The sequence below is a fragment of the Colias croceus genome, chromosome 8 (assembly GCF_905220415.1).
Source record: "Colias croceus chromosome 8, ilColCroc2.1".
Taxonomy (NCBI): Eukaryota; Metazoa; Arthropoda; class Insecta; order Lepidoptera; family Pieridae; genus Colias; species Colias croceus.
In genome coordinates, this window is record NC_059544.1 from 3415953 (window position 1) to 3472699 (window position 56747).

The window sequence follows — 56747 nt, forward strand, 5'->3', positions numbered from 1 at the left end:
TGAACGTTAAATAAATGAGAGTATGTTATGCTGATTGCAGATGAAATGAGCTTAAATTTAAATATTTAAGTATACAATATTAAAATTACATACCAATTTTGTCTTATATAGTATTTTACAGTTTATTAAATAAAATAAAATATAACGGAAGATAATTTGGCCTTAAAATGGCATTTATCATACAAAACTATGTTTTTAAAAGACTGTGTTAAAATAAATGTATATAGGTATACATTTCATTGATATATGATATCTTATCAGTTGAATTATAAATTAGCGTTGTTTTATTGAATAATTTGTAAAAATTGTGTCTTTATCATGAAAAAAAGATCCGCTACGAATTGAGAACTTTCCATTGTTTTTGAAAAAAAAGCAGCTAAGACAGTAACAGAGTAACTTAAAATTTATACCCGAAAATAAATAAGATTATATAATATACCAATATATAAAACTATTATGAATGAAATTGAAAAAAGGCCCTAAATTTTTTCAAAAAGAAAGTTGAAAATAAATTATACATGTACGATATTATGGTTAAAAGTGGACATTTTTTCAAAAATGTCTGATCTTAAGTTGTAGGTACAATGTTGCAGCTCTAATCAACTATCTTCACAGGAACATTTACTTCGATTAGTTATAATTAATATAATAAGTGACACTTTATGCACAATTATCTCTACGTAAGTTGTGAACAATTAATTATCCCTTGCCAATCATTGTTTACCATATTTATTATCCCACCGTGTTTAATATTTACAAAATAATTAAAATGAAAGACAATAACGATATGTACAATGTACATATGGGATAAATATTAATCTTAATAGTTATACAGTTATGGCCAGTTTGTTTTAGAAATAATAAACAAAATAAGGGTTACTGCAGGCACAGGATACAAAGTCCCTTACATTTTAGTCTTATTTTTATTGTAATTTAAACATACAAATATGAGTGCTGAAATTATCGTTATATTATCTAATAAAATTTTGGACAATTCGTAATAAGCAACATTCTCAGTTTCTACCTTCTATAGCAAGATCAATTTAAATAAAACACCATCGAAAAATTTCTGGACATATTGTCTTACGCCTAACTTACAACTAAATACACGTTCAGAGTTGAAATATTTTAAAACTTCAGCATTATCGTGTCATCTTGTACCACGCCCTTCCCGTAAACGTCTGTTGGAAATGGCGTGGACCCGTTTCAGGTGCACAGTCCCGAATTGTCCACTAGAGACCTGGCCAGCACGTCGGCCGCCGCGATGTCACTCACTTTACCTTCGAAATGTCCTCGCACGTGGAACATGAATTCGGCTTTGCCTGCGAACTCTTGCCGGCACATGAGACACAAGTGGTGAGCGTGTGTGTGTTGTCGTTCAGGCGCGTAGTGTGTGTGGCCGTGCGTGAAGTACGCGCCGCTTCCACTGCCCTCGTTGACAACCGTTGCCGTGGACACGGAGGCAGTGGCTATACCGTGGCCGTTCAATATTTGCTGGTTCTGATTGTGGTGGTGCAGCAATTGAAGCTTCTCTTGATTTGTTAAGTGAACTTTGTCTTGTTGCTGGAAAATTTAATGATGTTTTAGTATGGTATCTTATATCTATAATAGGTATCATTACAAAAATACTCTATCTCCATTTTAAATGTAAATGTAATAAACTTAATAATATCATATTTGATCATTATATGGTTTTGGTAAAACAAAAAAACTTTGACAAAACTTCCTTCTTACTTAAATCTCTGTGAATATGCGCCATCATTACCTGATGTTGGGTCTGCATCTTATCTTGCAAGAGCTTATTATCAGGTAGATGTGACTTAGCATGAGCAGTCCATTCCTCTCTCGAGGCGAACAAGCGACCACAAAGCTCACAAGACCACGACACCACCATGCCGGCTGTAGCCGCTGCTACAGCTGCAGTCGTTGCACTCGTATGAACCAAGTTTGTGTTCTGAAATGTTGCTCTTTTTATGTAAAATCTTCATAACTTCAACGGAACTGGGCCGATCATTAGGTATTTTATTTATATTTATAAATATCAAGTAAAAAGGCACTTAGAAATTGATTGTATGATTTATACACTCAAAGTAAGACAACATAGAAACAGGTCTACAAATAATCATGCAGAAAACCAGCGTCAAATCGGGTTTGTTAATGTTGAAAAGTAGAGCCTACGAAGAAATCAGAAAGAGTAAAAACTAATACACAGCTATACTTTTTTTTAAAGAAAATGACGATATACCTATTTGCTAAAGACAGATTGCGCGATAAAAAAAGATGAAACAACGAAGAGCAATTATTAGGAAGAAATGACATGCGCCTCAAAAAATATTAGTAATATCTACTAAACGTAAATTTCTTCCATGCTCTGTATTCTCTTTGGGATTTACCGTAAAGTTGTGTCCAGGTACCTGGCAGACCTGAATCGGCTGCTGATGTGAATGCTGTTGTTGTTGTTGCTGCTGCTGTTGCTGTTGTTGTTGCTGTTGTTGTTGCTGCTGTTGTTGTTGTTGCTGTTGTTGTTGCTGCTGCTGTTGTTGTTGTTGTTGTTGCTGTTGCTGAGCCACTGCAGCAGCAGCAATTTCTGCTTGACTCGGTTTAGTATCTTCTTGTTTTGTCAATTGTGGTTTAACATCATCTAACTTAAGTGCTGTGGAAACAGATGTATATTTTCATAATCTATATAATATTCGACAAATATTGCCTTCTTAAGGTTTTTTTTAACAACTTACGTGGTATTGTAATGCTTCTTTTACCTAGAGGTGCTATATTGGACGGTGTGATGTGTTTTAGTTTGTTCATATGAAGTACTAATTTATCTCTTCGTGCAAATGCTTTATTACATACTTCACATACGTATGGTTTTTCACCTGAAAATGACAACATATTATCATTAATAGCACCTAAATACCATTTAAAAAAAATATGTTTGGGAGGAAGATATATTTTTACCGTACCTGTATGTATTCTCATGTGAATTGTTAATTTATCCTTACGAGCTAATCCTTTGCCGCAAACTGTACATTCAAAAGCTTTGCTTCCTGAAACATCAATCAAAATTTACATGCTGCCTCGATACCTATAGGTAGTTAAAATATAATGATGAATACCAATTATTGTTCAATACAATTTATATTATTACCTTCATTAGTCGAACTAGTCGGTTTAATTGCTGGGTGTTTTCTGACCACTGCGGTACCTTGTAACGCTTTTAAACGAGTTCCGGGATGCATAGATCCTCCTTCTGTATATGGTTCCGTAAATGGTATTAAATTAGGTCTTGGTATAGTATTTGTTACCTCTGGCGACCTGTAGACGATGTCGTAACTAAAAGTCTCTATTAATTGTAATATACTGGTATGTGGTGTGGACTCAATAATTTTTTAAGCAATGCTTTTGTGATTTAATTATATATTCTTAAACGTCTGTTGTAAATTAATAGCTAAGTAATGGAAAGCGTCATGAAAGTTATGAGTGTGAAATGAAATTAAAGCCGGTGCATTTATTTATAGAAAATGTCTTTACCAGTTGCCGAGGCTTTGTAAAACACGAACTCCTCCTTCAAATCCCATTCCGACATCATCTGGTACGGTAAACGTTGAATCTGGTCCTCCAGTACTGGAGCTCACTTGTGGGACTTTAATTGGTGAATTAATTGTAGTGTAATGGTGTTGAGTGGAGCTTACTGTTGGTGGTGAGGGATGGCCAGGATGTGTGCTCGCATTTTGCGCTTGCTGTGAAAAAAAAAGTAAGATCAATAATGTACAGCACATAACGATAACGTAGGAGAATATTCAGTTTAACTTATTCAATGATTCATATTTCTAGTCACCTGCATTTCTTGGTGATGCCTGGCATTATTCGAATTATTAGCTTGTTGTTGCTGCTGTTGGTGTTGTTGGTGTTGCTGCTGCTGTTGTTGCTGCTGCTGTTGTTGTTGCTGCTGTTGCTGCTGCTGCTGTTGTTGCTGCTGTTGTTGTTGCTGCTGTTGTTGCTGCTGTTGTTGCTGCTGTTGTTGTTGTTGCTGCTGCTGCTGCTGTTGTTGTTCACGACGAGCAGCAGCAGCAGCTTGAGCCATATGTTGTTGAACAGCAACATGAGCTTCGAGATAGGCGGTTTTTTGTGCTTCAGTCATTTTATCCATGTTGACCGTTCCATCCTAAGACCAAAAGAGAAAGATTTACAAACTAATAAAATAAAAAAATTATTCGAAAATTATTTACAACAAGAACTAACATTAATAAAAACGTTGGTTAATCAGAATAATATATTATATGGAATATGGTGGTTACCTAATGATAATAAAATATGGAATAAATATTAAATAATAAAAATATTAGGTAACACCACTTCTTGTTTTGAATATCAAAGGAAAATTCATTCATTCAATCATTAACATAACGTCAGATTTTTTATCGTCTCCACGTACTTCCCACCTCAATGAATGTCTTAGAGGGTAGGAGACACCCTCAGTGCATTCACCCCGGAAAGTGAGACCAACCCCCTGCCTACTTTCATTCCATAACACGAACACCCTATGTATAATTGCCCAAATTCGGCAAGGGATGGGTTCAACGAACTCCTAGAACACGGGGAAACGGACGTGACGTTTTCCCCTAAAACTATCGTTTTGTTTTGGTTATGGAAATATTATCTGTAAGGAACTTTGAGGAATCAGATTTTCCTAGTCGAGTTTCATAAAATAGATATCTAGTAAACTCCTGCAGAAGGCCTACAGTCATGTCCACTCTTACTATATTTGTACAAGAACGTAGAGGCTAGAATTATTGTAAATCTGAATTTGCATGATTGTAGGCCGTAGGCTATAAAATAATAGTACTCTTCGTGTATTTTGTAGTTAAAAGTTATACTTGTTATGTATTACTTTATATGCAGTAACACGTTTCAAAATCTATAAAAGATAAAAGGTAGCGTATATTTATTTTATGAAAGTGTGTACTTGTATTTTTTTAACATTGCATTATTCCGCGACCATATGATACGTTTCATATTAACTTTCATTATTTATACAATGTTTTATAATAAAGAACAGAGCGGATTACTTATCTTCCGGATTTCAAATACCTACATCAAAACTCTACGTTGGTCAATTAAGAACTCCCCTTCGCATGCAAAGTCGCTGCCTACGCATATTCATAAGCATCTCATTACGGAGGACACTCCACCGATCAAAATTCGCAAATCCTTTGTTTGAAGGTACACCCTCCTATAGATATTGAGGGGACGAAATCAGGGGCCTTATCACTCTCGCACTGATTAAAAGCAAACTACCCTACGGCTTTGCATATGACGCCGGAGCGTGCCACACGATTGGAAACGCTCTGGCTATTAGATATACAGTTAGTTATTGCCTGTAGCTATGATTATGATACACATGTATCGATGAACATTGAAACAAATGTATGGTAAAGTTGTAATATTTTAGGTATCTATAAAAATAAAAAGTGTAAAATAATTTATAATAATTATAGTACACGAATCTAATATGATCGGAACTTCCTGATATATATTTTTCTATTTGTATAACTCGATTCACAGTAAAATAAGCAACTACATAAATACGTACCCATATAAATATTTCGTTACACACGGATGCCATGCTAGCCTAAGCCTAAATCAACGGTCACCTAAACACACGACACATACACAAAATAAAAACACTACATGCACGGTTAGGAAAAATGAACACTATTTTATATATGAGGTAAGTAAAAGTACAAGGGAAAGTAAAAGGGAAAGGTTCAAGACGGCCACCCCCGGTGGTTTCAAAGTGATAAGTGCAGGCAGCCTTTGCAACGCTCAATTGCACATTTTACTGAAGGGATCTCTTCCTAGAGGGATGCGGTTTGCTTGAGAAAAGTCTATACTAATATTCGTCGTATTTAGTCTATCCTTCTAATATTATAAATGCGAAAACTTGTGAGGATGTGTGCGTGTTTGTTATTCTTTCACGCAAATACTACTGAACCGATTACAATGAAATTTAGCACACATATTGCACGGAAATCCCACCGGAACGGGAACTACGCGAGTTTTTGTTTGAATTAATATAAAGAGAAAGGATTTGATTATGTTAGTTTGTTAGATACTCAAAAACTACTGTTACTGAATAAAGTATGAAAGCATTTTGATACTTCGCATTAGAAGTCGTAGAGCCACTGAGATTTGTCGTTGTATAATTGGTTCATATATTATCTGTTGTTGTAAGTGATAAAAAGTATATGTATAAAAATACAAATCTTCATATGTCATGCCTGTAGGATAAACTTAACTTCAAACTTTACATAATTACGATTTAGCTCTTTTACAGCTGCTACGTGCTTGTAATCTTTTTTTTTTATTTATTTGTTATATTTTAGTCTTTGTTCAAAAACAACGAAGAGTTACTTATATTGCATAATATACCTGTAGTAATATGTAATTGTATATTACGGTCGTTGTACCCAATGAAGTAGAAAGATAATATAATAGGATATTGTATTTTGTGAGCTTTTATGTTACAGAAACATGATCTAATAATCTTATTTGCATCTGGTTATAATTCCATTATGTATTGTAGAATAAAATAAAACTAAACGAAACACAATTAAATGAATCTCCAACTAGCAAGCGATAAACAATTTTGTTAAAAAGTTTCACATTATTTATAGCGCAAGCTTTAAGTTCAAGGAAACTTTGTTTCATGTTAAACAACGATTATGTAATTTATTAATTCCCTTGACCCGTTGTGATGTATTTTTATTGAACAATAATATATTTTTAGGTCATAATTACTATTTATTGTGCAGTTGAAACCATTAATTTAAAGTGCTTTAAATAGCGAAACTTCAAATAGCTATTGTGATATTTCATGTCTTTATAAAGTTTCATGATAGGCCGTGCTAAGAGTAATTTTGATCAGTCGCCACATTTAGGAATGTGGAAGCGGAGTGCAAGTGATGTTCAGGGGTGCTGCGGGCCCCGTCGGGTGGTGGGAGGCCGTAGTAGGAATATCCTTCACCCGCTAGGTCAGGGTTAACTGTACCCCCGAGCCGACAGCCTTCGACCTTGGAGCCGATGCGTGTTGCAGTGCACCGGTTGCATACCACCCACAATCTCATACTGACGCTCGCCTTTTTCATCGTTAATAGCGCATTAACCATGTTAGCGAACGTTTAAGTAGAGAAGATAAGCGTTAGTGTACTAAGAGAATGAATGATGAATATTTATTTAAATATACAATCTAGCCTCAGATTTTAAAGGAACGACTCTACATATTAAACATTCATTCCAAATACAGCGCAACAGAGTTATGTACTCTCGCCTGGTAATAAGATACAAAGTCAATAACAAAGACAAAACATTTCTGGACATGCGTACCAATACACGAATTTGTATCGCTGTTTCAGAAAACCTTATGGACTACTCTATTAGAGTGAATAGTCCATTACTCTTTAAGACTCGGGAGTATATTCAATAAAGATCCGTGATGCGTTTTTATTGAGTTCGGAATCGTTTGTCTTCGGTCGGTTTGCATCTTTAGTAGTAGTTTAGTTGTAAAGCGATAGGAATAAGGTTGAAATTTGTTTGTTCGTCGGCCGGGAGGTAGTTGGGTCGATAAGCGCCGGGCGCTGCGGATCGATAGAGGGGCGACCTCCGTGCATTGCTGCGTGCCGACACTCAACAAAACAGGCTATACGAATTCTTTGACGTTCCGACAATGACTGTGACTTCGCTACAACCTAATTGATCGATGTTTTCTCATTTTCATACTTCTAACAAGACGATACAAAGAGTCTTCTTGATATTTCTCTTGAATGCGGTTGAATATTTTCTTTGCTCTTTTTTCGTAATAGCAAATAGCACTTTTTGACATAAAAGAGTACTTTCCGAAGTCAGACTGAATATTTTAACTCGCAGAAATATGAATTGGATGAGAGATATCTCGAGCTCGCAATTATTGGAAAATTAATCTACTGCTGGATATTAAATTCTGAGTAGTCTCGAGTGCGTTACAAACGATTTTCATTAAGGATAACTCTGATGAAATTGAATTGGAAATGTATAAAGAAATAGTCTTTTGATACTTTTTGTCAAAAACTTTTGTTGGCACAATTACCTACTCGTGCGTTATTTTTATCATACTAGAATTTGGAAATCGATGTATATGACACCTAGGGTAACAGGGTATTGATCATTCGATAAGAGTTATCGCTATTATTATATCATAAAGGAAATATGGATAAAAAAATTTATTCAGACAAACCGAAATCTAGGATCATGTATAGATAAAATATAGGATTTATTTTGTAAATTGACTTTTTAACAACAGCTTGGTTCGTAGCGTTTGCGTTTTTTATAGCGCCACTACCTTTAATCTATGTGTATTAATAAAACAACATATTTAATGAACACACATAGTTTTTTACATCTTAATCTAGTCCAAGAATTCAATGTGTAATGTCAAAAATTATTGTATTGATAAATCTAATAAAAAAATTTACCATCTACAAATATAATTTGGTATTTATAAACTAAGAAAAATACACTTACTACTTTCACCTAGAATCTTTATAGTCATTATGTTACGTTTTACGGAATTTTATGAACAGTTTACCAAATTACCTCAGTTCAAGGTCGAAGCTTCGTTTCGTAAATATTAAATTCTTTAGCGAATTGACCTAAAATAGCAATCGTATCATGTTGCATTATTAAACTCGTAGCTGATCTAAATTATTCTGAAAGGGATTAAAAAGTGCATTGAATAAGAATAACTAGCTAATGTTTATTTCAATGTCCATATTTTGATGAAAATAGAATCTGAATTCATATACTATAATATACTTAGTTCTTGGTGAATATCTATTTTAGTAAATACTTTGCTCTACTTATTTCTCGGCATTCACAAACTATGGAGTCTTTGTCAGGACTGAAGGCATTTAAAGTAGACATTTACGGGTAAAGCAGCAAAACAGGAAGTAGATCAGCTCTGGGATTTCGATCTACTCTTAAATATTATAATGTAGTTAATAAAGGTATTTTACTAAATAGTAAGGTTTCAAAAATTGTACCCAGAAGCAATTACCTGCGTATAAAAATTTATATGAAAGAAAAATTGTATTTTTGTATCCCCAAGGCGACGTTCTGTATGTTTATGAAAATACATCTACATAAAAAACAAATAAATGATTTATTTATTTAATTGAAAAATTTCTTTCGACAGCTACTACCAAATTATAGAATAGCCTTCGCGCGGCGATATCTCCTAATGGCTACAACTTGAGTTTCTTCAAGAAGAGAGTGTACCTCCATCTCAAAAAGTCGGCAACGCATCTGCAGAAACACCTGTAGTTGAATATGGGCGGTGGACTCGCTTACGATCAGGCGCTCCACAAGCCCGTTTGCCCACACTAATATAAAAAAAGCTATAAACTAATATTCCTTAATGACATACATTTCTTACCTGAAAGTTAATAGTCGAGGTGACGATCCTCATGGACTCCGCGTAGTTCCGTAGCACCGAGTCGGTGTTCAGACAGCTCTGCCTCCACTCGTAGAGCTGTTCCAGCCGCGTCACGCACCGCTCGCAGATCTTCTTCGGCAAGAAGTCATCTTTCGATATCTGCTGGATGTGCATGACGGTTATATACTGAAGTTTATATGAGTTATAGGGTAGAGTTTTAAGCTAATGTTTACGTAGTTATCAGATAGAGCAGAGTGCGAAATTCGTAGCACTCGACTTTGCAATTTATATAAAAAATAGTGTTATATATATAACACGCATACTAAAACTTTTTAAACCTCATAATCTTTTTTATTTGATAGATGCAATAACTTTTGTTTTTTCTTTATTTATTTTTTTGCATAAGAGGCATTATAATAAATAGTAGGTAAATTAAAGTAGAGATTGCGAAATGAGTCTAGTTATATTTTATAATAATTATTGGAAGAACTATAAGTATATTGCATTCATTTGTTTTATATTCTGAAAGAATTACAAACAGACTAGTGTCAGTATTGAATCAGCGGAATAAGTAATTCTACAGCAAAACGGTACAAAAAGCCATATTACGTAACAGATGTATAGTGGTAATAAGTTGAAGAACATTGCATCAAGTGCTTTCATCATTCATGTTAGAAACTTGAAAATTTCCCCCGGGAACTAACATCCGTATCCACGACTTACTATGGATAAATTTTTAATTGCAACTCTCAACTCAATGGAATAATTAATGTAATTTTATTGCAAGCGCAACGTTTAAATTTTTATTTAATTTTCCTATACCAACGATCTGCAAACGAGAATTTCTAAGTATATTCTTCAATTTAAATGTAAATTCACTATTATAGATAAGTTTTTAATACGTGGCTTAAGAGAAAACAAGGGGATTTACAATTATGTAAGCGTTATTACTTTTGATAAATCGTTTTTATTTATTACCTACGTTTTGTTTTCGATACGTTTAAAATAGGTTTTTTTGTTATGTTAGGTTATGGAAATTGTTTTTTTTTTGTTTTTGCAATGCTTAGGTACCTACTTAATGCGTTTACCATTATTGAACAGGTTATTTCATTTGTAGCAATAGTTATTACCTATACATTAAAACAAACAAAACATAAACAATAAAATTCGCAAATGCATAGCTCACGACGTTATTCATAAATAAAAAGTAGTGCAAAATATTTCAAATACCACATGAAAATTATAAAGGATACATAAATGATAATATAAATATGAAACAATTTAATATGGTTTCTAAGGATTATGTTACTCGCGCGTAATTTATGTTGTCCTAAACAAAAATAAATAACACAATGGAGTAAACGTAATGATATTGTTTGTTTAAGAAACAAAAAGGTTTCCTATAATATACGAAAAAAAAAGTAATAATCATTCATCAAATGAATTTAATTAGGTATTTAAAGTAGATTACAATTTATAATTCAAAGCTAAATATGTACCAATAATTTTCTTGTTAACATAAAAAATATACTGATTATATTTGTTTGTAAGTAAAGTTTCAGTACACGCAATCATGACGATTATGCTATTGTTTTTATTGTGTTTTTTTCTAACATCAACAGGTATCATGATCTCTAGCTGGTCTGTGCCGTAGCGCGTAGCGCGCACGCGTCTACGACTCCGCACTCGACGCGTCTCTACGTCTTACGGTACTGTGCACTTTCTTGCCGAATCTTAACATTCCTTTGTCAATATACTGGGTATTTTTTATTTATGTATGAGCTAGGTGTCCAAGCTCCGCGTAGTGCGGTCACTCACCATAGTCGGTAGGCAGGTGCGAAGTTTAAACAGTATCTGCCTCTGCTCGGCCTCCTTGTCGAATATGTGGAGACGAGGGCCGCTCTTCAGGGAGCAGAGGCGACAGAGGTCGGTGAACGCGGTGAAGTTGAGGTCCTCGGGCTCGGTCATCGCGAAGCACCTGATGAGGAGGTCGAGGAGGCAGGAGTTGTCCATGTATACGGCGGTGGTCGACGGGTGGCGGGAGATCAGCGCCGCATGTCGCGGGTGCTCGGGGAGGCGTCACGCCGCCGCTGCGTTTGGGGGGCACTGGGGCCTGCGCCTAGCCCCTTGCCCCCTGCGCCCCCTCGCCCCCCTGCCGGCCCGCCGCCCCCCGGCCCCGGGCCCCTCGCGCTCGCGTCTAACCCCCGCCCATCGCTCCCCTAACGTCTCGCCCGCGGGTGGCTCGGACGCGCCGGAAAATGCGTGTCAGTTTTTCCCTGTCTGCAATCGCCGATTGTTCGTATTGATTATGACATCTTAATTCACTAAGCGATGTGAAGTTGCCGGGCTGGGCGGAGCTTTCGTATGAAAACTAAAGGGTTGCGCATGTTGTTTGAACTTAAATCTTGTAGCAATGATTACGTTGTTATACCTTTTTCGCTCTATGAAATCGAACTTATTTTAATATACCTATTACAACAATTATAATAATTAGAAGTCGATAATACCTACACACATACCTACCTCGAGTACATCTATTTTATTTAATATAACGCAATTATTATAAAATTCAATTCAATAAACAAGTATTTAGTACAAATCATACAATATAATAATTTATAATATATAGTTATCCAAACAGTTAATATATCTACGAATGTGAGAGACACATCGACCAAACGCAGACTAATGCAATGTCATTTCCCGCTGCGCATAGATGTGAGTTTGATGTGAGTTGTAACATGACAATTCAATAACGTAAACAAACAAAACAAAAATACTATACCTACATAGTTATTCTGCAAACTTATAAATAAACATATAAAGCATGTCGGTATCATCTGAATCCGATTCAGACACCCACGCGTACTCCGAGCGGACCCTCGCTATAATCAAACCTGAGGCTCATGAAAATGCGGAAGATATCGAGAACCACATACGTGATAATGGTTTCGCCATTTTAGCTGTAAGTTAGAATAATTGTGGAGGCAGAATGGCTTTTTCGTTGGTATAATGTAGTAATTTTAGGTCATGTCTAGAATAAATATTATCATATGTTTATGAATCAATGATATGAATATGAAAATAGGTTGCAACGTTTTTAAAATTATCCAAACTCCGAGCTGATAAAAAATCTAACGAAAGCAACATCGCGATTCGTTCACGTTGTATCAAGGAAAGCTCTGATTAAAGAAATACTACCTTAATATAATCCATGTTTCATTTATCTACGTTACATATTTATATGCATAATATTTTATCATTGCAAGATCATGGCTATCATAATTGTTTATAGATACGCCAATGGCGTATGCAATAAAAATGTATTTCGGTAATCAGATTCTGCAATCATTGATTAAGTTTCCCAGTCGTCATAAATCGCATATAATATTATAATTTCATTTAATACACAATCTCATCTACTCTTCATATTGTGTTCACACGTCATGTACTCGAAATAAGATATTTTTATTTATCACACATGAAACATTCATCTTCATTACAATGTAGGACACGGAATAATAGGCCTTATCCATCAAAGCTTTTATCGCGTCATTATGAGTCATAGCACAAATAAAATATCGTCATATGAAATTATTACATTGTGCTACGAAGCTTGGAAAATTTCAGCAATATTGTTAAGAAAAGTGCTTATGGAGTAGTTCAAATAGAACAAAATAGTGCAGCTTTTTACAATAACTTTTTTTTCTGAATTGAATAGTTTCATACTAAAATCAATTACATAGTAGGTATGAGTAGGTATGATTACTTCAATTATTAACAACAACCTATTAATGATCGCAGTGTAAGCATGGTAAAGACACAGACTAATAATAATATACTACGTGTAATGATAAGTCTTTAATCAATAGCCTGAATTTGTTTCATTACGATATAGAATGCATAAGATATAAATAAGCATGGTAAAGACACAGACTAATAATAATATACTACGTGTAATGATAAGTCTTTAATCAATAGCCTGAATTTGTTTCATTACGATATAGAATTTTTAGCAATTCTATGCGCCAATCTACAATGACTCAACGTATTTTTTACAATTATGTTCAATGTTGATGACCAATGCTTGTGTTATAATTTATGCAATTTATGCAAATTAATATTTTTTTCGTAGGGTCATAGTTAGTTAGTCAAATTACGTGTTGCCAAGCAGTGTAGTATAGATAGTGAGAGCAGACGCGTGGCTAGAAAGGGTTGTATGCAAAATTCCGCTCGACATAGACCGCGCAAGGGGCGAACCCATTATTTCAAGTCACCGACTGTGCCAACCCTTATTTTGATAGGGCTGACCACCTTAAGATTTTTTACGAATTTAATTTTGTATGAAAAAAAATCTATTTATAAAAATTCCATAAATAAATAATGTTTTAGATTATATAATTAAATTATTTAACGTTGTACTAAATGACTGAATATGTTAGTAAACGAAACAGTATTTTATGAATTAATTTACAATACAAAGCGTTTATCGCCATTACTCTACCAAAAATTATTGCACACCTCGGAGAGTATGTTAGTAGATAGTATGTTAGCAAGTGTACCCATTGTATTGATTTATATTATATTTATAAATACTTTATTGCACTTAAAGATAACAAAACAAGAAATACAAACACTTAAATATAACTTACACTAAGTACAATTGGCGGTCTTATCGCTTAGAGCGATTTCTTCCAGACAACCTTTGGTACAATAGAGGAATAAATACCAAAATACATAAATGGGTAGTGCAATAATAACTATGATATAGGATACACATACATATTATTTATATTGTGACATAAACTAAATAAGTAAAAGGGAATAGAGATTCGAAGAAAGATACCATACTAAAATAATACATAGTAATTAATAATACATATATTATAATATAAATAAATTTTATGTATGGCTAACACTGAGAAAGTGAGATTTAACCATACATTTAAAACTATTTGGTGATTGAGCATTTTTGATAGAGTCTGGCAGAGCATTCCAAAGTTTAGTAGCATGTACAGTAAAAGATGCATCATAAAAATGTGTGCGATGTTGAGGCATAATTATCCTCAACATTTCGGATGAACGAACCTCACTACAATGACCTCTAAACTCAAACCTTTCCTTAAGGTATTTTGGCGTTTTAGGGTCAAATAAAATTCGATACAGTAAATTGATTGTAAATTTTTTGTTAAATCACTTACTTAAATTCGAAAAAAAAGCAAGAGTTGTAAATTGAATTAAAATTTGGTGCAAAAAATGCCAATAATATGCACCAATTAAATAAAACACTAATGTACAACCCTAACACAAAACGTCCCTGGCAGCCCTTCCTAGCGGTCACTTCTGTTATCTATGAAATGGAAACCATAAAAAACTAATTAACTACGATTCGTATAATTGACGACTGACGTTCCGAGTCCGAATCCACCCCAGTCTGGAGATGAAAGGTGTAGTTTAATAATTCGTAATTAACGTTTAAAAATGAAATAAAAATTATATTTAGTACCTACCTACTAAAACCCCACGCAATGTCCATCGGAATAACTTAAAAACAGCAATAAATTTATCCTTATCAACTTCATCAATAACTAATAAATAATATTTTTCGCTCTATCAATAATATTATGAACAATGTTAACTACATCAATATTAATTTGTAGGTACTCCGTACTATCAAATAATTAAGGGTTGAAATCGTTTGTGGCTCTTTTAGTGTTTCATCATTTTTCGTGTTATTCGATTTAGAATGAAAGTAGCAAATAATATCTATTACTTAATATAAACTAGTGTAAAGTTATTAAAATAAATATTCAGTTTGTTTCTATTCTATTATTATTATTAAGATCAATTTCAGAGGCGCGAAGTTCGCTTGACCCCTGAGCAAGCTGCCGAGCTCTACAAAGGCCACTATGGTCGTCATCATTTTCCACACTTAGTGGCTCACATGTCCAGTGGACCAATCATAGCACTTGTACTAGCGGCTAAGAACTGTATTCAGAAGTGGCGAACGCTTATGGGACCCGCTAGGTATGCAAAGAGAAGTTTCTTTCCAAATTTATAAATTCACGTAATAGATCAATCTCATACTGAGTCTCTTAGGAGTCCTTTTTGTGACAGATGTAGGTAATAGGTATGTTTATAGGTCAGAATATACTCTGGATTATATGCACATAAGCTACCTTAACCAGTGTTAAATGAAGCTGTACTACCTATGCGAGTGAAGCTGCAGAATTCAGCTGGTCGGTAATAACTTTATAGTTTTCTATGATGTTCATACTTTCCTATTCCTAACATCCCGAATATTCATATCTTAACTACAGGTACACGCTTTTTAAGGTATCAAAGGTAATTTTACATTAAATTGTATTATTTTTGTATAAAAACAGAGTAGTGGAAGCCCAGGCGTATTGGCCAGATAGCATCAGAGCGTGCTACGGACGTCGCACAAAGTACGGCGATTATTTCAATGCCGTGCACGGGAGTGCCAATCACGCGGAATCGTTGAGAGAAATACATTTCTTCTTTCCTTCTAGTGAGTAAGACTTTATAATCTATTATCTTTATTTAGAAAGAAGTATCATTACGATCATTTTATTTGCAAATCCCATCATAGTGTCATAAAATAGTTAATTATGATACTAAGTTAAAAAAAAATAAAAAGACGTGTGGCACTCGGGGACTGCCGCGGTAAAGCATTGCATAGCATGCCTTCAAGCCACACCTCCGAGCCCGTCGGAGTGGGGAGCGTGAGGTATTTTCGTTACGGAATTTCTCGATTCGGTCCCCGCGCTCAAGACCCGCGATAGAAGCTATGCAATAGCTTAAAATATTAAGTAAGTATGTATACCTAATTACTTACTAAAAATGCTTTTTACATTAGATGACCATTTCCAATTTATATATACAGGGTTACTTGTAAAACACCGGCAACCTCGCAGGACAAGGTAGCTAACATCATAAGCAACAACATTTGTTCTACGACTTTTGATAATTTGTTAGATTTTATTTTCATACAAAAATAAATATTCATTTAATTTTCCGTTTGAATATTATAAACTCTACGCCTCCCAAAAATTCTGTAAACAAAAAGCGAACGAGAGGGGGAAGGGGGCGTCGCGTCTTCCATCCGATAATGAATAGAACATAGACTTACAAATGTTAAGAGAGTACAATAAAAGTTTAAAAAATCATTTAAAAATAATTTATTGCGTTATGCCAAAAGTCGTAGAACAAATGTTGTTACTAATGATGTTAGCTATCTTGTCCTACGAGGTTGCTGGTGTTTTACAAGTAACCCTGTATGTAGTTTTAAATATTTTCGAGATATTATATAGTATGTAGTTAATGAGAATAGGTATTAACTACTAGGTATATCAAATTGTATATTAAATTTGCATTAAAATCGCATTCCAGTGATTGTCGGGCCGATCCTACGCAGCTGGCAGATCAGCGACTACATACAGAAGCACATAGCGCCGAGCCTCCTGCCCGCACTGAGCGCGCTTGCGGCCGAGCGGCCCGCCGAGCCCGTGCTGTGGCTCGCCGAGCGGCTCCGCGCGCACAACCCCAACGAGCCCGAGCTCGGCCCAAGTGCGCGGGAACTGCGACAGGAGGAACGGTGTATCACGCCCGTGCCGTCGGAAGAGACGATTGCTAAATAATTTGTGATAACGTATTGTTCGATTTATACGTGGCTTGTACTTTTCGTTGATATAATATGTTTGATAAATAAATTTTAGTGGTAACCACTCTTTACGTCTTTTTTATTTTATGCCCTACATTATTGTATATGTTAAAGTATACCTACGTAACTAAGGTATTGTAAATAATATTTCTTATCTATACGGTTGCGGGAAACAGATTCATCTACATAAACATAAGAATTTTTCAAATTAGACCAGTAGTTCCTGAGATTAGCGCATTCAAACAAACAAACAAACTCTTCAGCATAATATTAAAGTATAAAGCGCGTCACACACGGTGAAGATACTATAATATTTTATCTTAAGATTCTCTAATATAAAATATTACAGTATCTTAAGGTATCCGGTATCAGCGTTCTTACCATCATTTTTCTTTTTGTCATTGCGTACTAAGAGACCCCTGAGTAGCCATCCTGTTACAAATGACCCGAAACACTGACACAAAATTTCGGGTCATTTGTACGTATGTATGACGGTCAGAACGCTGATACCGGATACCAGATACTGTAATATTTTATATTAGAGAATCTTAACATAAAATATTATAGTATCTTCACCGTGTGTGACGCGCTTTACGGTTTCATTCAAAAATAAAGAATTGTTGGCGTTACTTCTTTGAGAACTATAGAAACTCTTGAGAAAATTTTATACGTGTGTATTTAGATAAATAATAAAACAAGTAAACAATGTAATTGATTGTTTAATGTTGCATTTTTTATGTCCTCCTCCTCCTTCTATTTTAATATTATTAAACTAAGATAATATTAAAATAAATAAAACACCAAATATTTCACCCAACTTTTATTATACATAGTTACAAAAGATTTTTCTATCACAGGCTAACGTGTTACAATTTCAAGGGAAATAATAAAAAGAAAGGAAAAGAAAAATTATTCACTGATACAAAATAAAAAGTACACAATTCTTCGTGAAAACGTAAAGCTAAGTACAGTACGATTACTGTTACAAAAAGTATTATGAAAAAAAAATATGACGAAATAATTAAAAACTTTAATATCAATTTTAATCCCTAGCTATACTAAAGTCACAGGTCGAAGGGTTACAACAAAAATGAAATGATAAGATCTAAAATTATTTGGTAAAAAATGACCGTAGCTTAAAAATAACGAGAGATTACGAATGTTGCCACCTATAATGGATGGTGTGGCTTATCTGAAATCAAAAGAGAATAGAAATTAATAATAATAATCAATTTCTTCCATTATTTGAAAAACTCACTAACACACACACACACACTCACTCACAAACATACATCTGCACACGTATTATATTTGTAAACTTTAGAAAGGACGAGCGGGTCCTCCTGACACAGGTTTTTGTAAACTTACTAGGAGGATTCATCCATTTTCTGTCTTTGAAAATTGTGTGTATGAAATAAATATATTTTTCATTTTCATTCATTTTAAAACCATTCAATTATTAATTTATTGTGTTTGTGATCAACTGTCGGCACTCGGCCCGGAGCTTCGTCCGTGTTTAATAAAATTCAGCGCAGGTAAGTAAGTGGTTCAGGGTTTCATAAGACGGATGTATACAATTTATGCATTTTTAATACTTTAAAGTCTTGTCCACCGCAACATGTAAATTTTTGAATAATAAAATAGTCTATTATATATCAAACATTATCTAATATATAAAAATCTCGTGTCACAGTTTTCGTTGCCATACTCCTCCAAAACGGCTGGACCGATTCTCATGAAATTTTCTCTGCATATCGGGTAAGTCTGATAATCGGCCAACATCTATTTTTCAAATGTACAACGGGCGAAACCGGGGCGGACCGCTAGTTTAAAATAATATCATATTAAAATCGTATCATCATATTGTTAAAAATTTCATACGTAAAACTGCGTATTTAATTGGTATATGAATACAACAAACAAACCTTAATTCTTCCCCTTATACATATTAACGTATGCGGCGTCGGTTCCCGAACACAGGCCGATCTTGCGACACACGCCCTTTGAACCGTAGTCCTCTATCAGACGGATTACACTCTCACCGTAAATTTCGAGCATTGTGTGGCACTGGAATAAATGTATTATATAATTAATATTAAAATAATATCTAATATATAATATTATCTAATATATATTATAAAGGCGAAAGTTTGTATGGATGTATGGATGTATATGGATGTTTGTTACTCTTTCACGTAAAAACTACTGAACCGATTACAATGAAATTTAGCACACATATAGAGGGTAACTTGGATTAACACATAGGATAGTTTTTATCCCGGAAATCCCACGGGAACGGGAACTATGCGGGTTTTCCTTTGCAAACGCGGGCGAAGCCGCGGGCGGAAACCTAGTTGAAAATATACATAAGTAAGATACAATAGATAGCGAAGAGATTGAAAGAACATCCTTCGATTTGTAAATCAAATTTGTAACATATTTGATTAATTTGTACCTATATTTGTGCAGTTTTTAGAACATCAATATTAGCCATGTTCGCAAACACATAATTATTATTATTATATTACAAATTTCACAAGGACCCCTAACAATACAAAAAAAGACGGTGTGGCACTCGGGGTCTGCCGCGGTTGCGCTATAGCATGCTATGCCTTCAAGCCACACCTCCGTGCCTGTCGGAGTGGGGAGCGTGAGGTTTTTTCGTTACGGAATATCTCGATTCGGTCCCCGTGCTCAAGGCCCGCGATAGAAGCTATGCAATAGCTTAAAAATAAAAAATAACAAATAAGCAACAATATTTACCCTGTCATGATATTTGGCTGGCAGCAAATTGCAGGACTTCTCAACAATGTGCACAATATTGCGGTCCACTTTGTCATTGGAGAGCACTTTCTTGACCGCCATCACTACTGTCTCGCACACCGCGCAGTCGAGAATTTCCTCTGTGGATGATTATTATTTTGTTAATTAAATTAGGAATAAAAAAAGAGTGAAAATTTGAATGAAATTAAGCTAGATTAATAAACATCTATTGAAATAGTTGTATATTAAAAGTGAACTGGATGGATGGATGGATGGTTGGATGGTGGATGCTGTAGAGAAGTTTTTAATTTCATAATTTATACCGAGATACACCACAAACGAAAGAAGCAGGAAAAAATCAAAGACAATTCTCTTAGATTATACATAATACGCAGAATATATAACAGTATGACTGTATGTTACAGACTGTAAGGCTATTTCATTAATTTAATTAGAATTCGACACGATAATTAAAAAAAATATATCATTCACTATAATTTATCTTTTTGACATATTAATCATATTTTTTTTCAACAATGCACACATAATATAGTCAGTTATTAACCCAATACCAAATTCCTTACCTCTAACAGCAGACAGTTCAGCAGATTCGCAGAGTCTCAGTTTCCTGCACACCTCATCGGGATCCAATTTTTGTGGCAGGAGACTGATGACCAGGTCTGCATACTTGGAGACGAACTGGTCGCACTCAGAACTGACCTATTTGTTTTATTTGTCCTACGATTGAAGATTAATTGGTAAATACCCTTACCTCTCACAGCAGACAGTTCAGCAGAGTCGCAGAGCCTCAGTTCCCTGCAAACCTCATCAGGATCTAACTCCTGTGCCAGCAGACTGATGACCAGGTCTGCGTACTTGGACACGAACTGGTCGCACTCGGAGCGCACTGATTTGGGCATGTGCTTGCATACACCGCGAACGATTTGCTTTATTTCGTCCTGGGGTGGAGGAAAATATGGTTATTGTATTAGAAAATACGAGTTTATGCAAAAAAAAAAATTTTTCTTGCGATTGCTCTGATTGGATACAATAGGGGTTTTCATTATATGTATTTAAAAGTTAAAAAAGAAAATGGAAAAATTCAATAAAAGTAGTTTTTACAAAAATGTTGAAGTGTCTATTTGCCTACATTTTATAATTTTAAAGGTAATCGAAACACCCTTTCGCAAAACTTACAATCATATTAAAAATGTTACAAAAATAATATTTTATTTTAGCTATCACTTTACACTATACTATAGTGTTCAGGTATCTATAGTGACTATAGATACCTGCCCCTCTAGACAAGTGGCTTTCTATTAGCGTAACGTTTGATAGAATAGATTATGAATGTATGAGATTGACATAAGCTGTCGATACATTTATCTACAGCTTATGTCAATCTCATACATTCATAATCTATTCTATCAAACGTTACGCTAAACGAAAGCCACTTGTCTAACCCCCCTGAACAGTTAACATGGCTTATGATTTCACTAAAAAAATAAAGCAATCATAATAATCTAGAATAAAATTAAATCTATACTAATATTATAAAGCTGAAGAGTTTGTTTGTTTTTTTGAACGAACTTATCTCAGGAACTACTGGTCCGATTTGAAAAATTCTTTCGGTGTAAGATAGCCCATTTATCGAGGAAGGCTATATATCATTACGCTAAGACCTAAACGAGCAGAGCCAGCGGAGCGCAGCTTTTTATTAAAAAGCTACATGTAATGATAAAACTTACATCATTATGTTTATCCTTGATCTGATCGTCGATCTCCTTGAGCACAAACTCGCAGATGACGCACGCAGTTTTGGGGCCTGATACTTTAATTTGATGCCCGTTCACTGTGCTGTCCGGGATTTCGTTTGTTTCTAGAATTATATTATTTTATTGTAGTATGAAACAGATATAATTATGGTTTTTAATCTATACTAATATTATAAAGCTGAAGAGTTTGTTTGTTTGAACGCGCTAATCTCGGGAACTACTGGTCGAATTTGAAAAATAAATTCTTTCAGTGCTAGCTCATTTGTCGAGGAAGGCTATATATCATCTCGCTAAGACCAACAGGAGTGGAGCACTGCGGGTAAAAACCGCGGAGCACAGCTAGTTATTTATATCGATTAAGTCTAAAGGTTAACTTAACTAAAAACGTTGTGTAAAGACTATTAAAACTCTATTTAAACAGTTCCTACAACTATTATTCGTTTATGAGAATAAACTGCTTAGAGCAAAATATATTATTTCTATTTTTCCAATAAACGATTAATCTCTATTAACAAAAACCTAACAAAGTACATAATATTATCTAATGCATTGGTTTACTTTATTCCTTTGCTGAAATCTATTATCCACTAGCGGTCCGCCCCGGCTTCGCCCGTGGTACATATTTAAGTTTTCTCTACATAAGAACCATCATCGTACTTCAAGGAATATAATAAAAAAAAGAATTATCGAAATCGGTTCAGCCGTTCTCAAGTTATGCGCTTACCAACACATTTTGGGATTCATTTTTATATTATTATCCATTAAATATAATCTACATGAAGAAAATTCCTATTTCAAGCAATTTATTTCTTATCCAATAGAAAACATGACTCACCAATATCTCCTCCAGCACTTGCCTCCAACATATACTTAGGCAGCATCGGTTTCCTCACGTTATTCCTGTCTCCTCTCAATTGCGGCTTATCGTGGTATTTATCTATTGCCGATTTCGTGATACCCAAGGGATCAGCTGTTGTGACGTCATCCTTGCAAAGCTTAAGGTATACGCAAATCTCTTGAGCGTTGAGATCAGCTAGCAGCATCTCGATTAGCTTATTACTGTATGTGTCTACGAAATCGACGCATTCTGTACGCAGTTTGGCGGAAAGGTGGTTGCATAGACCGTCGAGGGCTTTTCGAATGCTGGCCTGGAAATTTGGTAGGTTTTTAGTAGAAAGTAGGTGGATAAAGATTGAAAGGATCATGCTAGAATTAGATCGTAGCACTAAATTTTTTATTTATTATACATTTTATAACTAGCTGTGCTTCAGCGTTTTGCCCGCGAACAAAACAACAGACAATAACTTTCAATGCTATTTCAATTGTTTTTGGGTTTGGTTTTTGGCAAATACATTTCATTTTCCAAAAGTTGTGTTCGAGTTTAAACCCGGGTTTTAACTTTATTTTTATTTTACATTTAAAAATACAATTACTAATATTTTAAAGCCGCGTAGAACAATTAACGACAATTACAAAAAAATTTTTCAAACTCAAATTCACTTTAAAATATAAGTCTGAAAAACTTATTAATTTTCCATGGCGAAAATATCTAGTTCAAGATTTATTATATGAGTATAGTTTTCATACCTCGCTACGGTTGTCCTTCAGCATGATTTCAAGTTGTTCAACAGCAAACAGACACAATGGGCAGTTGGATTTGTCAGAGTTAATTGCAACTCGCTGCACTTCAGTTGTAGACGCACATAGGCCTAATGCTGGACACACCTGGATAAATGTAGGGAAATATTAAGCTATTTTCTATAATTTTACTAACGTGATAATATAAGGTATATAATGTGTATTTTAAGGAGAAGGATATCACTATGGGGACATCTTTAGACATTATGTTAAAGTCGTAGACATTAAAATAAACGATGCTTAGGTACTAAAATAGGAGATGAAGAGAGTATGTAAGCTTCAGTTAAATTAATGTTGGTCAGCTACGTTGGTCATCGTATTTTCATCAACTACTCAACTTAAAAATATAAGCAACAAAAATTATTAAATTTTAGTAAGGCTGTGCTGCTCTATATTACATCTGGTGTTATCAATGTGAGGCTGTAAATTTAAATATTATAACAAACTCTTACTACTTAATATTACTAAATATATTTAACAAAGTGTGTGCGTGTACTAGAGTACACACGTAAGAAGTGAAACTTCTTTATGACCTTTTTTTAAAAAATAGTTTACTATATGCAACTTTACAGAAATACATCGAATCATGCGTGGTAGGTATAAGAAAAAGATGGCGCGTAACGGAAAAATGTTATACTAAATTTTTTTCCAACCCCGATAAGGAAGTTTCACTTCAAAATACTAAATAAACTCACGCTAGCCGGATCGATCTCTTGAACGAGCAGCGCTATAACAGCTGGCCCATACTCGGTGACGAACTGACGGCACTCAGAGTTGATAGACTGCGGGAGCACGTCACACGACTGTTCCACTGCTTTCTTTATTGCTTCCTGTGAAAGAAAATTACAAAAATATTTTAAACTAGGTTTCCGCCCGCGGCTTCGCCCGCGCAGTCAAAGAAAAACCCGCATAGTTCCCGTTCCCGTGGGATTTCCGGGATTGCGTCATTTTCCCGGGATAAAAAGTTGCCTATGTCCTTTCTCGGGTATCAAAATATCTCCATACCAAATTTCATGCAAATTGGTTCAGTAGTTTAGGCGTGATTGAGTAACAGACAGACAGACAGAGTTACTTTCGCATTTATAATATTAGTATGGATTAAAAAGATCTTGTAATTTAAGCGCCAGTTATGTGAAAAAGCTTTTTGTGCAGTACCACACTATTGCATCAAATAATAGTAGCACTATCGTTATCTGTATTACAAAATATTATTTTCAAACTCGACTTTGGATTGTTGTTATTTAGCTGTTGTTTATTGTTTCTTATGCCTCCTCCACACTACTCGCGAAGTTCCTCGGCGAAGTACTCGGCCGAAGTTGACTGAAGTCCGCGGTGCTACACTACACACTCGTTCAACTTCGCGAGGAACGCATACGTTCATATTCAGAACGAACTTCAGGTAACTTCGTGCCCTTTGACTCGGGCGCAAAAACCGACAACAAACGGAAGTCCGCCGAGGCGAGGTAAAGTTGGACGAAGTAAGCCGAAGTGCCTCTCTACATTATTCTATTCGTCTAACCTCGTTCAACTTCGCGAGTAGTGTGGAGGAGGCATAAGCAAAGTTAGCGAGTTATCGAGTTTCACATTGTCGCTCGTTTTGATACGTAACCGTTATTGGGCTCTACATTGAAACTCAATATTCGTAAAAACACACACTCTTTACATTACCTAAACACAGACCGTTGCTTTGCTTGTTGGCGGGTAGAGACACGAACATGCACTATAATTGAGTTAACTAACTCTACATAGAGACATAGAGCTCACCTCAGTGTTGTCGTCGCTCAGTTCCACTTGCAGGTAGTGCAGGAAGTACTGGCAGAAGGAACATAGAGCGTTGCTGGACTCTTCGTCTGCGGGTAGAGACACGAACATGCGTTGTAACTGCCAATCCATATTCGTGTCTGGTTGCATTACTTTTACGTTCACAGCTTTTTGTTGTACTGGGACGTGGGCCACCTGTAAATGAAAAAAAAAAAGGTCTTATAATCATTGCAGAAGAGACTCGTTTATTAAAAAAAAGCAAAAACAGTAATTGCTAATACATAGTTGGATGACGTATTTGTCACGAGAGTAATTTTATATTTACTCATTCATTTAGCTTCAAGTTTTCTTTAATATATGATATACTAGCTTTCCGCCCGCGGCTTCGCACGCGTTTTCAAAGCAAAACCCGTTCCCGTAGGATTTCCGGGATAAAACCTATCCTATGTCCTTTCTCGGGTATCAAAATATCTCTATACCAAATTTCATGCAAATTGGTTCAGTAGTTAAGGCGTGATTGATTAACAGACAGACAGACAGAGTTACTTTCGCATTTATAATATTAGTATGGATGTAATGATGAATTCTTAAAAAACAGTTCCTACAGAGGCTCCCTAAACAAAAACTTTGATATATTAATAAACTTAAAAAAACTTGCCTTAGGTGTAGTGTAGCTGTTAGCTTCATCTTGTCCAATCAATTTAGACGACATAGTCACAGCTTTAACCGCCAATTCCTTAGGCAATAGTGGTGCCACTGGCGCATCTGTGTTTTTCCCACAAATACCGATGAAACTGCAAATCTTGTCTTCTTTAAGCTCTGATACCAGGAAGTAATATACCGTGGAGTGATACTGTTCTACTAGTTGGAGGCATTCCGATTTGAAGTTGCCGGTGCGTTTGCAGAGTCCTGAAAGTGTGTATTCGTTATTGATATGTTTTTGCGGACGAAAAAATTTAAATTAAAAAAATTCAGGGTATTTCCTGAAATGTTTTCTGAAAATATACATTTTAATTATGTATGTTTTTATTTTGAGTGGACATGGACAAATAGATTTTATTTTGTCTGGGTTAACATTATTTTAAAGCACTTACCAAAACGCACTGTCATTATTAAAAGCACAGAACAGTAAGAACATAATAGAAGTGCTATAATGTCATCATTAGTATGAAAACCAGTGTCGCCAAACCCACACATTTAAACCGATAGTTATACAGTACACTACAAGTAAACTATGCCTTTGATTGGACAGCTTAATTTGAGTAAAAACTGACTTAGGTTATAAATTCAGCATTTCAATATGTACCCTAACGAACCAAGTTACGGTTTATTTTAGTATAACATCCCTAGGTATATTAGCTGTTTTGTTTCTCTTTGCTCAGAAATTCCAAATTCGAAAACATTCAGCTATTCCACAACAGATGGCGTTGGTTTTCAATACATATAACTGAACCTCTACACTTAAAGATAAGGTTGAAATTTGTGTCACTCTAAATTAATGACATTAACTTGACATTAACCTGATGCTATGCTCTAAGGGATGTCAGCCTTGTTATCGATAGAATTATCGATAACAAGGCTATCGATAACAAATAAATATATTTTTGTGCATTTTTTTTTCTTTCTATTATATGAGTATAGGATAATGTGTCACATTTTGGAGTATGTTTATTACTACTAAGTACGTCTTTTCATATTATTATATTTAAATAAAAAACGGAATAGAATAGTATAAATCTATATTTACAAAACAAACAGAAAATATGCATTATTTTAAATCTTGGAACTGCCGTAGGTTTGATGTATCGGTGGCCTTTGTTAGACTGCTTATTGCTGTTCGGCATCCAGTTAACTCGTCACGTTGCATTTATTATCCATTTCTCTTTTAAATTAGGCTCTTTCGAAAATCTATAAATAAATAGGACAAATGAAAGCTAAGGAAAAATAGAATAAAATTTAATATTTAAAATGTTTGTCTTTTCTAAAGTATCGATACTGTCGATATGCGCCACATGCATCACTAATCCGACATTCGTTTGTTTATTTCAATAATATTCCAGAAAGTCTTGTTTGCTGTTCAATCTATATTAGTACTTATTTCTTATGGATTAAGGTTCATTTTGACTTAATATTTTTATAAATTTTTGACAAATTACGACAAGCGAAGTTGTAACATAAAATATATTTAAAATAAATTAAAATAAGACTTACCGATGGTATGAAATGCCTCGATTGCTGATATTATTTCGTCTGCTATCATTTTTCCACTCTAATACCGAACAACACGCTCTAAATAATGAATAAATATGGAAATAAGGTTTGACAGTTGACAACCGACTCGAATATTTTTCTGCGCACAACTGAGAGCGAGTTAGGTGATCTTACCTTACTAGTGACACGTGGGCCACGCCCACATCGCACTTCTATTATGTTCTTACTGTTCTGTGATTAAAAGTGTGATTTTTATCAATACGAAATATTGTTCGATTACCAAGTGTCGGAAAGTAAAGAAATTTATAATATTGAATATTGTAAGATAGTTACAAACCTGTAAGTATTTTGTGGAACTCGAGTTCAGTGGTGTTGGCGACCAACGTGTCACGCAAGTGCTTGATCACTTGCTCGCAGAATTCGCAGGGAACATCGCTGTTGAAAAAAAAATAGTATGTAAATTTTCCATTTCTTATTCATTATATGCTGGAAAATGTGATATGGAGTAGAAATAACATAGCTTTGAGATAAAACTCAAATGATACGCGTGCATACACTGACCCCACACTTGGCATTCACCACGTGCTATGAAATCTTGCGAAACTTCCATTGAGATATACATATGGAGACGACAACGCCTACATCACTTATGTTCCGCTCAACATACGCCATATGGCGTAACTGCACGCTCATTTTTATTGTTTTAAAGTGAAACGCATCAAATGTGCCTTCGTGTGTGTTACGAGATTGCACAAATAATACAAATAATACGGAAAAGTGCAAAGGAATAACTTTCATCGGTAAGTCCCTAACTAGATAATAATTTTTAAAACTTAGAGCAAAAAAATGGCGCACAGGTTTTGTTCGTGGTGTCTCCTCCATACGTAGTACTATTATCTCAATGGAAACTTCTAGAACGTTCTAGAACTCTCCCTACTTAGTCAGTAGCCTTCAATCCGGTCAGATCATCATCAGTGAAAGTATACAGATCGTGCGAGTGGAACTTGTGAGTACATTGCCCGGACACGTGGCACACACAACATGCTATAAAATCTTGCGAACCCTCTAGAACATTCCAGAACTATTCGAACATGACAGCACCATCAATACTTACTCAGATGCCTTCAATCCGGTCAGATCATCATCAGTGAATGTGTACAGATCGTGCGAGTGGAACTTGTGTGTACATTGCCCGGACACGTGGCACACGCCATGCGGTGTGAAGTCCTTGCGAACAGCTTCTAGAATGTTCTCGAAGTATTGGAACACGAGCATCGAGCACGAGTCCGATAGAGAGCCGGTGTTGCGGCACACCTGGAGATTTAAGAATAATAAATATCTTCTAAACTAATATTATAAAGAGGAAAGGTTTGTATGTATGTATGGTTTTCACGCATAAAATACTGGACCGATTTTGATGAAATTTGGCACAGATAATCGTTAGACCCTGAGAAAAAACATAGGCTACCTTTTATTGCGAAATATGTACCACGGGCGAAGCAGGGGTGGACCGCTAGTATTTAATAATCTACATATTATACATGATATTTTTGTTATTGTTTTTTGTAAAATAATGTAAGAAGAAAATGTCTATTTAACAATGACTTTATTAATGTAAAGTTTAAAAAGTTCATTTTTAAAGTTCAATAGCAAGTTACAACATATAAATATAAAATATACCGGCCGTATTGATAACCTCCTCTTTTTTTTAAAGTCAGTTAAAAATTGGAATAACTTTTCATATTAAATAAGTAATGTAGGTTTCAAATGCTTATAGGTAATTTACCTGTAACAGTCCAACAAGGAAATCTTCATAGCTGGTGGCATCGAATCGCTTTCTCACGATCCCGACCGCTCTGCGACAGTTCGAGCATCCCGCGTGGAGTTTCATTGTTGCAGTCTGCAAATAAATAATAATTTGCTGAACTGATTTTTAATATAGGGTAATTCGAAACTGAGCTAAACGTTAAGATGAAATTGTAATAGTCGTGGAAATATGCATTCGATTTGAATATAATATGCACGGAAGTACTTTAGCTACAAACACTCTAAAAGGCTTATTAGACCTTACTAAATTCAGTCTTCTAAATCAGGATTCTAATTAGGTTCTTAAATGATTAAGTGAGCCAGTAGCCGTACTTTTTACTAAATTTTTTTTAAATTTGTCTGAATATAGTGACTAAATCATTTAGACGACTGAATTTAGTAAAGTCTAATAAGCCTTTAAAAAGTTGTAAATAAAACTAAAACATATTTTTATGGATATGTATAGTAGAATTATACCGTAAAATCTTTTAAAATACTAAATCTTTTAAATAATACCGACCATAAATCTTTCATGAGCAATGCAAATCATACTGTTGATACATGTCTGTCACTACAGGCCAATTTCCTGTGAGGGTGTTATGATAATGACCTTATTTTGATGAATGACTACTAAATTGGGAGCAAACATCCTTTATCTCTTCATAAAGTATGTTTGTGTATTGATCACGAGTAAAAATCTTACAAACATATGAATTATTTTCCTACTTCTGTACATGATAGAAAATGGCGTATTTTTTCCATTTGCCTTAAAAACTATACGTGAAAAGGCTACAAATTCATTTACCTAATTAAAACTAAAAACAAACATTACTTACATAATCCTCAAGCAATTTATCAATCCTAGCGTTATTACACAATCCAGCCACACTGCACACTTGGTCCGGGTTCATTTGTGACGAGAGAGTCTCAACCAATTCTGGCACAAAGTCGTCCGCTAGCTTGATACATTCCTTTGTCACTATCTTGATGGGGATCAGCTTGCATTCACCTTCGAACACTTCTTTTAGTTCCTCCTAGAATATGAAAAACAATTTTAATATTTATTTATTAATATGCTATCTATGCCAAGAGATTTTACCCGCGGACGAAACCGAGGGAAGAATCAAGTATGTATTTCTAAACGTTTTATTCAGGTATTATCTAAACCTACAGCGATATCTTAATCTACACTAATGTTATAAAGAGGAAAACTTTGTTTATTTGTTTGATTGTAATGAATAGACTCATAAACTACTGGACCGATTTTGATGAAATTTGGCACAGACAATCTTTAGACCCTGAGAAAGAACATAGGCTACCTTTTATTGCTAAATATGTACCACGGGCGAAGCAGGGGCGGACCGCTAGTAATATATAAATATACCACCATATGCTATTAATTTATTGATTAAAATTCTCGGAATGTTCATTAGAGAAATATTTCAAGTGTATGTATGTGTAAGTGTACATCCAATTTAGCTAAGATATATGATGCAACAATATCATATAATGACAAATACTCAATTAATAAAAGATAAGAATCCTGTTTTGTAATCTTAAATATCTTTACATTTTATTTGTCGTCTGTCTAGATTTGCATGTTTTTTTTTCTATATATTTCTCGCATGACGAACAAATCAAAGTAACATAAAATATAAATAGTTTTGTAGTCTAATGATATCTGATATAAACCCTGACCATTAGACCAAAGAAATAACCTGATACGATAACCTGATCTAAATCCAGCATTTCAAACCATTATTATAAGTGAGAACAAAGGATAATTTCATGTCATTGTTGTTATCGGTCAACGGCATGACGTTACCGACCCAAGGGTCAATTACAAATAAATAATAAAAACAATCAATAGTAGAGAAAACATTTTATAAGTACAACAAGCGATAATTTCGTTTTAAAGCAAACGAGCGTGGCAAGGAACGCATAACTGATTGCGTTAATTAAATGTTGTTGTAAACGCAGTTTATTTATAGATATCTATGATCAATAAAAATTAATGTGTATGAATGAAATTAATCTAAGACCAGTTCGTATAAATAATTTTAGTGTAGAATTCATGTTTTAGGTACATATATAATGAACTAGACTTTCGGCTTTATTCAACTCATTAATTTGGAAATTATTAACTTTACCGACCTCCATCAAACTTCCATCAATCTAAATAATAAAATTGTATTTTTCAATTTGGAACCAAAAAAAATTCTATTTACACTAAAATTGTACTAAAGAAAGTTTCTGAAATTCTTTCACCAGTTGTATTATTTCTGACTGCCATAGCCTCTTTTTTTTCTCTTTATCCCGATATTAGATCATTAGCAGCTTATCTATGGCAATCTATCTATATAATATCTAACATATATTTTATATTTATACATATATTTACCTGAGTCTCATTACTAAGCAGCTGGTCTCTAGCCTGCTTCACCATGTCCTTGCAAATCTTGCAGATGCCGTCGTCATCTTGCGGCAGAGTCATACGCGACCATACTCGCTCCACGCAGTGGTGTGTGGCTTTGCATTCACGACCGGTGCTAGAAAAATAAACTTATTTCAGAAGACAATATTGGTGCTAAGAGTTCTAGTTTATTTTAACACAAGAACGACATTCTCCTTCTTAAAAAAATTTTAAAAGGAGAATAAGATTTTACTTGACAAATATAACGGATAAAAAACCAGGCTGGATAATAAGAGATGTTAAATAGAGTTGCCGAAGTCCTGGAAGTTTTAGTTTGTAGACCAGCGAACCATATTTTCTTTCACAAACTTAACGATAAAATGCAGACTAGTCAGACAGTTTTAAGAAATGTTTGGAAATGTAGCCAAAGTGCAAGACTCCGAACTGTAATTTCATTATAGTAGTCACTAGCTTAACGCCCGCGGTTTCGCCCGCTTTGTCTAAAACCTAATAAATTATATACTAAAACCTTCCTCTTGAATCACTCTATCTATTAAAAAAAACCGCATCAAAATCCGTTGCGTAGTTTTAAAGATTTAAAGCATACAAAGTGACATAGGGAAATAGGGACAGAGAAAGCGACTTTGTTTTATACTATGTAGTGATTTTCATCGGGAACTCGATCAGGCCGAAGATCCAAGGATTCAAGGTATGAAAACTGAAGGACTGTAGGCTTAAGAACAAGATATAGATACAATACACCAAAACAGGATTAAGGACAATAATATAATTAATGTAATAGATTGGTCACAAATTCTAACTAGAGTTCCCATTTCGATTAAGATTAAAATCATTTACCAATATGGAAGTATTTTTTGATACAATCACTATTGTTAAGTATTGTAATTTATGGTACTTTGGACATATAATAAAAAATGGCACACAATATTAGCTTGGTAAAATCGTTATTTAGTGTGGGAAACTTACATCAATCGTCGATTTGAAAACAGTATAATTATGTAAACAATAACCCGGTTTGCTCACGTTACATACTGAACTATAACGTTTCTCGTATCTATTACTTCGCAATGTGCAATGTTTGCCAAACATTACCTGCATTTAGTTTTTAAACTGCTTTAAATATTCTAGCAATGTTTCCTAATGTGTACCTACTTCTCTTTTTCTCTTCTCTATGTATGTAAAATTTTCGTGTCCCAATGTTAGTTAGTAGTTACCATACTCCTCCGAAACGGCGCGACCGATTCTCATAAAATTTTGTATGTCTATTGGGTAGATCTGAGAATCAGCCAACATTTATTTTTCATATCACTAAGTGATAAGTAAGGCAGAACATTTGTCGGGTCAGCTAGTATTATACGATATAATAGAAAGGATCAATAGAATAAATAAACATTTTGTAAACTGTTTTGATCATGAAATTAATAATGTTATTGTATTCTTCATTTATCACGATGTAAATTTCCTTGTAATAACCTCGTAAACAGGTAAACAAAGACGGTTTCTCAAGTCTTCGTCCTATTTATGTACGAGAATTGAGTCATATCCTAAGATAAATGGTATTGGAAGTTTTTAACTGAAACCCTCTAACCTTTTTAACTGACAGAGGGTAAGGGAGGTAGAGCGCAAAAATTTTAAACGATTTTATAATAAACTAAAGGTCTATGCTGAAAGCTGAGATGTCTAGTGTCTAATCCAAATATAAACCTAAATTTAAAATTCCAAGTTTGATTACATACTTCTATCGCATAGTAATTACGTATTAGAAACAGCTGTAATTGATGGTTCAATAGACAGTAGGTTTATCATTGCGGAGAAAATTAATACCACTCCAACTAAAGCAAATGAGGCGTGAAATTCTATTAAAAAGTGACACCGATTATTTCATAAGCGTTTAGTGTGAAGAATGGAATGAAATCGCTGATAAAAGTAGGAAGTTGGCTTAATCTCGACCCAAATAAGTGTTATACAAACAAAGCGGTCAGAGGCGTATCGTGGTACCGTGACTGTCTTTATGTAATAATATCACGCCATTTTGCGATGTTAGTCATATCGAGGGGGACCTAATGAGTGTTTATTTACTTGTAAACGTGATTCATGTACGCAGTTTCATGTTTTTGTTTTATATGTTTGGTTCAACAAACGATTTAGCAGCAATCATAATATAGAGTGTAAAATGTCTTCTTTTCGAATAAGTATATGGAATGGTTGTTTCTTTTGGAAATAAGCAATTAGTACGTCTGAATACTAAAAATCACATTTTTTAATGCGAACATTTAAATACTCTTAGCAAAACCCTAAACCCTACTAAATCATGTTGTAGAGTATACTTGTAAACTCACAAAGCGTTGCAAATGTTATGTAAGAAGTTGTAACAACGAGAAATTGGATCTAGTCCGATGATGATTGACTGCAATCAAAATAATATTTATTTTTCTTACATCAACAACAACATTATTTTATTTGAGTGTCCATCTACTAATCTTATTTAATAGTTTTACAGTTCTAGTCACGTACAGTTGTTATTTATTATTATAGAGAAAATAAGGTTTACTTTGTTCCAATTATAATACGGATTTATTTTTTTATTTTAGGCGAAACAATAAATGCCGTTATAGACAGTGTATTTTGACGGTATAGTCATAAACAATATTTATGTATATGAAATATAAACATCTATATTTAACATATTTTAGTTCTATACCATGTACTTGGCACGTGTGAATAGAATTACTATTTTGCTATAAAATAAAAAATTAAACATGTAGTTACTAAGTTATAAATTACGAATATAATAAAATAGAATACCTGAAATTGCTACACCAGTACGACGGTCCCCATGTACATTTTGAAGCTCCGACCAAAACGGCTGCAGAAAAACAAAATTTTTAAATACATTATTATTTTAACAATTAACAATGTTCACAAACAAGTTATTTACACCTTTTTACCTATTTCAGAATATAGGTACCTATCCATTGTCTAGTGGGTACCTACCGTTATATTTGATAAAATCTACCTGTTGATTAAATAATAATTAACATTTCTAGTATTTAACTTATTTTCTATGATTGTTTTTCAATATCATCCATTGTGTCACAGATTATTCGAATAGAATAAAAATGTTGAATTACTAATACAAGATAAAGATGACTAATATTATTGTCTGATGAATGAATATTTACATAGAACATTTTCTGTATTTTACGTTGCTTCTCGGTATTTTTCACAAAGCTTGTATTTCAATAAAAGTTATTATAATTTCGTCTAAAAGTGAAATCTTTAAAATGAGAAAAAGAAATACGAATAGACTGTATAAAGAGTTCGAACTTCGAACCGGCCATCTTCGCTTGACCGAGACGACCTCATCCATCCTAATATTCAGATTTAATAATTAACTTCATTTTAAAATTGCTAGGTAACGATCTATAGCAATTCATAAACATAATTACAATATTATGACCTTCCATATTTTATATCTGTTTGCATTCTTGGCTTTATAATTTCAAGTGTTTTGAAAGAAACGCGTCATATAAAATGCAAATGAAATTGTTCGCACTTGAACTATGAATGAAATAAATACTTTTCAATAAATTGCTGGCGAAAACTAAAACATATAGGTATGTATTGACTTAAAAATTTGCTTATTTTTTAAGTTCTTAGTTATTGTAATAGCAATAACATTTATGTATGTTATACCCATAAGCATTGCTTGCAAAGGTAAATAAATATTTTCTGCAGAGTATGTAATTTCACACATATAAATGTATACATATATGTATTGTCTGTTAATGAAAACAACCTTGTTTTGATTATATTAATGTCCGTTGAGCACTTTTACTTTATACTTTGCAAGACTATTACAATCAATGAACCTATGAACAAATCGAATTTCTAATTATGCCAAGCTAAATTAACACGTATTATTTCCATGTTTAGGTTGATTTCCCAAATAATATCTCCTCCTAAATTATTTTAATAAGTGAAGAAATTTAAAATATAAACTTACGTTTATGTCCTTTTGGTTCGATGGCAGTCTTTTTCTGTAACAAAAAAAAATATCTTGTTGTTGTAAAAGTAACTAATAGAAGGGTTGTAATTGAATTTTCTCTTCACTTATAATTAAAATTTATGTAAAAGGTAAAATAAGAATTTAAGAAGTAAAAAAATCATTCATATTAAGTTCATAGACATTTAAATTAAATAAACCTGTTATCTAGACTAGAAAGAGAGAGAATACCACGTTACCCTATCTCTCTCTCACTTGCGTTATATGACACTAAAACAGAACAGAATAACAACACGATTGTTAAAAAAACACGATTCTACTCTTAAAATTACTATAGTAACGATCCCTGATAAGTGTACAAATTTTGAATCAAATCTGTTCGTTTAAAGTGGGTCAAAATCGAGTCAAAAATAGTCGGTTACAATATACAAACATACAGGTAAAGCTAATAAAAGATTTAAAACTCACCGTTTGCATAAACTTCTCGACCTTTTCATTGCCGCATATAGATATAATCCTGCACATAGTTTCCGGCGTAGTATCCGACAGTAGTACATGGTTGATGTACTGCGCTAGATCAGCTGTGTTGTCCTTGCAGAGACGAGTCACTGCGGAGTTGGGTATGTCGCGACAAGCGCTGCTTACGCGAGTCGCTAGGTAATCCTGGTTTCGACGAAAACGTTGATATTTTGTTTTAAACATGTATGGAAGTTTTGTTTTGAGTTAAATTCTAAGAGGAATAGCTATTAAAATACAATGTCGCTGGTTACAGGAGTCACTAGGGAGTCCTTGTTAGCTCCGGGTTAGGGTTATGTCACGGCTTAGGTTCCAAGTTCCCGGTCGCGGAAGAATTCCAACCAATACCCGCGGCCCCATCATTAAAGCGGCTCGACGGAACACAGTGTGGTTTTAGTCGGTAGGAATCTGACCTAACCCACGGCTCCTTCCCCGGGGGCAGTGGGTATCTTTGGAAGATTTCCCCACTATAAAAAAAAAAGGTTCCAAGTTCCTAAATAAATTTAGGAAATTGGGTAAGTAGCTCAGTTTGAAACATACTGAGAGGTGCCGTTCAAATAACGACCTGAATTATATCCAACCGTTTAATAAAATGGCTAGGCTGTACGACTGATTAAGCTGTAACTTCTAACCTTAGTATTAATTCTCAAAATTAACACTATCCATACTAGAATACTAACAGACATTAATTTAACATAGTTTAAAAATCCAATAAATGTATATAGTTATAATAACTGGCTTGTAAATAATAATACAAATTCTAATAGCATGTTATTGGTCTATCGAGATAAATATTATTAAAGTATATTTGTTTCCGGTGATAAAGCTTTCCTGTGATACACTTGAAATCAAATGTCAAGCAATGTTGAACATTTTAGTTGAGATTATCAATAGCCGTTATGTTCTTTGTTTTAAGAGGTAATATTGTTGTGTTATTGATGAAGCCCATACATGATACAACTATTTGGAATATTAAAATGTTTTCAAATAAAATGTAAATAGTGAATAGTTGTTTTCAAATTTAAAATAAGATTAAAATTAGAAGTGATTATTAAAAATTACCATTGGCAAAAACATTACCAACCACTGTCTAAAATTATTACAAACTTTAAAAATAAATACAAACGTTCAATATTTGGCTCCAAATCAAAAACTTTAAGACAAAACAGAACAAAAAAGTTAATTATTGTGAAACTAAATTCTAACTCTATTTCTGCATTATTTGATTATTTTTGTTTACCTATTGTTATATTATCATGTTATGTATCTTACAGAGACGAGTCACTGCGGAGTTGGGTATGTCGCGACAAGCGCTGCTTACGCGAGTCGCTAGGTAATCCTGGTTTCGACGAAAATGTTGAAAATGGTTGATATTTTGTTTAAAACATGTATGGAAGTTTTGTTTTGATTTAAATTCTAAGAGCTATTAAAATACAATGTCGCTGGTCACAGGAGTCGCTAGGGAGTCCTTGTTAGCTCCGGGTTAGGGTGAATAAATGTGTGTAATAAAAAATAAAATCTTTATTACTTAAAGACATTGATAATAATATATTTTAAATATCACATACCTCATTAATAAGATCCTTGACATCTTTCAATTCACTGAAGAGATGCACAATTTTCTCCGAAGCGTCATTTTTGTCAAAGGCAACATTTTGATGTTCCCACACTGTGCTTATGCAGTGACCTACTGCACCACAGTCTGCCGCAATCCTGTTATGAAATAAAGTATTTTATAAATTAAAAAGAAATAAGAAAGTAAGAATTTAAAAATCCATCATTGTGATAATTGTTATATTTTTTAAACTTTTGTACAATTTAGATATACCTATTTTATTAATACAATACTGGATGCAAATTTAGAGTGATCAGAATGTTGAGATTTGGGGATGATTTTCCATCACAGATTTGTAATAGTAAAAATCTTTGTGTTATCATTTATATCTGGATCTTAAATACTTGTTCTGAGAAAAAAAAATATTTTTTTTTACAAATATATTACAATGAAACAAGAATAATAGTTGGTAACAACATACAGCAACTTTTGAAACTTACTTCAAACTTTTACACCAATATTCAGGACCTTTGGAACATTCTTTTGGAATTTGTCTAGCTGCTGACAAACCTGGTAACAAAAATTTACATTTATGTTAAATTAATGCCACAAATTCCCATATTATATAGTGGAGATTATAAACAAAAAGCAGTCTGAACATATCCAATTGTGAAAAATATTTGAAACATTGGTATAGATAAAGAGAAACAATTAAAATAATATTAGCTACAATTTAGGTCAAAAGCATTGATAAAAGAGAAATATTTATAAACCATAAAAAATTACTATTGTTTTGCACAAATAAAAAACATATTGTAAAATAACATGATTCAATGTTTATTATTGCAGGAAATACAATCCTGTAAATTGAACTGCTAACTAATGAGTAGCTCATATGATAACTACCACATTAGTCATGTCTAATTACTAATTTGTTTTCAAACATTTTAATTTTTAATGGAAAAATAATCTTAATAATATTTTATATTTTTTGTAAATGTGACATTAAAGTATAAAAAGATTTGATAACAAAAAGATGAGGAAGCAGATAGGTACTACCTACTTGTATTTCTCTCTTTTTTATTTGTTATGATTTAAATAAAATTAAACTAAAAACATAAATACTATGCAAAATAAAAATATATGCATAGGATAGATTTTTACCCTTTTTTTTTCTCTACTCAACAGAGGCAAAGTCCGGGGAAACAGATTCATTATTATATATTAATATTTGATGAACATGGGATATGTACACATTAAAAATATAATAACAAGTATAAAATTTGATTTAAGAAGACATTTGTGTTGTATCATGTACCTACATATTTCCAAATATTAAAACCAGATTCAAGTTAGTCAACTTATTATTTATCAAATTTCTTATCTCTAAGTTTAATAAGGATATAATAAAATTTTTTCAATAATTATTAGATTCGCAATGTAATGTATGATTCATTGTGTGTCAACAAAAAAAAACTAGTTGTTCATTTTAATTTTAAATCTAGACAGGTTCGAGACACCTTGTTTGTGGATCCAAATAAATTTTCTAGAATATTTAAATAATGAATACCTAGTTAGAGGGTAAAACGATATTATTCAATAAAAATTGTTCTGTTGAGTAAGGAAAAACTTTGCGCCAACATATTTAGGTATTTTCTTTGTTTCAGCTGATTAACTTATTTAGTAAAAGTAAAAAGTTACTCAAGCGCTGGAATATTTCTAAAACAAGGACAACAATAACAATATCACTAAATCCGATTAAAAGAAAACATACAGATAACTTACCCACAAAAAATAAGTACGAGAGACAAACAGCCAATGCGTTTGTCATGGCTGAAAATTACAATTAATTCGCACCAGTAATTTTTAATCTTCGCATTAATAAGACAATAAGATACTGATAAATTTTCACTTTGTGTAAAAGTTTTATTGCGTTTTTAGAATCGATAAACAAGTGTCAAGACTCAAATATAAAGTTTAATCATCTATGTTCACAGACGAACAATGAATGACCAATCACAATGACCAATGTTTTTTTAACATTTGAGAATTAGAAATGAGTATTGCCAGAATAAAAATATACGAAGTGAAAAATTATAGGTAAACCAGAATCTGATGGCAAATAGGGAAATCAAAATTTTGAGTGTGCAACCCTAGGGAAAATGGACTGAACGATCTTGATACTGCTTACTTTTTATTTTGACCTCAATATCATTAGTCACATTACATAAGTGGATAATACTGTACTTAATAATGAGATATCCACGAAATATTATGTAGGCACTTATTACATATTATAATTTAAAATTATATAGGTAATACATATTATTTATTTATACATACCTATATTTGTATATATCATTATGCCATGTGAAAATATGGATTTAATGATAATCATCTGGATTAAAACTCAGTTGTTTATAAAATATATGATATTATGATACGATGTTTTATAAAATAAAACAAAAATAAAATAAAATCATGTTTATTTTCGTTTTTCGTATTAACACATTATAAAATTGACTTGGACTGCTTGGACTTGACAAATAGCCGTATTGTAAGCGCCTGTAATAAGTTTCCATAAAATTATATTTTAATCAACACACAATAGTATAGTTAAGTACCTACTTATAATATTTTTTATTTAAAGTATCAAAACGGGTAGGTCCAATTTAGCAATAAAATCTATCACGCGCTTTAAAACTGAAAATTGTGATGTGTTTGACCTTCTTCATCGAATGTTTTTCTATAGACATTGTAAACAACACCTATTGCTTGTGATAGCAGCGGTTTTATCGATATTTCGAAGATTTTGAAGACGAAATCCTAAAAATTAATCATCATTCACAAATAATTTAACAACCAATTTGATAGTTGTCAAATAAAGTTGCCACATGAAAATCTTTTATTTTTGAAATATAAATATGCCATCAGATTCTGGTAGACCTATATATACAAATAAACAACAATATTAATTATTATTGTTCTTTCGCAATAATTAAATAATATTAATAATTGTTAATTTGCACAGAACAGTAAGAACATAATAGAAGTGCTATAATGTCATAATTAGTATGAAAACCAGTGTCGCCAAACCCACACATTTAAACCGATAGTTATACAGTACACTACAAGTAAACTATGCCTTTGATTGGACAGCTTAATTTGAGTAAAAACTGACTTAGGTTATAAATTCAGCATTTCAATATGTACCCTCACGCACCAGGTTACGGTTTATTTTAGTATAACATCCCTAGGTATATTAGCTGTTTTGTTTCTCTTTGCTCAGAAATTCCAAATTCGAAAACATTCAGCTATTCGACAACAGAGGGCGTTGGTTTTCAATACATATAACTTTGAACCTCAACACATAAAGATAAGGTTGAAATTTGTGTCACTTTAAATTAATGACATTAACTTGACATTAACCTGATGCTATGCTCTAAGGGATGTCAGCCTTGTTATCGATAATTCACAAATAAATATATTTTTGTGCATTTTTTTTTCTTTCTATTATATGAGTATAGGATAATGTGTCACATTTTGGAGTATGTTTATTACTACTAAGTACGTCTTTTCATATTATTATATTTAAATAAAAAACGGAATAGAATAGAATAAATCTATATTTATAAAACAAACAGAAAATATGCATTATTTTAAATCTTGGAACTGCCGTAGGTTTGATGTATCGGTGGCCTTTGTTAGACTGCTTATTGCTGTTCGGCATCCAGTTAACTCGTCACGTTGCATTTATTATCCATTTCTCTTTTAAATTAGGCTCTTTCGAAAATATATAAATAAATAGGACAAATGAAAGCTAAGGAAAAATAGAATAAAATTTAATATTTATAATGTTTGTCTTTTCGAAAGTATCGATACTGTCGATATGCGCCACATGCATCACTAATCCGACATTCGTTTGTTTATTGCAATAATATTCCAGAAAGTCTTGTTTGCTGTTCAATCTATATTAGTACTTATTTCTTATGGATTAAGGTTCATTTTGACTTAATATTTTTATAAATTTTTGACAAATTACGACAAGCGAAGTTGTAACATAAAATATATTTAAAATAAAATAAAATAAGACTTACCGATGGTATGAAATGCCTCGATTGCTGATATTATTTCGTCTGCTATCATTTTTCCACTCTAATACCGAACAACACGCTCTAAATAATGAATAAATATGGAAATAAGGTTTGACAGTTGACAACCGACTCGAATATTTTTCTGCGCACAACTGAGAGCGAGTTAGGTGATCTTACCTTACTAGTGACACGTGGGCCACGCCCACATCGCACTTCTATATGTTCTTACTGTTCTGTGTTAATTTGAAAATGATTATAATTCAAATATTGCCATATCTATTACAGAGTATCACTACTCCACACTAGATGGCGTCTTATTCAAAAGCATCTAATGCCAATCACTTATAGATACCGCTAGTAACGCAAACTTACAAAAGATACATTAATTATAATGTATTGAAATAATGTTAGATATTTTTGTTAATTTAAAATAGAGAGTATTTTTATGTTTTGAAATTTAATGATTCATGTTTATGATCGCAGTGTGAGTAAAATATTTTTATAAAAGAAAGATAATACTGCCAATTTGCCATAGGATTGGCAATAGGTACATTCTCGCTCGGCTTCAGCCATTTCAGCTCATAGGTAATAATAGATTTAATATGAAAGGTAAGTAGGTACCTACGTAGTTTCGTATGTAGGTCCCTTTTTCTTATTTTAGGACTATGTACCTAATATAATAAGTTAAGGAACATATTTTAATTCACTAGCTTTTTAGCACTAGAAAATTCACCTATCTTTACTAGATATTATAATTATTTCTTTTTTAAATATTGTTCATTCAAGATTAATGATTTCAACAAAACGTGGTACTTACATAGGTTGGTACCTAATCGTTTTTTTTTCTTCAGAATAGTCATGCAATATCACCATTATATTTTAAGTAACGACTACCTACCTATTCTGAAAAAATCTCATTAATGTTATTAACTTTTTTGTGTCGAGTCAAAATTATCTAGGTAGCCGGTAGGTACCATAAAAGATTGTAACCGAAGAATTTTAAAAACAGATCAGGTATTTTACCGAGTATTTGTGTCTAGCTATCTAGGTTATGTTAAATTATAAGTATTTACCTACGTAGGTATTCTTTATACATAAATGTATTAGTTATTGTTATTATAAAATATAATCTATGCAATAGGTACCTATATTAAAAGTAATTTCAGATGGAGACTTCTACCTCTTATTTGTAGGTAGGTATTTTAAGAGACAAACAAATTCGTTCAAACAACTTTTAATATAAATTTTTCAGCGTAAACACAAAATATAGAAGTACTAAAGCACACTCTAAAGAGAATATATTTTTTGCGCTACAATTAGGTTTCCCTCGGGAAGGAGCGGGTCGTAATAAAATTAAGAGATGCCTCGGGCACGGTCGCGGTAAGTCGAAGCCTTCGGGCATAAAACAAATCCGCTCACTGCCCTCTGTCACGTTCAGAAAACTGTGGAGAAACTTGTTCAATAAAATAAAGGCAGGTATCCGTTTTTATAAAACTAATTAGTGCGCGACCAAGATTATATTTATAAAGAAAATGCATGGTGGTACAAAATGCAAAAGTAAGATACCTATCTATTATGACCACCACGTCTATTATTATTAAATCAAGATGTACCTACCTATTGACAACTTAAAAATGACTATCTAACAATGAATGAAAATTTCGTATTTTGTAGATAAATAGTACGTAATACGATTCACAAATTATAACCAACTTTTGACTTCCTACACCCTCCATTTTTGGAAAAAGGTTGTTAAAGCCTGACATTCTGATCCTGTTTAACCTGAAGTTAGTTCTCATTTACAAAAAAAAAAGATAGAATTTTTTTGTATTTCAGCTTGAAAAAAATGTAGCACCAATGAAGTCTCCACGCCCTCACGTATACGGCGTCCATATTCTGAATAACACTTGAATAGCTCGTCCTAACGCACTGACATGCCTGTTTGTGCTAGTGCGGCCACGTGACGAGACTCCGCCTACACTCCTTACGTGAAGAAAACAATTTGTAGATATATTGGTACAGGTATTTGAGAGTTCTTACCGAAGATCATATTGCTTTCGTTAACATGGCCATGGTAGGTATTTGATTTTTGATTTAGTACCTATTACCTATATATTTTTGTGTAATTCGTTATCCTAATCTACCAGTTTAATGGTCATCACTCATCATATAAGTAGGTACGAAAAGAGAATTTTAATAAATCTTCTAGTCTTTACGTGGTACAATTTTTCGAAGATAATTTTTACATGTTTATGTATTGACTCTATCACTTGAATAAAAATTATGTAGTTATGAATATCTCTACAATACCTACTTACATAGATATTTCATGCAAATTCACATTGACATTATCAAAGACATACACAACCATTCATTGATTGATTCCCTTGTACCAATATTTGACAATATTGATAAGCATGTAAGCGACATGTAACCTACAAATCTAGAATAAAGGCATCCCAGGAAGATTGTCAAATTCTCGAAGCTTCATCTTTCATTTTCAATATCAAGGTCCCTTTTCTCTTTATCTTTACCCTCATATTTCATCTACGAATGACATAGGTTCACCATGAATATTTGCGGTAAGCTTATTCGACTAATCTATATTGTATAACATTGTAAATGCCCTATTCTACAGGAAGTAAAATGGTCTGCTTTTATATCTAGCAAACAATCTGTAATAATCTACGAGCAGCTCGAGTGTAGTCGCGAAGTTGGCCGCAGTTAGGGAAGATTTGTCGCGCGTCCGCCAACTAATGCTACTCTTGCTCTTGTAAGTAAAAATTATGATTATCGCTCGCCGAGAGCTGATCCTTTGATCCCTAACTAACGGCGAACGGCTCTGAGACGCGGGACTTTCCTTTTCGCCTCAACTATAACTCTTTTTTATTGGCCGCTCGGTGCACCTTCGACGCTGGATTACATACTGGCCTAACTGATCACTTCGCTCCTGTGCGATAAAATCGAGTTTACTAAAAGATACTGGTATTCAGGCTGTAAAAAGTGAAGTACTTTTCCTATACTTTACTGATTTCCATATTTATAGAGTCTTAACAAAATCTTCCAATACATAGGTATGTATTTTAACATAGGTAGTTATAGTTACATTCCGTGTTCCCATTTACAAAATTTACTATTTTACAAATTCAGAAAACTTATCCAGGTTCTCCATACATTCATCAGTAGGTACTTAAACTGCTTTAAATTGTATTAGTCGGCGATTTATTCTGCCAATTTTTTTTTTAGTTTCAGGATATTGGTTTCTTTACCATTCGAAATTAATTTCTTATTCCTTTTTCATATAACGTTTATGAACCACGAGTAAGCTACGCATGCTCTATAAAGTCCCTTTTGTTTTCCATTAAGTTATCATCCTATCGTATTTAAAATTATTATAAACTATCTACATGACGCTAACAAATCCAAATTATTTGCCGAGCCTTTCAAAAAAATTACAAGATTAAAGTAAGGAAACGCGAAATAAGCAACATGGAGGGACTCGATACATTTTCAGGAGTGCAATACAATATTACATAAACGAGTCTCGGAGGGTCGCGAGGCAGCCACGGTCGATTAAGGAAGCACTGCATCGTTGCCATGGAGACGCGGCCATCTTGCCCCCACTCTCCCCTTATCCCCCACCACTGTAAACAACCCTGTATTGCACTGAAACACTCGATATATTAAAAGATTCAAGATTCAATCGCTTCCAATGTATTAATGATTTTGTTTAACGTGATGTTACTGAATTTTTACTGAATCAACAATTATTTCGTCAAGATGTACCTATATCTAGTAGGTACCTAGTTAGTATTCAATTCAGAAGTTTGCTTCAATACTAGGTAAAATATTTTATTATGTGTAGGTATCCCATTTTGTAACTGTGATAATGAATTTTTTTCAATCAGCAACGCTACGGCTCCTTAAAACATTTTTATACGATCAATAACCCATTAAAGTCTTTAATTAAGCTCTATAAAGCTTCTCGTAAATTAAGGGACAAATTTCTTACGGTAATTGTTTAATTATTCGAATTTTAAGAGGGAGTCGAGCATGCTTTGGCACTAATTGGATCACACCTTCACTAGCGTAGTAGGCGGCATTATGATAACAAATTTACAATGTGTTCCGTAGCAGGCAGCTACGGAGCCATATCGTGAATCTTAAATATATTTTCTAATCTAATTGTAATATAATCATAAGCTGAAATAATAATCATGTAACTTCTAATGGAAGTCAATCGAGATTCGAAAACTTCGAATAGGTAGGTAACTGCATTCCACGTCATTGAAAATGAAAAAGGAGTAAAAACGTTTGTGAATCCAGAATTTAATGAACGGCGAATGTTCAATTTTACGTGAACGGCCACAAGGATAAATGATGGCTATTATTCAAGATTAGAACATTCACAGTACTTAGCTATTGTAGAACCAATTGAATGGTCTTAACCTTTGATTTACATTTAACCTTATAACAAATCTCATTAAGGTAAAGTGTGTGTTCTTTATAAATTACCTACTACAGTCATCATACGAAAATGTATGTTGTATATTGAAAAGCATTGACCCAACCTTTTAGTCCATAGATAAAAAAATTGTTTTAAGAAAAATCACACGCATAGTACAAAAAAAAAACAAAAGGTAGAGCGGTAGGAGAGTATACTTACAATAATTAAAAGAACCTTATTTTTAAGTTGCATAATTTTACTTATAATAACTTCGATTACGAACCACAGCTTATATTTATCTATAAATATACTAAAAGGAATAGTAAATCATGAAAGTGAATACAGCTGCCAAATAAGAAATGGAGACGTGCTCACGAGAGTACACAAGAATCATACATAATGTATCGTATGTTTATGAAGATATACGAAGGCCTTCGTACCGTACGCTAATTCCTATTAAGTTTATATTATTAAGAGGAGGCAATCTGTACCGTTTTAATGTATTACGTAGAATTATAAAGGCGTCGGTCCCCGCTTACTTCTTATGATTTATTCATGAGGTGGAACAACGTTAAATTTGAGCATGCTTACTTGTACTGGGGCGTTTTACTATGAAATACCAAGCGCTTTATACTAATTTGTTTTTCAGAGAGATTTATTGGCATTATAAATATAATTTCAATTAAAACAGTTTTCGTAAAATTAACGTATTAAAATGTGATTGTAGTTGATAATTTATACATGAAATGTTAAATAAAATATAGATCTTTCTTATAAATATTTTTATCGTAGCAATCAATGTAGGTAATGAAGATTTATTTAAAAAAATAATTTAGCTTCAAATAGGTACCATAATTGTATTAAAAAAGGCTTTCCCATTAAACCTGCTATATGAAAGCTCCATAGTTATAGTACAACATAGGTATTATTTTCCATGAATTAGTTTATAAAATAGTTATACAAACAGTAACCTAGTTCTCTTCTATAAAACAGTAAACATAATTTAAAACATGTCCACATTTCAGCCATAAATTTAAAACCGTATCCAGTGCAATATCCTTGAGAAGTTTGTTCCGCTTCCACGGAGAGAGAATTTATACACAAATATTTCTAAAAGAAAACTTGTTTGAAGTCGAACAAAGCCAATCCACCGCGGTTATCCGTGATATTTTCGAAGTCGTACCTTATTCGCAAACAACGGACCAGTACACAATACAGTGCGAAACAAAATTCGAAGGATAGATAATTTCGTATCGAAAGAAATAAGGCGAAAGGGAAAAAAATATAAATTGAATAGTCGAATACACGCATCCCGGCATTACCATAAAGGCAACAGGGATCAAGCGGGATTCCTCTACGAACTTTTTTATTTTCCTTCCACCTCTAAATCTCGCAGGAAAAGCTTCGCGAATCTGCAAATGTTGATTTGATGATGTCGTGTCGCCGCTCTTATATAAATAGAACGATTTTTACGAACGTTGCTAATATTATTTTATTCAATGTATCTTGACTTGCTTATGTATGGAAATAATACGCGGAGATGCACTTTAATGTATTGCAATAATAACACTGTAATTGTCTAGATTTTTACTTTAAATATATACATATTTATAGATGAATATACATTCATCTGTATAGAAGTAGACTCTACCAGCTATATTCATATTTTTTTTATAATATATTCGGATTTAAAATTCGTAATTAAAAATATTCAGTGCTCAAAAATTAATATTTTCTCGTGGCTTTCTAGTCGAGCAGTAAATAAAAATAAGAATCTTACTAACTTCTGAAAAGAAAACTGTAATGTTTTTCTTAAAACTTTTTCAGTCTCGTTGTACGGATATTTTTTTTTTTAGAAAATTCGTTCGCGTTCAAACTTCCTTAGCACTTTTAAGGAAGTACAGTTTTAATTTTCTAGTAGTTAATTTAGTAAGAAAAATTTTAAAACTCTACATTATTAGTACTTCTATAGTAGTTAATTGATATAACGGTTCCAGAAGTAAAAGGGCAAATATAGTTGTATTCATATTACCATACGTAGATATGGATATGTATAAATATAATAATGGTTTTGTAGAAGTAGAAAAAGGAATTTGTTTTCAAACCTTACTATGGACAAATTTAACTTCACTAGAATTAGAGTGGGTACTTTATATGTCATTTTATTAACATTAAGAAGAAATACGATAAACCTAAATGTTATTTTTCAGACACCTATAAATCATACTCTCAATCTAAAATAATACCTATAAACATAAACATCATATCTTTCTGTTACAAGATTTGAATACGAATAAACAACACATTTTATATTCGCTTCATAAGCTATCGAAAATCCAACCGCACTTGCTCCTATACATTTATTATTTCGGATAGCACGTCGCAACTCAAACAACTTTATTGTGCTGTCGTTCAAACGCGACAGAACGTAATAGAATTAAATTGGGAGCTGCTCTGTTGTGTGGAAAATAATAACATCGAGTGGCTGGTATCGGAGGTCTTTTCACGCGTCGGTGGCAGGGGTCTCCACTAATGGAAATCCGGCCAATGATAATCTGTTTTCTACACCATTAATCCTGAACTAAGTCTGAGTAGAATCTGCGGCATCTTCGCAGTACGCGTCGAGTTTTATGCGATCGTTAAGGTCCGCAATTTGTGGAGTCGGGCTGTTAAGAAGCTCCCTCGCTCGAATCCTAATTCCTAGCGTGGACTTTCTTAATCTTACGATATCGGGCTGAAGGTAATTGTTTCAAAATTGTAGCCGCAATGGCCCGGTTTAGTCGCTGCGTGTGACGTTAACGAACTTGCTTAAGATTGTTAATAATTGCCCGGCTCTGTAATTGCTTTATGATCTTTGCTTGTTTTTGGCGTCCTCATGCCTTATAAATATATACTTTTATATAACTACTACTGTTCTAGCATCAATCCATCATCTAGCAAGGATTTGATACTGATAGGATACGATTATAAACAGTTGTATGAATAGTCGTCTCCCCATCTTTAATTTTGTGTAGAAAACTTATTAGTAAGGCACCCACGTTTTGAAACAACTAAGTGACGTAATGCATATTAATTATTTTTGAAAATGTCCGAAATCTCTGTTATTAGTGGAAACCCCTTTCCACGAAAATCAGAATGTAGCTGCATTTTAGAGCTTATTTATAGAATGTAAGCAAGAAGAAAAATATGTATGAAAAATATGAACAAAGAGTACTTCTACAAAATTTTAAATGGACTTTTTTCTCTATAAAAAAGTTATTTTTATTTTTTTGTTATAAACATGCACCTATTAAAGGTGCTTTATATTAAACATGTTTTTCAGAAATGCCTTTCGTTTATAGTTATATTAACGTATATCAAAGTATTGATTGTATATATTTAACATCTATTTAAAGAAAAATAATAGCTCTTGTTATATGACTATTATAACTGAATTATATCATTTTTTATGCAGGGTGTCCCACTGTTGGTATACTAAGTTCAAAGGAGGTTATAGTTTTGCATACGATGAGTACGTAAAAATACTTATAAAATTCAATTTTTTTTCAAATAGATGAATTCTTAAAACTCTATGTTGTACACCCATAACAAGCAACAACTATGCCACTAGCACGTGAGCTATCGTTTAAGATTATATTTTCATAGACAAAATGCTCACATTAGAGAAGCGGTATACGTATAGTATGCCGGCTGCGCGAAGCTAGAGAAGAAAACATGGATTTTCAGGAAAAATTTAGCAAAAAAATTTTCACATAAGTAATTTTGTTTAAGTATTTTTTACGTGATCAGTGTATGCAAAACTGCAAGGCCCGTCGCGCTTAGTAGGTACCTATACCAATAGTGGGACACCCTGTATAAATAGTGATATAGTTCAGATTTCTTCTTGAAAGTAATTTCTAGTGCCAGAATATGCTATAGCGATTAGATGCTCTACCATTCATTATGAACAAAATAACTAATTGTTATATTTATTACTAGCGGTCCGCCCCGGCTTCGCCCGTGGTACATATTTCGCAATAAAAGGTAGCCTATGTTCTTTCTTAGGGTCAAAAAATTGTCTGTGCCAAATTTCATCAAAATCGGTCCAGTAGTTTATGAGCCTATTCATTACAATCAAACAAACAAACAAAGTTTTCCTCTTTATAATATTAGTGTACATAACTTTTCTTAGGATGATAAATTATTATTAAAGCAAATAGCTAATAATATTTTGTGTTCAACTTCGTCATACATAAAAATATCAAAATTACGATAGGTAGTCTGCCTACCTATCGTAATTTTAGAGTACCTATAGAGAGAGATAGGTGTAGAGTATAACTCCTTCTATATCATCTGCTAACAGTCAAAAACCACTAAATTGTTTCTCTTTTTTAAAGATGAGATTTCAATGCTATCTCATGAGCAAGTTTTCCTATTTTCATCATAGTTTTAAAATATAGTATTGTTTCCTACGCACCAAAATTTGCAACCTTTCCGTTGCATACCTCAATAGTTCATAATACATTTATATAGATTTACTCATTATTTTAGTACCTATCATACGTCTCTATTTATTCGTTACAAATTATCAACATAAATCGACGCTTCTTTAAAATAATTCTATAGACGAAAACATACCCTGTGAAGCTCTAAATTACGCAAAAATTACCAAGATATACGTGTTTATACTGTGGTGTGTAGATATAATAAGCGGAATTGAGCTTCTTTACGCCTCATCTAGCCCTCGTTATGCTACGATCGTAAATCTTCATTCTCCCCACACCCTTCTTGATTTTCAGCGCCCACTCCAATCTTTAGATATCATATGTAATAATGATTTGTTTTTATTGCTTCGTTTGGGAAATTCACATACTTACTATAGGTAAGCTAAAGATTGAGCTTATCTAGCTAATACAATGAATATACCAAATTAACGCTTCATATTCATTTTTCAATCCCAGGATAATTGTAAACAAAAATTACTTATGTCATTTCTTCTTTCAATTGGAGCTCTACCCATATATTATAAGAAACCTGAATGGTAGATATTCATAAGATACGTAGATACCTTGTACAACTACCTCTAAAATACCTATAAGCCGTGTTTTAGGTATTATGTAACTTTTTCATGTAGTTACAATTGAAAAAAGTTTAAATTCCAGAAAAGTAAATTAATTTCAACCCACACAGTTCATATTATTTTTATAATTTATTACATAGAACATCTCCTATGACCTATGGGATTCTTTAATAAATCAGCGAAATATATTATATTCTATACATATTTCGAGTAGTGAATAAAAAGAAGGATCCAGATAAATTTCCATTTGAAATATTTTAAATAAAACAGTAGAAGCTTTACTAAAGTTAACAATTTATTCTCTCGAATATTTTTCAAATCCTACAAGTCCTGCAAGAAATAGCGACATAACGTATACAACGCAGTGTTCTGAGAGAGATATTATTTTGTAGTCAAGCGGCTTCAGGCACGGAACACAATTAACTTGTAAGATTGTCTGCGGAGGCTGCACTCGCACCCTCGCCCACATCCATCTACCCTCCCTACGAAACAAAACATCAATAAACTCCACAACGCAAACCAAATCCAACCTTCTGCTGATAACATTTCGGATTACAATCGGTTGTTTATTTTAAAGTTTTATGTGCCGCATTTATTTCGTGTAGGTATAACAGTCCAGTTACCCTTGATTGGTTGTCGTTCCTCTAATCCCGTTTTGATCCTTTCCACCCAAAACCTAGCCCTCGTCGACGTTCAGTTAACTATTGATATAGAACCGTGCATACCTGCTCGGGTTTGTATTCATTTTAATTAATTGCATCCTGTGACCTGTCCTTTCATAGATTATAAAATACCATTATCATAGTTATAAGAATAACTGTATTCTAAGATGCGAATTATTGAGTCAAAGTAGGTAATGATTTTGATTTATATAATTACACGATAGTCGTTCGTATCATAATCTACATGCAACATACCTACTTCGCGTGTTAGTAGAGGGCAAATATAATATAACGTAGGGATGATATGATATCTCGCCATGGACGTAACACACGTAGACTCCAGACCTCAGTGACTAAGGCAATCCTTGATAAAATAAAAAACAACATTAGTGTTTGCTGCCATAAAGATAAGGTGTGACGTGCATGGACGCGGTCGGCCACCGAACACATGCTCTTATGTAAGTAGAAACGAACCGAGAGCAAATACGACATTCTAATTACAGTCGAGTAAATAACAGAACTCTGAATTGTCTCTCAGATAATGATAAACAAACAATACGTCCATATCTGTTAGCGTGGATCGAAGCGCGGTCGGGGCCGCCCTTATAAAGTCATTAGATCGGCGTTAGTCCGCGAAAGCTCCCACCAAAAGGAGCAAAGAATCGAAAAGCGATACTGGCTAATCCCACTAATCGGAGAGCAATTGAAAAATAAAAATGTAGATGGCGGAATGATTCCATTTGGAGCCAAAACGATGCGACAAAATAATAAAAAAGGTACGAGCGGAACGGAATGGGCTTGCCCTCGGCGGCCGACGGCTAATATTGAAAGCAAATCCTCGGCTAAATCCTTAAAGCGCTTGGATTGAAGCACCTGGAAACTGTGTGTTTGCGCCCAGCCCGTACCTTGATAATCATTTGCTGGATTATTGTATACTTTACGCCTAAGGTCAACGATTTTCGTAAATCAATTGATCGCGATTTATTGACAGGCTTTGTAGCACCCTGAAATTTGGATTATACTTGCGCGAAACGAAATCAAATGTATTAAAATGTTTTATTATCCAATTTAATTTATTTGGTTCAAATAACAAGAATCAGTTTCTATTCGATATTTTGGGATCGCTTATTTAACTCGTACAAACAAATTGGTATGTCATCATAAACAATTAAGGTATGTTACAAAGAACAAATTTCTTACTTAGGAATGTTTGGAAAATTATTGGAAACAAAAGTAAAACTTCTTCATGGTACGCCAGAAATTCTAAACACCAAAGTGTAGGACTCACTTTGTTTTTTTATAAAATAATACTGTTAAGTATATACTAACATACATTTAAGATAATTAATTTAAATAAGTAAGTATCGTGATATTTTGGTCACTCTATCTCTAGAATCAACTTATTATTTTTGAATTATTTTAATCAATTTCTATGAAATCAGCAAAAACCAACCTTAAATGCTGTTTGCATTTAAGGTTTCTTTACAATCACTTTACAATATTTTATCGTCATAACTCATAGGCAACAATTTACTTGTGACCATAGAGCAAAGACAATAGTAATTTTATTAATTAATACGTTTGTGAAGAAGTATGGAAAGAAAACAGTTATATCTCTCTATGTTTATTTATTGGCTATGTGCGAAGTGGGTGGTAGGGAACGGCAAATCGACCGTAGCGCACGACGTGGCAGAAATGTGAATTAATTCTGGGCTGTCATGTGGCAAATTGCTTTATTTTCATAACTACCTTTATAATTTTAAGTAAAAACATAAAAATTAGCGATATGGGTCATAAGTACATGCTGTGTCGTAAATTGTAAAAACAATGGGAAAAACAGTTCCTGCAAGTTTAATTCGTTTCCAACATCAAAGTGGACATTACAGCAAAGACAAAAATGGATAGCTGCTGTGAAGAGAAAAAAATATTTTTCACCAGGAAGAAAATCGCTAGGTATAATATACACACTCACTTTTTTACACTATTTTTTTCAATTTCGTTGAAAAACTAGTCGAAAATCAATATCACAAAAATATATTATCATCTAGTTGACATCAGTTGAAATGATTTGACAGATGACAAGTCCTGAATAGTTGCGGCCACTAGGGGCGCTGTCATCGCGCACACAATGAATAATACATCTTGGTTTATTTTTTATGACAATCTAAATGACACCCAAGGCACATTTTCTGTACCTATCATGTTTTGAAGAGCCTTATATGTTACTTACCTTTTTCTTTTTCTTATATACTGCATCTCTATAATTAAAAGGTACATAAGTTGAAACTCTATATTGAGTAGCAGGGCAGAGAATACGTAGGTATATTATGCTGAAATTCAAACAACCCTCCATATGAAAGAGCTTTTTCTGTGTAAAATCAAAATATTGTGTAGATTATCTTAAATTTTAATTTACTATCTACTTGAGTATATCGAATTTTCTTGTTTCTATTTTTGAAATATTATGTACCTACAATCAAAAGAGATTTTTTTAAATTATAATACATTATGTGATAACGTTTTTGTAATTGCCGATATGCATAATGCATTTCGTTGGTCTGTATACTACCTATATATAAACTAAAGATCACATTAATATGATGTGTAAATAAAACATTTTAAAGAATTTCCTATAATGTTCTTATATTTTAATAGTAATAGCAATATCGTTGACAATGCAATCTATCTCTCGCTGCCAGCCGTCGCCGCCATAAAATAGCTTACGGCAGCGCTGAATTTATTTCCATTTCAATTTAATGCACATCTTCTGCAGCGCTCGAAAGCGCTTTATCGCTACCGATGCCATTTTGTACTGACAATCCATGATATATTTTGGGTATACGGTCTTTAAAAATAAATTAAACATACAATGATGTACATAAGTACATGCATTAGTAATATATTTATTAAGGTACCCTTTGAACAAACAATTTTAATAAAACAAAGATGACCTTATAATTTGAAACTAGTAAATTACAATTAATTCATCAAGCGAAACCAACAATCTTTTTCACGCGTGAGCCACTGAAAAATAGATGAATTTAGACTCACAGTTACGAAACCTGAAAGAACCTTAATGTGACTGAAGTTTGGATTATTTTTGACGAGAAAACTCGGTATCTCGGATCGGTAATATGTATGTGCATAGTGCCTAAGAATCAGTTTTCTTACTTACTGGCCATTAACACTGATACAATTAAAAAATAAAACAACATAACATTTGAATTTGGAATCTGTCATTCTTATTCATTGTGATTGTGTTTTCTTATTTTCGCGCCAATCGATGTTAAATATTTTGTGTTAAAGTGTGGGGTACCTACATAAAAAACCTAATTGTTGTTATTACACAAAGATTTTTATCGTCTCCTACATTCTTTGATCTTGTTTTTATTTGGTTGATTGAGTTTAATACCTATAAATAGTAGTTATATCAAAACAACTTCTTAAGATTTAAAGGTAGGTAAGTCACAGTAAATTTTTATCTAACAAGAAAAACTTCACTAGATATTGTGAAATATGTATGCTACAGTAACTGCTATAATATAAAGCTCTCCTAAAGCTTCCCAATGGGAATGCAGACTTCAAGCCGTCTACAAAAGAAGCTAGCATTCATTGATAGAGTTTCAGTTACTAGTACCTAAGTAGTAAACGCAGAATTAATTCAGAAATAATGTCTAGAATATAATCACAAAGCATATAAATAAAACGAATAGATCTGTTCTGTAATTATTTTTTATTATGACTAGAGGTTTAAGTTACAAAACAATCAGTGTTTCGTTGAATACATTTACAAAATAATCCGAAACTAGCCGCTCGCATATATTTTGTTTGATATGTATAAAATGAAAACCTCAATTTTCAACTGTTACATTACAATACTCCGATTTAATTATATACAATTATATTTTACATAACTTTGGGTTTCACTAACATTAGGCACACGGATGTGGGTTCCCTAATTAATATTTACTAATTACAATGTTCTAGTAAAACATTAACCGCTATAAATACAATTATATACAATTTTTAATTGTTATAATAAATATTTACTCGTATTAGTAATGAGATCCTGGTTACGTTAATCTCATTGTATGGCTTTTCGCCCGTTTCATAGTTTTTCAAAACGTTAAGAAATGTAGGTATCTACGCGTCACATTCTTCAAGTTTTATAAAATAATTTTGAAATATATTTATGGATACAAAATTAAACACTTCAGTCACCAATTCAAATGTTGCAGATAAAAATATTTTTAATTTTAATACTAGGTAATGATCAATGATTTAACTTTAGATGTAGGTACATTAAAAAAATCGGTGGCACTGGTTATCTTTTTAATAATCGTAAATGCTGTTCCCTTTAACAACCAATCATAATTACTATTTGTTATTACAATATGTTGAATGAGATTTGATTCGTCATAAAATTATCTGTTATTTTTTTCTCTATTAATGTTCGTCTACAGTCTAGGTACTCAAAGACTTTCAGCATGAATGTCGATTCAAAGAGTAGCATTAGCAAAAATGTTGGGTTGGTAAAAGGTACAGATTTTTTAAGTAAACATTTTTCATCATTTTTCGTTTAGAATTTTTATGAGAACAATGATAAACTAACAAAACGGATCACATACCGAAAAAAAATGGTATTTAACTTCATAAAGTAGATATTATGAACAATATCTATTGTAGATACTCTAAAGATTAAAAATTTCATATAATTTACCACAATTTACACGTAAATGCTTGAACGTATTTATTAAAAATTAAAACAAAACATAGTAATAAATAACCTAATTACGTAACTAATATTTACAATTTGCGATCTAAATCATAATTTCATAAAAAATATCGCAAAAAAATCATAAATCTACAT

General features: G+C 33.1%; 3 protein-coding genes across 6 annotated transcripts; 1 reads left to right on the forward strand and 2 right to left on the reverse strand.

Annotated features, from left to right (window-relative positions):
• Window positions 1-535: 535 nt before the first annotated feature.
• Window positions 536-9620, reverse strand: LOC123693730 (alpha-protein kinase 1). 3 transcript variants are annotated; one of them, XM_045638931.1, is made up of 9 exons: window positions 9467-9620; window positions 3836-4162; window positions 3529-3737; window positions 3146-3312; window positions 2961-3044; window positions 2736-2873; window positions 2394-2653; window positions 1766-1954; window positions 536-1563 (listed from the first exon to the last, which is right to left on the reverse strand). In XM_045638931.1, exons 1-9 carry the CDS (start codon window positions 9497-9499, stop codon window positions 1207-1209), a joined length of 1764 nt encoding a protein of 587 aa, XP_045494887.1. In that variant the 5' UTR covers window positions 9500-9620; the 3' UTR covers window positions 536-1206. The 3 variants fall into 3 exon arrangements, with proteins under 3 accessions (XP_045494887.1, XP_045494886.1, XP_045494885.1); XM_045638930.1 differs by having other exon boundaries at window positions 2415-2653; window positions 3146-3330; window positions 9467-9596; XM_045638929.1 differs by having other exon boundaries at window positions 3146-3330; window positions 9467-9596.
• Window positions 9621-12258: 2638 nt separating this feature from the next.
• Window positions 12259-17217, forward strand: LOC123693733 (nucleoside diphosphate kinase homolog 5-like). The gene is made up of 4 exons (XM_045638934.1): window positions 12259-12431; window positions 15321-15493; window positions 15853-15998; window positions 16880-17217. Exons 1-4 carry the CDS (start codon window positions 12294-12296, stop codon window positions 17125-17127), a joined length of 705 nt encoding a protein of 234 aa, XP_045494890.1. The 5' UTR covers window positions 12259-12293; the 3' UTR covers window positions 17128-17217.
• A 738-nt stretch (window positions 17218-17955) lies between these two features.
• Window positions 17956-39608, reverse strand: LOC123693621. Of its 2 annotated transcripts, none has more exons than XM_045638806.1 (21): window positions 39401-39608; window positions 38116-38185; window positions 37629-37773; window positions 36013-36207; window positions 35545-35578; window positions 34344-34404; window positions 31506-31653; window positions 29941-30138; window positions 29085-29198; window positions 28413-28612; window positions 27636-27733; window positions 25746-25996; window positions 25091-25282; window positions 24022-24156; window positions 23276-23413; window positions 22524-22836; window positions 21662-21792; window positions 20686-20872; window positions 19914-20053; window positions 19076-19217; window positions 17956-18342 (listed from the first exon to the last, which is right to left on the reverse strand). In XM_045638806.1, the coding sequence occupies exons 1-20, from the start codon at window positions 39444-39446 to the stop codon at window positions 19077-19079; spliced, it is 2937 nt and encodes a 978-aa protein (XP_045494762.1). In that variant the 5' UTR covers window positions 39447-39608; the 3' UTR covers window positions 17956-18342; window position 19076. The 2 variants fall into 2 exon arrangements, with proteins under 2 accessions (XP_045494762.1, XP_045494761.1); XM_045638805.1 differs by having other exon boundaries at window positions 17956-18345.
• Window positions 39609-56747: the final 17139 nt, after the last annotated feature.

Coding starts and splice junctions, on each gene's coding strand:
- LOC123693730 (XM_045638929.1), bottom strand. CDS start 9,499: ATGAGGATCGTCACCTCGACTATTAACTTTCAG. Junction 3,331..3,528: donor TTACAAAGCCTCGGCAACTG/GTAAAGACATTT, acceptor AGAGACTTTTAG/TTACGACATCGTCTACAGGT. Junction 2,874..2,960: donor TCACATGAGAATACATACAG/GTACGGTAAAAA, acceptor TGTCATTTTCAG/GTGAAAAACCATACGTATGT.
- LOC123693733 (XM_045638934.1), top strand. CDS start 12,294: ATGTCGGTATCATCTGAATCCGATTCAGACACCCACGCGTACTCCGAG. Junction 15,494..15,852: donor ACGCTTATGGGACCCGCTAG/GTATGCAAAGAG, acceptor GTATAAAAACAG/AGTAGTGGAAGCCCAGGCGT. Junction 15,999..16,879: donor ACATTTCTTCTTTCCTTCTA/GTGAGTAAGACT, acceptor ATCGCATTCCAG/TGATTGTCGGGCCGATCCTA.
- LOC123693621 (XM_045638806.1), bottom strand. CDS start 39,446: ATGACAAACGCATTGGCTGTTTGTCTCTCGTACTTATTTTTTGTGG. Junction 31,654..34,343: donor TACTGGTGTAGCAATTTCAG/GTATTCTATTTT, acceptor TTATTTTTCTAG/CACCGGTCGTGAATGCAAAG. Junction 24,157..25,090: donor TGAGCGACGACAACACTGAG/GTGAGCTCTATG, acceptor TTTCTTTCACAG/GAAGCAATAAAGAAAGCAGT.